Source organism: Zonotrichia leucophrys, chromosome 4 (assembly GCF_028769735.1).
Source record: "Zonotrichia leucophrys gambelii isolate GWCS_2022_RI chromosome 4, RI_Zleu_2.0, whole genome shotgun sequence".
NCBI lineage: Eukaryota > Metazoa > Chordata > Aves > Passeriformes > Passerellidae > Zonotrichia > Zonotrichia leucophrys.
In genome coordinates, this window is record NC_088173.1 from 57755668 (window position 1) to 57816615 (window position 60948).

At 38.5% G+C, this 60948-nt stretch overlaps 1 long non-coding RNA gene across 1 annotated transcript; it reads right to left on the reverse strand.

Moving 5' to 3' along the window:
* Window positions 1-21109: 21109 nt before the first annotated feature.
* Window positions 21110-58334, reverse strand: LOC135447080 (uncharacterized). Its single transcript, XR_010440001.1, has 3 exons — window positions 58209-58334; window positions 34047-34144; window positions 21110-22154 (listed from the first exon to the last, which is right to left on the reverse strand). It is a non-coding gene; the product is annotated as an uncharacterized LOC135447080 (long non-coding RNA).
* Window positions 58335-60948: the final 2614 nt, after the last annotated feature.

Sequence of the window (60948 nt, forward strand, 5' to 3'; positions counted from 1 at the left end):
AAGCAGGTCAGGGTTATTTATACCAATATCAAAAGTATTTACTTACAAAAGTATTCTATACTGGTAGCTGAGACTAGAATGTTTAATTAATATAAGTGAAATAAATAAGAAATTGTCTTCATTTATCTAAATGGCATTATGAGATTTTTTTCTTCCCAGTCAAAACATTTCCTATTACCATAACTTTTTTTAAGTGAGGGGTTAAAAGCACTTCTCAATTGTTTCTTGCGTAGATTTATTTGTTTGGAGATCTTTTAGCAACTTTAATTAATTAATTAATTAATTAATTTAGCAACTTTAGGTAAGTGAGTTCTTCAAAGAATAATTTAAAATCAGCTCCAAAAGAGTTTTTAATCTGATGTTTTAAATCTAGCTTAGATGTAAAATCTAGATTTTGTCAGAAAATAACACTGGGGATTCTTCATAGCTATTCATGGCACTTATTTATGGTTTGCAGGTTATAACAAACAATTTTCTATCTGCCAGCTCCTGAAACTTCCCTAAATAGTTATATATGTTGGTAGTTAAGAATATTTAAGAGCTATAGTTTACTCTAGTCTTGTACTTTTGGTTTTAGGCAATGAAGATGAAAAAGACAACAACAGAAAATACCCTAAACTGGCATTGTCCCTGCTGGTTTTCCACTGGGATTATAAGAGTGGAAATTTTAATCTTATCTAGGACAGAAAATCTTCAAGGGAAAATTTCTTTTTATTGGTGAGATCCATATACATGTAAGGGGAATGGAATGACATAAAGCCCTAGAAGAGGTTCCCCCAGAGAAGGAATTACTTCCTTGAGGTCTCTTTACAAGTCATTATGAGGGAGCAGTTGAGTGGACACAGCCAAAGGGATCTGTCAGGACAAATTTTGCAGTTTGAATGTTGCTTTAACTGCAAGAGGGGTGATCTTGACTTCCAGAGTAGTCACACATTAGGTAAGAGGAGCCAAATTAAATACCATAATGCAATTTCATCCTAAGAGTCTTGAAAAATCTTAGCCTGCATTTGCAGTGAGGACTGTGTGACATACACTTGGCACAGCTTAAAAGCAATGCTTGCTTCAGCAGAAGAACCCTTGGGGCAGGAGGAGCCTGAGGGAAAGAACAGCCCCGACACAGCTGCCCCAACACCAGCCTACATCATCCAGAGGAGATGGGGCAACATGATCCATCCAGGGAGAGAGAGGATAGCTGAGGAAGCAGTGTGGGAGCACAGATATACAGCATCAAGGAATCAGTCAAATACAGGAATACATATTACTGGAAACATCACCAACTCTACTGTTATTTGAATATTTACCTAAAACCGAGATTAAACAGGTACTCATGTCTCTTCAGAAAGGACAGCAGGATCATTACTGGTATTGTTAATGCAAAAAGGGTCTTTTCTGATTAATTTTCTTCCATGTTTTCTCATGAATAATAATCAGCTCTTGACATTTTGTTTAAGTTCTAAAACTAGTTATATGTAGAAAACTGTTGAGGTCTGTCTCTTGTTTCATCACATTTTGTAGTTATTTACTCCAAATAAAACCCTATTCAAATCACTCTTACTCTGTTGGCAAGAGTTCTGTCTAATGTAATGAATACATCTTCTCTGTGAGAACTGTCCATAATATGCACAATGAAGAGGACCATGTGCACTCTATTTAGTATTTGTTCACTGTTAGGAATGGTGACCCTGTGCTGATGCCCAGGAATGTGTCTAATTTCTCTTGATTTATCCAGTTTTCATTCTCTGCAATGGCTAACAAAAATCATGAGATAATCCTCTAACAGCTCTTCCATTAACTGTGCATTTCCATTCTTCTTTATTATAATTATTTTTACCTTCTAGTATGGAATCAGGAGAATCTCCTTATCACTTCTGTCATAAATCTTCTAAAATGCATTAATCCTACATCATCCCCTCTGTACCTCAAATTTTGAGGACTTCACCATAACTGCCAGCACTATTCCTATTGGTATTGAAATCACAAATACCTTGAATGTTTTTGGTTGTAAAGGATCTTAAAAATCATCCAGTCCCTACTGCCCTGCTAAGGGCAGAGATACCTTCAATGAGACAGGTTGCTCAAAAAAATTAATGAAATATGTAAATCCTGAACAGTTCAATAGAGCCTTGCCCTATGTAATAGAAAGACCTAGAACTTTCATTCAGGAATTCAGCTGAAATGAAACTGTATCTTGTTCAATGGAGTACACGTAGTTGTCTGTAATGTTTCTCCCATGTTTCAGCAATACAGAAATTTCTTGGCCTAGACACGTTCCTTTACTATGTTGTTCTACCAAAGTTTATTGAAATGGGTTCTGGCATGAAATGCTTTTGCCCAGATAGGCCATTTACTAACAAGTGCAGCTTCATCTCATGACTACTGATGAGGTTTGGGTTTTGCCAGGCATGCTGAAAAGCATCCTTAAAAACACTTTGGAAAGGACTTGGGCTGCAAGGTCAGACAATGAAAACAAATATTTTAGCTATCCACAATCTTGTAATTCACTCCTTCCTCCTTTACAGGGCATTATACTTCACTGACAGACCCAAAATTAAAGATTAAAATAATTATAATTTTGAAGCGCAGGTTTTCCTCAGCACACCTGCAGCAGTTACACTCACTTTGCCATGGGCCAGCACCACTGTGGGTCACTTACTGAGGACATTCGTGATGGCCACTGTCCCAGAGGTGCCAGGCTCCTTTCTCCAATCTGACCACATAAACCAGCTCCTCCTTCTGAGGCAGCCTCACTCCTCTGCCTGATTTCTGGGCTTGCCCCAGAGGGTGAAAACAAAGATTTTCAGAGCTAATAAAATCTTGGAGATTACCAGTTACAGAAAGTATTGGTTCCAGTGGTGGTAGCACAGCTCAGTGAACTGTTTCCTGTTAAATAGTACATAATTATGTTTCCATTTTATCTTTTTCTCCACAATTGCATAAATTCAGAAATCCTTTGCAAGTGTAGATTGTTTTGAAAGGAATTGTGCATTTAAGGGGTTAAAATGACAATATTCTATTAAATCCTCTTTTCACAAATTGAAAAGTGTCATAGACTATGTGGTAACAATGCTTCTAATCAAACCAGTGAATTCTTTCTAAGCAATCATCTGAATGAGAAGTAGAGAAATTCCAGCTTTTAAAAAGCCTCGTATTGTCATACTTATTTATTCTGAATTTTTTTTTGAAAAGGTGGAAAGTTGAGCTGCCTAACACAATCACATCAATCAACAAACATAGGATTTTGACTGTATCTCCCACTACAATCCTAGAACTCAGTCTTTTCGTGCTTATTTTTCTTTTCTCCTTCCAGAGTTCTTTGTGACACCTTTAGTATGAAAGCAGCCAACTAAAATCTGCCTATTCTTTCCAGTCTTCTGAAACTAACCAAATTATAGAGAAAGAGGATGGTAAAAATTCCAGAGGTTCATTACATTGTACTCATTGTCTATAAGTGCTTTTTACTTGATTCTATTAATTTGGCTTTACAGTGTGCAGAGGCAGCCTGGCAACTACAATTTGCCCCTGCAAAATCATTGTTCCAGCACTGAAGTAATCCTTTCAGCCACCCATCCAGCAAGCACATGAATCATTAAATTCTTAGTCAAAAAAGATACCTGACTTTGTGAGATGGCAAAGTGCAGAAGTTCTTAGTAGCAAGAAGACTGTTTTCTATATTTGAATTTAAAAAGGAACAAATTTTGTTTGCAAGCAGCTCCAGAGGAACAAGGAACATTTTGCCCTACATGCAGGTTTCTTGAGCAGTGAGTGTTATGTCCCTTTCTAATGGAAAAGTCAGTAGCATACTTCCCTTTATACATGCACACAAAAAGAATGTTCACTAACAATGTGCATTTGCTCAAAGATCTCCAGTACTTTTTTAAATCTGATTTTCCTGAGCGTTCACCTCAGAGGGTAGCAAAGCAGTGTTTGAGCTGTAAATAGAGAAGGGCCAATGACAGCCAGAGAGCCAGGAGGCCCTTCCATCCATCAGTCAAGCTGTCACTGCTCCTTCAACACAGGTGAAGAAATGTCAAACAGTATTTGCAGCAAGTTAAGCATTCCTACAAGTGTTAGTGGCAGTGTATTGGCTTCAGACATCTGTTCAAACTTTTTTTCTTCAGTAAGAAAAATCTTGGAAGGCACAAAGCTTGCATGACTTTTTTTTCCTTTAGATGACCAGCTTCCATCAGGACCTGAGGTAGACTATGCAGTATTAGGGGACATTTGTGAGACCAGAGGTGTCACACACAAATAGGCAGCCAGTGCAGGCGTGTCAGTGAAGTTAGCAACCTGGCACGAGAAATAATAGTAGTAATTGAAAAAGGAAAAGTGTCAGATGAGACTGCTGAATTGGCATATGAGTCTTCCACAAGATGCAAAGAGACATTGCTTTGGAGAGTCAGACTCTCTTCTGCCATCATTTACAGTTTCTTTCTCCTCCTCTTAAATGTAAAAGAATCAGACAGGAACTACCATGTCTAGTATCACTTGTATTTAATCTTGGTGATCTGCAGGTACTCAAGCCCACTATCTTTAGGGCAGGCACCAGGTGAGTGAAGGGGAGTTTTAACTCCAGTGCCTAGCTTGAGCTAAATATTGACAACAAATTATTGTTCGCTTCTTGTAATTCTTTTCCTTTGCTAACACATAAAATTTACACTATTACCTTGTTTACGGTAGCAGTTTAGTATATTCAAGAAAAAAATTTTATATATTTGTATATTTATTTGTTTGTTTATATTCCTTTGCACAAATAACCCCCCAGTCTCCCCCTGGGGAGGTGTTCAGCAAGGAAAGTGAGAGAGGGCCCTTTTTCTCTCAGCACCCCTTGTTGCCAGCCTGCAGTACCTCTGTGAAGCTGATCTCCTATCACCACCTGCTCTGGGGCAGTCTCCTTTGACAGGACACCATTTCTAAATCATTTCCTTCACAGAAATGTGCCATCATGCTGTACACAGAGAGTTAAATTCTACACTGCCTCCTCAAAGCCAGTTCTTGGACTAAAATATCCCAAAAATACATAGGTTTCATGGCAGGCAGCACACTGTATAGCATGAAAAAAATATGTAACATTCTGTCCACAAGGGAAAACCTGCAAGGGAGGGAACCCAGGAGATTATTTTGGGTATCCAACTATAAGGTACTTTTAAAATAAAAAAAGAAAAAACAAAAAAGAATAGCTACTATATACACATGACTGAGGGAAAATAAATATTCAGACAGGTTCGGCTGCTTCATTATTTCCCCTGATGCTTTTCAGACATCTCCTCTCTCAAGCACTTAAAACACATACCAAAAATATTTGTTACTCCCTTAAGCCATTTTTAGCCTACCTGTCTAGTGCTCAAATAGAATTCCTTGCAACTGCAAGCTGTAGTATTGTGTTAATAATTTTCCCCCAATTCCACTGAGGTACCAAAAGAAACTTGAAAGGAAAATCAGAAATTAAAAAGGCAAAGGAATCTTTTAATATATACTGTCAAACAGCTGTGAGGCCTTAATCCTAGAGGCCTTTTTTTATCCTTCCATAACACCTACTCAAGATTTTTCTCTTCAGCAACAAAAAGATGCTAAATCCAAAGAATGGATTTTCAAAATGTACTTTGTAAAAACATGGTTATTTAAGCAAAAGTTCTCTTACTGACTTCTTGACAATGCCCAGAAATTGTACACAAATTTGATGAGGAAGTGACTTTAGCCTGTTACCACTTAACCCTATCCCCCACCACCATTTCCTTGCTGCAGGGCACTCTAGCCCAACATGCAAATTCAGAGTTGTTGCCAACAGATGGTTCAAGACACATTTTCACTTAATCCCACAGACCCAAGCTGGAAGGATCCTTGAGTAAGAAGCACATCACTGATGTTTGCAAAATCTGTACGTTCTTATTCCACTACAAATACAAGCTGAAAGGCAAGGACTCATTTCTTTGGCCTGTTAGATACCCATGCACCCTGAAACAGGCAGGGACCAAAAACCCTCAGTTTGCTAAGCACAAACCACAGTTCAGAGGATGGAGATTCTGTGTGCCCATTTTGAATCTGCTCGTCTCTGTGTAAGCACATGCCCTTCAGCAGCTTGACATACAGCAGTGCAATCCAGGTAAAATGACAGAAAACAAAATATGTCCATGGCCTGATTTTCATCATTTTTCCCTTTTGTAATTAAGAGGTGGGGAGAAACATGTTTTACGTGATATTTCTATTAGCTCTTTTCATTAATTTATCATTAACCCCAGTAAATACCAGTACTGTTCTTATCTGTATAGGGATAGCAAAAAAAGATAAATCAAATGAGCATCAAATAGGAATAATTAAGCTAAGATTACACAGTTTATGTGAAAATCCTAATTTAAAAAGAAATGTTTTCATTTAAAAAATAAACTGACTTTAAATTTCAAGTTATGACAATCTCTGTGAAATGTCCAAGAGCAGTGTGAAGGTGTCTCATTAAAACCTTAATACTCCAGATTTTTTTTCAAGCTGAATTTACTGCAATAGCTTCTGAAGACCAGGGAGAGGGGATATTCTCTTCACTACTACTTATCCAGCTAGCAAACTCAGTGAGTAGATAATGAAAAACAGAGCAACCACCTGAAAAAAAATCCCAGCTTTTTCACCCTCCATGACTAGAGCTGGAATTCAGCATTAATGAATGACTTCTACAATTTCTAAATCCTGGCAGACTGAGTCACCGAAAAGGTAATACATCAGTTCCTTCATTGGAGAAAACATTTATTTTGTGAAATAATTTTTTTTGTGTGTGTGAAATGTATATTCATAAACTCATTTACTTATATATTCAGCGTATACAAATTAACTGAAGTTTAAATTCATTGGAACTTTTTATATCTATTAACTAAATTTCAATTTCTTCCAAAGGTGTTCAGAATATAGATCACTAGAATAGTAGAACATGAAATCCTTGAATCTACTTCAGATAGTAATCCAAATATATGCTTCTTTCTTTATGAATACCTTAAATAGTGTGTATGGGATAACCATCAAGTGTTTCTTTTATTGTAAAGGCAAAATTTTGTGGCAAATCAACAGTCAATGGCAGCTGCAGCTTTCAAAGTAAAAATGCATTGGCATAAACTAACTCCTCTTTCAGAAAGTAGTGGGAGGAAAAGCCTTTTAAAAGTCTATTACTTGAGACAATTTTTTCCCGCTTCAGGCTTTAAATCAGTAATAAAAATGACTATTTAAATTACTTTCATGTCAATCCATCCACCATGATCTGCAGAGAGCTATTTAAGGAGACAGAGACAGACTGAGGAATATCTTCACTTGTGTTACTGTCAAACCTAGTAAGGCTCGTATTGATCATGTCACTTTAATATTTCTCAAAACTCATATTTTTCCTGCATTCAGGATTTCAATGGAGAAAGATATATACATTATCATAAACACAGACAATTGGCTAGAATAAAGGGAAAACTTATTTATTTGAAAAATAATATTAAGGAGATGATACATGACTAAGAGCCTCCATTGTGGTAAAAAGATAGCACCAATTGTCACCAAGCAGAAGCACAATGAATATGTGATTACTCCTTGTTTCTCTAATACAGACAGCAAGACAGAAAATAACATGAAAGAAAAAATATATTCTGTAAATCAGTTAAAAACCCCAAACCACCATTACCATGTACCTTGTACCATATAAAGTAAAACTTAATTTAAAAGCTCTATAAAGGAACAACTACAGTGTCTTTAAAAATAATTTTCAGTGAGATCAAGAGTCTGAAATCCTTTCAGAAAGTACTTCAAGGCTCAAAATGTGATGTGCACTGCTACTCCTTCAGTCTTTCCCCTCCCATCCTTCCTCAATTTTTAAAAAATCCCCTCATAGTACAGGAACTGTAGAGAATTTTATGGAATATCCATCAGACAGCCCCACTCATTTCTTACTTAATTTGGAACTATCTAGCAAGTCCAACATACCTTGCAAAAAACCTGCCAGCAACAATGAAGAGCTATGTTTGCCTACACTGGATGCTTACACTTGACCAAATTACCAGGAGGACACATACCCTCTGCCTTCCTGTGGAGTAAATTGGACATTAGCAGTCTTCCCAGAAAGGAGAAGCCACTCTGGTACTCCTGGGTGCCTATGATGTGGCTTTTATTGTGAAAGCAATAACAAATAACAAATCAGCTAACCAGCCTTAGTTAATGTGGAGATAGGGCTGCTCCAGCCACTTCCTGGCAACACAACTGAAAAACCAAGTAAAATCACTATTCAATTATCACAGAAACCACTCATGTCACTGTCTGGGGTTCTTACCCCCACGTATCCACCCAGGCTGGCTCTGTATCAGAAACTTCCTTATCCTTTCAAAATACATTTGCCAGCAGCACAGAATTCAGTCAGATCACAAAGCTGTAGGTCTGTTCTTCCCTCCCAAAAGAATAATGTGGAACATCATTAATAACAGGTCAGGCTGTCAGCAATATGTGGATAGTACCTATTACAGTGCACTATTGAAAATAATTACAAATACAAAAAATAGCCATGTAGCAACACCTACAGCAATTAGGAATTAATCTTAAACTTGCGCATCCAATAAACCAAACATTTTGAGGCAGACACAAACCAGTTCATTTAAAAAAAATACAAAGGAGTGTAATGTATTTTGGTTTTACGAGTGCTGCTGCCTCTCTCTACAATTGAGAGGTGACAACAGAATGAGATCTATTTGGTCTGAAGTCTTAGATGAGGATTTTTTCTATTTTTAGCAGCAGTAACAATAGCAAGTGGATGAAGAACTGCATATTTATATTAGATCACAGAACAAACTTGCCACATCTTTCAGTGAATTGCCTAGTCTTTCTTCCATCTGGTGATGCCTTGCCATGTGAATTAGCTCACCTCTATAAACCTAACTCCACCTTAAATGCTTTATATTCAAATAAGAATACATATTTCTAGGCACTGAAACATAGTAGGGCAAAAGTAGAATTTATCACAACTGAGTACCTAAATATGTAGTTGCGACTTAAGTTTGTAAATCTGACTAAATACATCTATTTATTTTGACATATCCATTGCTTTATGACAAATTAAAGAAATAGTTCATACCTTACTTGACTTACTTCACCAAGTTTCAACATATACACTTCTCCAAGAGTCTCAGAATCACAGATACACATACAAAGAAGAACCAGCTTGGAGAAAGCTGGCATATTTGGAAAAGATGCAGACATGGAAAGGAGCAGACATGGAAAAAAAAAACCACACAAAAATAATGGAATGCTTAAACAAAATAGCAATAACTAATCTGTGTGTGAAGCCTGGAAATTAACTCCAGGACAATGGATGAAAAGTAGGGGATGGATAGAGGAACCATTTCAGGCCCGGGCAACAACTGCCCTGACTCTTGGGCCACTGCAGACTGAGTGAGGGAGCAAAGCACAGTGCTGCAGTCACATTATCCTGCCCAAAAATCTGCACAGCTACTCATCACCTCCAAACCATAGTAGGACATGTGCTTGAAGGGGTTGGCAAGGAGAGCATGTGCTGTACCCTCTGCTTTTTCACTTGAAATAAAGTCAAGTTCCATTTCAGAGAATCAAATTCTTCTCAACTGATGTAAAAAATCTGCTGCTAAGATAGGGGACTCTGTCGATAATCAAATTAGACATGAATAGGGGGAGGGACATTTCCTTCTGCTATACCCAGATTTGCCAAATTTAGGTATATTTGTGACATTTGAGACAGTTAAAGCCATCCATCAGCATCTCTGTCACTAGCTTTAGGTTTGCAAAAATGGAAACAAGATGTTGCCTTGGAATGAAGCTTTGTAAAATTCTGCAAATTAAAAAACACCTCACTAAAAGTTTCTATATACAACTAGAAGCTACCACTGTAATGTGATAGGTGCAAGCAAGATAGGTGCTATCATATGAATGGTCATTTAATAAAATGTTAATCGTAAGATCCTGAACTTACTCAGATTAACTTTCCTATTATTTACACAGAACATCATTAGGCTAGCAAAACAGACCACACTCTAACCCAGAAAAACAAGCAGTGTGCTGGGGGGTGGAAGGAATCAGTATTCTGGTGCAGTAATAAAGGTTTCTTTCTCCAATGATAATCAACTCTGCATAATTAAAATAGCTCAGACTGTTGAACTAATTTTCAGACTGGAGGTTTCTTCCTGTAGCAACACTTACACACAAAGTTTCTACTGCGACTGAATTTAATCGTGAGCCTAATTACAATTTTAATGAATATCTTCAACACTGCATGTAAACTTGCACTTCACAGTCTTGCTATCAGAGCATTCTTAGAAGCTTGCTGCAGTTAATATAAAGGATTATTCCGAGATGCTCATGGTATGGCAGTATTTTTTAAAAGACAGCTTTAACTATATTTGGCCAAATTGAAATAATGTTTAAATTAGGGTTGTAATAACTGTAAGTTTTAATATGCATATTTCAGAATATTTTTATTATACATTTAATTAAGATTGAGAAATTTGTGTCTTTGTAATCAAGTTCTAACTTCAGAACGATCCAAACGGTATCTTTTAAGTTTTCCTTTTTGTAAATACTTGAGGTTTACTTGCAGATTTTCTCACCAGAGGACAAAAAACAATACAGGAAATCCTCTGTTCACAGGAAAGAAGACAGATTTAATAGCCAATGCCTAAAAATTGTACCAAGCAGTTCTACCTAATTTGGCTGGTTTTTATGTAATTCTAGTGCAGAGAACTAAAAATTCTGTAGCAGCCCCATATAAATAAGATGATTTTTAATTAAACATGAAAACTCACAATTTACCATGGAGTTTCTTCTATATACAGTTTATTTTATTTTACACTCCCCTCCAATTTGCAATGGCCAGACTGATGGACCATTTGCATTACTGCATCACAGGTTTCTGGAAAAATAAAAGCAACCTGGTTTTGCAGTTTGCAGATAATTTTTCAAGGGCTAGGAGGATGTGATAGATTCAAGATGACAGGATATCAGCATTCTGTAGCAGTTACTGATGTACCCATCAGTACAGAAGTCATCAATACAGAATAAGCATTTTGGTGTTCCAGGGTTACATTTCTGTTCAGGTTTCTGTGCCAAAGCCTTTTCAGATGTGCTGAAGGTTTCCACAGTGAAACCATTCCACCTATTTATTTCAATTGAGAAAATGTCCTTCTTATTTGCTTTAGACTTTAAAGCTAGTAGAAACATCATTAATCACAGAGCACTATTCCCTGTTTTTATACAATAACAGTATAAAATCACTTCTGTACATTTATAAAACTCCATGGTTGAACCAGTTAGCTTTCTTGTCACACTAGTCGTTGTGGGAGGCTGTCCTAGAATCCCACTGATTTACTGGTAAGGAACCTCCCTTCACTGTTGTGTGTTAAGAGTCTGTGCAGGAGGATTCCTCCTCCAGAGCCCATCTTGCTGTCCCTGCTGTGATGCTGGCAGCTTCTGCATTCCCAGCTCCGCACAGGGGGCTCCTCTGCAGCCCCAGGGACCCCCTGTGCCAGCAGCCACCACTGAGCCCTCCAGCCAGCTGTGCCTCACATGTGGCCCCAGAAACAGGCAGTGGTGTTACAAAGCAGATGGGGTGCTTTGCTCAGGGGAGTCTCATGAAAAATGCTGCTATTCCCAGCTGCAGCTCTGTGTGGATCTCAGCTCTTCCCACCATGCTCTGGATCAACAACGTTGAGAGAGCTGCTATTTAAGGTTAAGGAGGAAAGCAGTTCAGTACAAAAACACTTTTCACTTGTTTTGCTCTTCTTGCTTCATTTCCAATGCCCATCTATAAACACCAGGTTTGTTCTTTTTTTCTTTTCCCGTGTGCAGTTAGTTTCATGAAGAAAATTAAAATAGAAAAACAAAAGAGCTGCTTTTTAAAATTTAAAATTCTAGTGAGTGGTGGAACTCTTTAATCTGTGCATTTCATGTATAAATTCAGCCATGTTTCAGTAGAAATGTGACTGTTATAATAAAAGTTGTAATTTAATTTACTTTTCTTTACTCTGTAAAACATCACCTCAGTTCTGGATAATTTCTGTTGTGCTGAAAGGACCAGGCAGAGCAAAGGGGAAGATTTTGGTTTTTCTGTTTACTTCTAAACATGCTCTAGCTGATAAATATCTCTAAGCTAAGAGATATAAAGCTAAATATAATTTGCCATACTCTCAGTGTGGAGGCCATTTTTCTACTTGAATAAATACTAGTACAATAATACTGTCCAGCATTTGGGGGGAAAAAAAATAAAAGAACTTAAACCTAGGAAAACTAAAGCTTCTCAGGGATTTGCCAATCTTTAGCCACACTTAAGCTTGTAACATAGTCCAGAGGTACTCAGTGAAGAGGTGATGAGGAATGAGAGGCGCAGACAGGCAGTTTGTTGTACCTACAACATCACATGTGTGACACAGAAGGAAAACGGGATGATGCATGTCTGCAGGTGTGATTTCAGGGTTTGTCTAACCTGATCTGACTGCAAACCAGCGCAAAAGGTGCAGCTGGATCCCTCTTGCTCCTCCCCAGGTGGATGCTGCCCCGTCACACGGACAAGCTCGGTTCGGCGTGGCCGCTCTGGCTGTGCAGCTGCACCTGCAGAACAGCAGCGGGGCTGCACTGCCCTGCTCCAGGGGCAAGGACTAACACCTCTCTGAAGGTGGCAACATCTGCTCACAACACACGGATTATCTGCACTCTGCACAGAAACTTGACTCTGATTTCAGGTTAGCAACGGATGCAGTAATGACATTTTTGTTCTTTAAACTGTGCGCACTGTGGAAGAATGAGGGAACTAAAGGCATGAAGAAAGTTGGAAACATCTACAAAAAGGAAAAACATAAGGAGGTTCACAGCACTTCAGATGTACTTGCAAAGAATAGGAGCCAAAAAATGAGAAGATACATGGGAGGTGGTCTGATTTTTCACATAGCACTGGCTGACTCAGAGCAAAATGTTTAATAGTTTCAGCTATCTTAGAGAAGTGTGAGTATGAAGCAGTACCAGAAATTCAAGGAGCACTGCATTCCTTGTAGAAATGAAACACATGAAGTATGTGCTTTTAATCAGGGCACAAAAGAATGTGAAATTACAGAAGGGGTTGTGATCAATTTAAGCCAATTTTACAAGTCTGACTAGGACCAGATATGAGATAACCTTGTGACTGAGATACGATCGTTTTGGAATAAAAATTGAGTGTTCTCTGAAAAATGCAGAAACAACCCTGAAGTATGCAATTTTAACTTAGAGCACAACCATAGTTGTCCAGTACACAATAAAGACAGGAGGATTATGAAAGTTAAGCAATTCTCTGATGTTGAAGTCACAATTAAGAAGAACACTGGCATAAGGTTACACAAGAGAAGAACACTGGCATAAGGTTATGGGTGAGTTTAAAGTTTGCAGCCATTATGGCAATGTAAGCTGCCACAACAGAAAGAAGTAAGGAATTAAATTACATGGATGAAATTGATTCTATCACTTCACAGTAGTTTGCAAGCTCCAGCAATGTGGGCTGGTGACAAGAACCACCACCTCTGTCAGCTCACTGCTCCAATCCAGGTGAGTAGTCTATAACTTGACTAGACCAAGCAGGACGTGGCTTTCTTGTGCATCAACCCTGCCCATGCTCCAGGGAGTAGTTAGGCACAGGTAATGGAACATAAATGGGTGAAAAACACAACTCACAGGAATGACTGTTCCCTCTGGGGAGGGAACTAAGCACATGGCTGAGAAAGAAAATGCCCTATCAGCAGTGCAAAGGAATAATTGTTACTGTGTTAAAAATTCATCCTACATTCGGTCTCATAAAGCAGATAAACCAAAATTATTAAAGGGGAGTTTGAATCAGTCTTCTGTGGACAAAGTTCACCCCAGAAATCAAAACATAGCTAATTCCATTGCCTGTAGAAATGTTGTTCTTACCTTATGCCAAAAGAGGAGCCCAGGAGACACATTGTTCTGGGCATAAAGAGAGAAACAGATAACAGAGAACACACACTGTGCATCATTTTTAAAAGAGAAGAAATAAAAGAGATAGAGAGATCAAGACCATACTTTATTTACAGCTAAGTTACACAGCAAGGAGCAGGTGTGTATAATGCAGGCATTTTTGCACCTGATAAACAAAAAGTACTGATAGAAGTGAAGGAATATAATGTAATTAAAATATTTTTCATGTATCATGTGAGAGGTTATCATAGTAAACAAGGTTTGATTAAAAAAATCATATCCATGTATAACAAAAAAAAAAAAAAAGGCCAACCATTTTTTCATAGTCATATGGGAATTCCAGTCAATACTCAGTTATATCTGACAACACAGTTGATCATATAAATACACCTAGGGTTTTTTAGATAATCTGTTAACTGCAGAAAAACAATAGAAAAGCATTTTTGGAAACTCTAGGCAATTTTTGGCAGAGCTACAAGTTACGACAAAACAAAATGACAAAAATATAAATCTCACTTCAAAATTACAGAAATATAAATCCTGTATAAGGAAAAAAGACCCAAAACCAAACCAAACCAAACAAAAAAACACTGAAAAAACAAACAAAAAACCCAACAAGCAAACAAAAACAAATAGGAAAATCTTTAACTTAGCAAAGCAAATTAGGCTAAGGCGAATAATCCATAGGGAAAACTGTTTCATTAATTACTCTTAAATGTTAGGACAAAAATTCTGACACTTCCTTTTATTTCTTCCAAATCTCCTTGTTAGTTTTTTTCTGGAAGGCATTAAGAAGTACATCTGATTCTGGCTCAGGTTTTTGGGATAGATCACTGGAGGTTTTCTAAATTGGTCGGCAGTAGATTTTGCCAGCATTCATCTCAAACTTCCCTAGCTTTCTTCAGGGTGCAGAGTAAGCTGGATCAGGTTTCATGTTTAAATTAATTTGGAATTGCTTGTTCCAAAAGTGAATTGGAGTTTGCAAGTTTTTCCACTTTCCCTTGCTGGAGATGAAATATTACTTTCTGCCATTATACAGTCAGAATCTCCAGCCTTTTAGCCTACCTACATGACCAGCTCTTTCTTGTCTTCTACCACAATTCATTTGTGTTCCCTACTAAATTTTTCTCAACCAAGTACAGTTCTATTCCTGTCAGATTTACCCAGCTCTGAGATCCCATCTGCTTGGCTATATATTCTTTAACAGATTCTGTTTGCTATATGCTGACCTAGTTCAAAGTTACATTTGTTCATTGACTGTTCTGTACTCTACCTTCTCCCATGTTTATTTCACAGAAAACTGTATGGGTTTGCAGTCAGGTTTTTCACCTAGGGCATTTTTATAGATTAGAAACAGTACAAATTCAAGTAATGATCCCCAGGGACCCCATTTAATGCTTTACCTAAATTGAAATAGCTTCACTTACAATCACTTTTTATTCTATATGGGTAACCACTGTGCTATTCATCTAATTTCATATTACTGGATCTCTTAAGTCCTTGAAGCTCTTTGCTGTGAGCAGTCTTGTGACAATGCTTGCTGCTTAAATACACCCCATTATACCCCTGTGGTGTATATCTGAAATATACTGTGTGTACAAGTATAACATTACACATGTTGGGCCACCTAACGATTTTTCTTTTGCTTATGCCTGCTTTGGTGAATAGAAAAGAAAAGAATTTCTGCTCTCGCAGTCATAACGTTGCTGGTTTTACACACAGGAAAAATGCAGTGATGAGACTGACTGCCATTTTTTTGCTCTTCCCTCTAACAAGTGGGTTTGGTTGTTCTAATTTGTATACACAAAAGCATCCTCATTACAAGAAACTTCATAGACAGATCTCCAACTCCTCCCAAGCTGCATCTTCTTTTTGAAAGCTTTACCATTCCCCATAAAACTGAGATGTTTTACTGGGCATTAACGCAGAGCCCACTTGAGGAAGCAGATCTCACACCATATAAAGGTTCCAAAATACAATGATTTTGGTACCAGCTCAAGTAGAGACAAGCTAATCTAGCAACAAGAAGAAAATCTCCAAACCAAGCAAAAATTTTCATGCTGACTGGAGGGGTGGAAGGGAATTTATGACAAGCCAAGCAGAGAAGCAGGTCTGACACACCAGGTTACTGTAGCTCCCATCCCCAACCAAGCTTCCAGAGGCTGCCACTTTTCTCTTTGGAGGGAAAACTACAAGTAAACAGAAACAGTTCAGCCATTCTAATGTTCTTTTCCCATTTTCATCCAGTTCTTAGAATAAGAGAGGCATAGAATCATTAATGTTGGAAAAAGACGTCTAAGATCGAGCCCACCTGAAAACCTAGCTCAACAGTTTTCAAACACTTCCAGGGATGGTGATTCCACCACTTCCCTAGGCAGAGTGTTTCAATGCTTGGCCACACTTTCAGTGAAGAAATTTTCCTAATATTCATCTAAATGTCCTGTGGAACAACTTGAAGCCATTTCCTCTTATGCTGTCATTTGCTACCTAGGGGAAGAGACCAAGTCCCAGCTTGCTGCAATCTCCTTTCAGATATTATATAATTCTTTAATTTTTTTTCTATCTCTACTCGATACAGCACCTGATGCATAACACCCATCAGCACTTAAAAATTTCTTCTGTCCATAGCTGAGAGGACAACCAGACTTGATCCAGTATATCAGCCTATCCTACCCTCTTCATTTTTTATCAAATAAAACCTGTACATTTTTCCATGCTACTGCCCATGCTTGGAGCAGTGGGCAGTAAGCATCTCCAAAATTGCCTCATTATCCTGCTTTGAACTTTCTTTGCATCAAATCTTGTGCTGGGGTGGGATGGGGAGGAGAGGATAACAAGAGCTAAAAGCAGGTCCAATGCAGGTTACCTCTGCAGAGCTACAGCAAAAGGGCGAAGTAACAAGTAAAGAATAATTTTGCTGCTCTTCAGTTAATGGAATGTTTTTTTTTTTTTTTACCAGAATCCATGAAATAATTGTACATTAAGTTTAGCTATAAAGCCATGACCCTGGAAAAAGGACGTGCCTCTAAAGAAAATGTTTTTTCATATTCAGTTTCACTTTCCTGGTATAAAATACTTAAGAAAACGTAATTTTAATTAAAATAATTCTATAAAAATGTCACCACATTCTTGTCTTTTATATATATCACAGTCAGACATTTCAAAATTATTTCATCCAGCACAAGGCTTCCACGTCCCTTATGTTGTAAGTGATCAGTACTTGTGAAAGCCTACAGAAATTACACTGAAAGGCAAGACAATTTAAAAAATAAACTTTCTTACTGTATTAAAACCCTTCTTCCTCTTCTCTGAGTGTTTCTACTGTCACCAGCTTTGGAAAATGTGGATGTTTCTACATAAAAATTATTAGTGCTAATGAAATCTCTAGTAAAGCATGTGGAATTTCTGGCCCTTCTGTCAGTTTGGGCTGTAAAAATACTCTGTTCTTAGTGATATTTTAGAGAATTGTAACTATTAAAAAAAGACAAGTGAGTGCTTGGTGTTGCAAGTGACATTGCAGTTTTGATGCGAGGACTTTATCAGACACAGAGGTTTTAAAAACTTTCTTAAAGAAGGTCAGTTTCAATTCACCTAATGTCCTCACAAAGTTCATTCCACACCCAAGACCTTTGTTCCCAGACTTTACACGTACTCTGCATCAGGTTTGTTGAGAGAGAGGAGAGGAGAGGAGAGGAGAGGAGAGGAGAGGAGAGGAGAGGAGAGGAGAGGAGAGGAGAGGAGAGGAGAGGAGAGGAGAGGAGAGGAGAGGAGAGGAGAGGAGAGGAGAGGAGAGGAGAGGAGAGGAGAGGAGAGGAGAGGAGAGGAGAGGAGAGGAGAGGAGAGGAGAGGAGAGGAGAGGTTATAATTCTGAATCTCTATAAAGTAAAAAATGGTTTAGCTAAGAACTAAACATTGCAAGTTCTGTAGTTCAAGAAATTGGTCTTGTTAACCAGTAGAATTGAGGAATTTCAATTGCATTTTTAAATAAAGGTTTTATATAACCCAAGTTTTAGAGAACCTATGTTTTGGCCTAAATAGGTTTAATAATAGTTGCATCCTGAATAGTTAGGCACATTGGATCCTTCTTTTGAAACTGATATTTTTGAAATGTGTAAGATATATATAGCAAGGAAGAAAATTATGTCCATATTAATTCTGATCTTTAATGCTGCTGTCCTGAATACACAGAGGTGGAGGATGCCAAGAATGAGGAAGCTTTTCTTTTAGTAGCAGTCCCACTGCCTGGGCCTTTCCCAAAATTGGTACTTAAATTTCTGCCACAGGGTTGCCCAGCTGGGCAAAGTCTGTGAAACTTGATGTATGGCATAGGGTGGTGTTTGGGTTGTGTTTGTTTGTCTGGGGTTTTTTGGTTTTTGTTTTTTTGCTGCACTGCCAAGGAGAATGATTGATTTTCCACAGAGTGGCTGCAGCAGAGCCAGTTTTCTTCTGCTCAATCTGCTTTGTGGAGGTCACTGAAAGCACCTGATGTTTGATATAAACAGGGAAGGAGAAAAAACATTTGAAGAGGATCCTAGGCCAAATACCACCTTCTTTACAGAGTGAACAGGAACCAAAGGAATCCTGAATCACTCATCTCCTGATGTCATCAATATCTCCTTTCTATGATGTGAAGTCAGTATATTTAGCAACTCAACTTAATAGAACAAAAGTTTCCTTTTGTTTCCAGGAAGAGAGCATGAGTCAGCAATCCCTCAAAAAATGGCCACAAAGAAACTCCCTCATTCCCAGAGATATTCTTGAAAAATCAGTACCCTAACATGATATAAAAAGACCAGGAAGCAGGTACTGTGGGGAAGTGCAGCATCTCCTCACAGAGTGCTCTGCTGGTGGTCTTCTTTCCCCTTCCTTTCTTCTCAGAACACACCAGTCTGTGTTGTGCCAGATAAAACTGTCCCACACAGCCTCCAGCTACACCTGTCTGATTCTTGAGGGCCAAAACACCCACATCCATTGGGAGACTGGTCTCATGGCTGTCTTCTTTATGAAGCTTCTAATTTTTAGAACTGTTGGGAAAATAACAAACCAAAACAATAAAAACAAGCCTAATTCATTCTTTGAAAGTAATTAACTTTCAGTGGAATAGTCATGCTGCATTTCAGAAGGTCAGCAGTTAGAGGACAAGCACCTTGGCTTCAGCTCTCCAAGCAAAACATGCTCCCTTTGAGGCCACAGGGTAGGGAGTCAAGTCTTGGGTCAGATTTAGTGACTTTCCAGCACAGTTCACTTTGGTGCAAAGTGCAGTTTTGTTGGCTTTTTAAGTACAGTACATTATAGGGTCAAGCAGAAAAAATGTTTGTGTATGACAAGGTATTTGGTAATGTTAACATGTGCCAAGACCATCATTCAGCATTTCTCATTTGGCCTGCCAAGGCATGTAAGTAGATGCTCATGTTATGGTTAGGAGTGTGTAGCTTATATGCATGCAACAGAGTCTTTGAGTTTCAAATAAGAACTAAAGACGTATCTCTGTACTGGAATTTTACGAAGGGTTGCTCTTTTATATATTTTTATGTTTGAAGAGTTTTTGTCTCTTACGGGACAAATACACCCAGCATTACTAAATATTACAGACATACTAACTTCAATTATTTCTGCCTTTTTATTTTGTTTTCTCTTTTTCTTAGGAAAAAAATCCAAACCTACAAACTGTTATTTTGGGTTTTTTATACAGCGTCTTTTCTTGTTCTATTTTTAATGTATTGGCAATCACAACAACAATCATTCACTGAATCTGTTCCTGGCATCTTAAAACCAACAGCTGAGTTGTTGACAGTGAACTGAGAAGGTTTCTTTTTTAACTGGGGACACTGGGAATTCCTTTTAAAAATGAAGCTTTATCTGTCCAGTTCAATTACTTGGGGATTTTTTTTCTCAACCTCTTTAAATGTTAGAATACCATTTCCAGGAAAAGCTACTCTACTTGTGCCCCAAAAGGAGGCTGTCTCCTGGTGTTAACCACCATAATGGCAATCCCTACATTTATTCATTTGAATCTTAGTTAAACTGAGGTTTATATCCTCTTGTTCTTGATCAGATTATTAACCCCACCCTCACCTCGACTCAATCCCATTTATTTCAATGTCTTTATCTTCACAGAAAGGCAAAACTTATGAAGTACAAGCGATCTGAAAGCTGGTGATTTAGCAGCAAGGTTATTAGCATACCTAGCACTGACAGTTCTGTTTTCTGCATTATTTTGGATTTTTATTATTTTCTTTCTTTCATTCCATTTTAGCTCTTTAATCAGTCTTCAGCCGTGGAACATTTTCTTCTCTTAAGATTTGCTTGATAGAGTAGCTTTGGAAGAATTTTTTTTTATTAGCATTTCACAGCAATTTTGTTTTATCTTTAGTTTATGGTTCAGACTAAATTAATCCTTGGTTAAGGCACTGCATGGCTCCATGGGGCATTTGACATGCCTAACATATTAATGGTTCAAAATCACCCGTCATTTCCTTTCTCTCTCCCTTGGTTTATCTCCCTGTGTCACATTTTAAGTAAAAAAAGGCTCTTTTGGGATGAAGTCTATGCCTGTGCTAAGAAAGGGTCCAAGGCATCAGAAGCATTTACAGATGTTACACTACATTCCAGTAGGTTCTGTGTGGGAACCTTTTGAAATTAACAGGTTACATTTCATTACTGTTTGATGGATATTATTGTGTTTTTCCAGCAAGTTATTTAGCACAACAAATTTATATACAACAGTTCTTATTCAGCAGGACCAATCACCAAAAATATGGTGCAAATATTTTAAATTTCAAACTGCATAGTAGGCACTTGAGAGGAAAATCATTCAGCAGTGACTAGATTCTGAGTTACCTCCTCAAGTTAACTATATGTATAACAAATTCTGTCTACAAAGTATACCATGCAGGCTTATGTATCTGATGAATATTATTTTAGAGGTGGAAAATACAAATTACTTAGATTCAGATTTTCATATCACCTGTTTTCTTTCTATTTTAAAAGGAGGGGGTGGAAAAATGGAGTTACATTTTCTTCCCTATTCCAAACAAGCAAATATCTTGAAACTCTGTTATGTTGTAGAATTTTCCATTTCACTATTCATAAGAAAAGAATGTGTTCACTGAAATATACTGGTCTTGGCTTAATTTCCATCCACTGGGAGAGGGGGTTATATTTTGTATTCTAGAGCAAGGATGCCAGCACTTACAGCACAGGTCCATCTAGTCCTGTCCTGCTCTGGCTGCAGCCAGCAGCAGAACACAGTGCTACTTTCCCAGGCACCCTCGAGCCTCCCTGTATTTGCTACTGAGGGACAGAGACACCTGAACACATGGTGGATTTGTGTGGGTTTTGCCATTCATTTCTCCAGTCTTTATTTAAACCCATTACGTACACATTTCTTTAGATATGCATAATAAATAGTATCCACAGACAACACAATGCTTTGAAAATTTGAGGCAAGGCATTTCACAGATACTGTGCATCACTTTTACTTCAATTTTAATGGTCTCCATAAAATGAAGAATCAAAGCCTAAAGGTTTACTTAGTAGCACTCTAATTTCCTTAAAAGCCAGATATCAAATTGAGTTTTTTCATAATAATATTCAAAAATACAAATTTATCACATTTTAATTTCCAATTATAAAAATATTTTTGAAGTGAATTTTTTGATATTCTAATAGTATGGTAATCAACAGACATACTGAGAGACTGCACAGCATAACCAGACAGTTGTTATTTTGTAATAGCACTCTAAAACTTCCTTCAGCTAATAAAAGTTACCCCATGTTGAGCACAGAAGCACTTTTTCTCTACACAGCATTGTACTACTGATGGGTGAGATCTTCACATCTGAAGTAATATTAATGGTGCCTGTGGATATTTTCATGTCATATTAAAGATTTCTTCTTGTGGAAAGTTCTAGCTACAGACATGCAATAAAAATGTAGCAGTAAAATCTGATAAATGAATGCACAGGGTACTTCACCAATAAGTAGGTTCCGTCCCCAAGGGTGAGAGCCATGTCTGAAGGCAGCTTCAATATAAATGAGAGGGCAGCAGAAGGGAAAAGCATTGAAGCTGGTCTTGCCTTGGAGCTGCGCTGAGCACTGGATCAATAGCTATCATTAGTAGAGGTCCCTCAGAGGAAGCTGGCTGCCACAATGCTGACATTTAACCTGGGTCATGTGGCACCATGTGCACGCATAGAGAACTTCAAGTTTAGAACCTGAAGACAGAAAATGAAAGGAGATTCCTAAGCTGAATAGCAACTCTTTTCTGGAATTTGAGTAATTATTGCATTTCAAGCAAAAGCAGCCTCTTGTTACCAGAGATCAGGGAAGTTACAGCTAGTTTTAATACTGCACTGCACACATTTCAGCTAGTTATGTGCCCTTGGAATCACTGGAACACAGAAAGCAGTGCACATCTGCACAAACCTCATTATCAGCTGAAGGCATGCCATAGTCTTTTGATTAATCTCAATTTGCCATTGAATCTCATTTCTTTCCAAATGTGTTGTCATTTCACCTAATTTAACTAAAAGCCCCTCCAAATAGTGATCTTGCCAAGCTTGGTAAAAACACTATTTGTGTTGTTTATACTGCCTGCCTCTACTGACAGTCCTCTCTACAACAGTCTGTATTTTTAATTTTTTAGCATGATCACAAAACATTGAACATTGAGACAGCATACACATGTCCACAGAATCAATAACAAGGTCCAAAAAATTTTAAAGTACTTTAATCTGCACATAGATACAAAATGCTTTTGTCTCCTAAGGCACCGAAGAAGTAAAACTAGACTGCTTCTGAATGGATGACTTCACATATGGGCAGCACTGTCTAGAAAACCCTCTGAAGGAACAGATTTCTCATAGTTTCATCCTTGTCTTTTGTTATGATGATTGCACAATCCCCTAATTCCAAGAAAGTTATAGTCTGAATAGAAAAAAGGGGAAGAATGGAATGAGTCACAAAAGCAAAGTGACAAATCAAGAAATATAGGACAGGATCTGTCAAATGCTATTCTAACACCAGAGTCACCAATGCTCAGACAACACTACTGACACATAATCAGCGTACTAACACATATTGTTGCTGATTCTTGTTTAAGGATCATCTTCTCCCATCCAAGCAACTACATTTAAGAATGCCATGCTTGAAAGTGCACAGATACTGAAGACAATAATTCTCCCTGTAACTTCATCCCTTCTGCTCTAACAGAATGCTAAATACAAAAAATCTTGACTTTCAAATTTCCTCTCAGAATTTTTTAGACAGTAGTCCTTTGCTATATGAGGCATAACTGCAAATGTTTGCTGTGACCAAAACAATTATAAAAGTAAACTCTCATTGAAGTCTACAGAGGAAAGAGAAGACAGAGTAATTTCAAGCAAATTACAGATCTGTGGTATTTTCCAACAGGAATGGACTAAAAAGATCTTTAGATGCATTTTGCAATTTATTTCTGTTGGGAAAGTAGGCAAGATATCTTTGTCTTGAGGAAATGAATATAAATTTTCTCATAAATACCATGAAAGTTCACAATCTTGTAAAATTATCTTCATACCATGCTATGCCTGATGAAAATAGGGTAATAAAGAGTCCTAAATCTGTATTCAGAGAGGAGATCCTCCATAGTTAGGATGCTTTTCACCTTCTTCTTGGTTTATATTCTCCACCTGCACCCACCATGCCATCATTGAACACCTCACCTTCAGCTTTCACATCATTTCTCCTCAGTGCCTTGGAGCCTCACAGGAAATAGGCCCAGAAACTTTCAGTAATCCTGGCAAACCAGTTAGCAAGCTACAAACCCATTTTTTAATTCCAATTTGAGGATGGGTTTGCTTTGATCTATTCTAGTGCACACTAAGATTTTTCCAAGAGCAACAACTACAGAGCTAACAGCAATGTCTTCTTGCTTGTACAGCTGATGAAATATTCCTTTTTAGCAGTAAATCATAAAAGAAACTGATGATTCATTACTGAGGTTTTTTAATTCTCTCATCCCCATCAGAATTTTTTCATGGTCTAACTTTGTACTTCTGGTGACTGCTAAACAGTTCAGAAAAAAAGCAATGCAACATTTGAGAAATATCTGCTGCATCCAGCGAGAGAGGATTTTAACCTTGTCCCTCCTCTCCCCATTTCCCTTTTCCTCCACCTATCCCATGAAGTGTAATGCCCCAGAGGTTAAAGGCCTGGAAACAACCACAGAGCTCCCTTTTGTGCTTAGATGTATATCCACTTGAAAAGGCTCTAACCACACTTTGAGGGGCTCTTAGGTGAAACTACTCTGACAAATCTTGCTTTCACAAAATCTTTCCTGCTTCCCAGACTACATCCTCCATGTACCCAACTCCCACAAATCTCAGGTGGCAGAGCCTGAGGAGCCCAAATAAACACAGCCAAGAGCTGGTGTAGAAGCAGAGCCAGGAAAAATTGGATTGGTGAACGGTTTGTCATCCCCAAGGAAGCAATGCCACTCTGGGGAGAATTTGTGCAATACAGAAAAAATTATCAATATTTCTCTAGAACAGAACTCTTTTCCTAAGTGGCTTTAAAGTTTTGTTCCTGAAATCTTTCAGTACGTTTGAACCAACATTTCTGAAGCAATAATGAGGAAGCAGCAACAATAAGTCCCATGACTCAAGGAATTAAAGTTAAAATTCATAGAATGACATTAATTTGAAATCTGCTGGTGCTGAAAAAACTGGAAGAGTAAACCAGAAACTTGGAGGGGTGTCGACTTGAAAGTAGCCATAAGTTATGTGAATTCAAATTTTGAGAATGTGAGAAATAAATACTTTTCATTTTTAAAATAAACCTGAAAAATATAATAAAGACTAATTTTCTATTTCATAATTTTTAGCTGTAAGTGATAGTAAACTGCTGATTGTAGGCTAAAAGCTAAGAATATCTTTATCAAGCCATTTGGAGGTATGAAAGAGTACCATCTTTAATTTGTACTCTTCCCCGTCCCTTCATTTTCTTTTATATCCTTCCTTTTGGACACACAGAAGAAATTTTCATTGTGTGGGGAAAAGAGAAAAAAGGAAAGCCTTAAAATATAAAAATTAATTTTACTAGAAAGTTAATGACTGCACCATAACCCAGATTTTCTATGGCTATTGCATTAGGGAGAAAGAGTTATGAAACTTCATGCTTTTATAAATTTTGTTGAGCTTGCAGTCCTGGCTGAAGGAGAGAGCAAATTCTCAGGTGCTAAACATCAAATTGCTTATTGGAACAGCTGCTGCACTGAGCTGAGTAAGCAGGACAAGCAGGGAGTGGCTTTTCTAGGCTAATCTTTGACCAGCGTCAGTGCAAACACAAATTAAAAGGAATATTTTACAATTAGAATGCTATTATTGTTATTTCCAATAAATGTACAGATGCAAGTGTTCTTTTTGCTTTTGGTTCCACTGTTTTTGTCTCACATTGGCTAGGCTCTGAAATAGGAATTTTATGTTTTCTATTCTCCAAGCTGTAAAATCTAGGTTGTTTTTTTTTCTTGTTGTTGTTGGGTTTGTTTTGTGATAGTTTCTGTTTTAGAGGGGTAAGGTAGTGTTCTTGAACAAATATTGCTTGAACTGGGGAACTGGAAAAGCAGATCTTTTTCCCTCTTGAGGAACAGTGAAATGCACTGGAATAAAGATTACATTATAAAACTACATACTGGTTTTCTTCTTCCAAAGAAAAAAATTCTTATAATGTCACTAGCTCACTAAACCCTTTAGGGTATAGATTTTTTTTCTTTACAGTACAAAAAAAATGTTCCTTGATTTTATGACAAATGGGCAGAAAATGTTAAATATCAGGGATTGATACAGATTAGAATGTAGATTATTCAGTATTCAGATTCTTTAGCTTCCAGATATGTTTGGGTGCAGTTAGGGTTGAGCAAGTATTAGTTTCTCCGGGATGGAAACAAGATTAATAATATAGATTGATAAGATTAAAATTAATATTATTATAATTAATACTATTGACAACCTATTTTGGCTGTAAGGTGGGAATCCATGGACAACTTTCACTGCAGACCCTCTACACTGACAAGCTCTGCAAGCAGGTAGGAATGTCAGGAGTAAAAGGCATGATCCTGAAGAGCCGGCTCCATCAGACTTGCATTAATACCTCTATCCAACCCCCTTCCTAAACTTTATTTCCTAAACTTTTCATTTCACTCTTAATGTTTCTGCATATTTTCTTTTTTTTTTCTCCTCCAGTGAAGTAGGGGTTCCACTCCTGCTGAGGAATAAAAAGAGCCACTCCTGAGATCTCCTGCTCACTTTGAACAGCGAATTACCAGGAAAGTCAGCTTCTGTTTCCAGCAGGTTCCAATTCATGTTAGGAGCCTGCAGGAAATGGGCACATTGCAGCATCTGATTAAAGTCTTTCATAGCTTAGATTAATGCAGGGTCAGATGGTGAAAATTCTTTCTGTAATAGAGAGCAAGCTGAAACAAAGCTAAAAAGCCTATTCACTTAAAACTCAAGCACAAGGGGGAAAAAAAAGTAATCCTAATAATTATATGGATGCTTTTGAAAACTCTCCTAGCATGTACTTTTCCCCTCAACTGCTAAAGAGTGTCCACAAACCTTCACATTTCAATAATTAGTGGGAGATGATTATCTGGAGAGCAGAAAGCAACTTCCATAGGTTTTCATCACAATTAACAATAAACAAGCAAAAAACCACAAGAAGCTTGATTTATCAAAGTCTTACAATGAATTCTAGGGCACATCCAGGATGTAGTCAGGCCTTCCCTCTTCACAAGCAGAGACAGAACTTTCACATTTTATGAATCACTACTTCCCACCAATTTTCATCTCAATTCTCTAGTCAAGCAAGAATCCTGCCTATCACTAGCTTGATCCATAATTCTGATACTTCATCTGGTCTCAGTATATCAGCAGTTGCCTTCTCAGGGTCTCAGATTTCTTGCCCTTTTAACAACCCACACTGAGATTTAATCTCCCAGGTGCTTCCTGTTTGCAGATTGTGCAGCAATAAACAACATCAGTAAGTGTGCAGGTTTGCAGTGTACTGCTAGTTGTGAATCTGAAAGTAGAGAAGGGGTCTGAGAGAAGCAAGATGAAATTTTTTGCACATTGTTTTGAGAACTTAGTAAAAAAATACAATTATATTTTATTTCAGTAGAAAGTACCTTTACAGACACTTCATTTACAGAGATTTGTAAATACTCCCAAACTAATGTTTTCTCAAAAAACATTCAGTAATTCTGTTGACCATGGCAAAAGTTGCTCTTGGGCCATTTAGCTTCCAAAGGAGCTACAGAAAAAATATAGGGGAGTCTGATTAAATGTTTCCTGAGCAGACAGTTTTTTAAATGCCCAACTTACAAGTGTCTGTAAAATAAGTCTCTTGTCAAAGCAAGCGTATGCTTACATTCCTGCATAATTAATGTATTAAAAAACATTTCTAGATCAGACGGGGGTCAGGGTCTATTTTGCAGCCAAAAGATACTTGGTGTCTTATAGTTTAAGAAATGCTAACTGAAATGGTGGGAAAATGTTAGGTTTTGGAAGTTCACATCAGCTACATTTTTTCCTCAGTCTTTGTAAAGTTTAACCTAAGCGTCTCTCAATTATATTTTCCTCTCTTTGAATTCTATGGCCTTTGCTATGTTTTTTAACAAATAAACTTAAGTCTTGGATGCTCTGACTGTCCCCGAAACATTCTGTGTTTCATTTTACACATGGTAATTGCAGGCAATTTCCCAATCTTGGTGTGGACAAACAGGTGGCAACCTCAATCAGACTCTTAAATAAGCCTCTTACTTGTCATTTTCCTGATTACTTACCCTTTAAAGTCAGTCCACCTTTGCCTGCAATATTTTCTATATGTAGGTAAAACTCAAGTACATAATGTTAAAATTTGTATGTGTAAAATAGTGTCACGTTTTAATTTCCTACATAATCTATCTCCTCTTTTTTTAAGAACACCATCCAACAGTGGCTCTTCCTACATACAGAAGGACCTAAAGCATATCCTTTACCTAGACATCTTTGTATTAAAAAGAAAAGATATTTTTCCATCCTTTTTGTTCCCAAGGTATTGTAAAGAAATAAATAGAGAAATGAGAAAAAGAAAACAGGCTGTCTTTCTGAATCTTTCTACAAGATGTTGTGGCAATCATGTACTGCTATTACTCAGCATATTCCTCATGGAAAAGGGGACTGAATTTCAAAACTGATTAAGGTCTCTGCTATGAAAAGGCCACAGACCTCAGCTGAGAATCCAACCAGAATTTCAAAAATTGTCCCTACAGCAGCTTAATGCATAAATAGCAGAAGCAGACACAAGAGTTATTGACATTAAAATATGACTCAGAAAGATAAAGATTGACATAGTGATCAGAGGGGTTGTGTGGCACCCCTCCAGTAGTTTTGGCATTGCATGAGGAAAATGGCATTTCTCTTTTCCCCCTTAAAAGTGTGCATGTGAGGTGGGGTGGGGAGTGATGAAGCAGACTATCACCATCAAGAATTTGACACAAGCTATTCATCCTTTTTCTAGTTGTTATGAGAATGATTTCACATTGCAATAAAGAGATGAATTGCTATAGTTCAAACAAAAATAAGTCAGCACAGAGGCCAAAACTGAAGATGACTTGGTTAAGCTACAAGGTTGCTGATATGAGCTTGCCTGTATAGGAAATCTACTGCAAAGTGAGCTAGAACACAAATTTATAGTATGTTACTCCTTTCCAACAACTTTCCTGCAATGGTGAAAAGTAGCTTTCTCCAAACAGAGCAGACTCGATACCCCACCAGAGTCTGAGAAGACTGCATTGCACTTACTCCTCCAGTAAGTGTCTGGATGATTTGATAGCAGAAACCAGCAAATGTACTGTGGAGCCACACCCTGGCTAACCTCATAGGTCTACTCTGTATAAGACATCCTCTGCTTAAACAGAAGATAGAGAAATTGGTTGAAACTCTAGAGTATCCAACCATATAATACAAAAAGGATAAAGTTTAGATTTGTTCAAGCATTATCAATTCACTTAAGGTGCTTCATTGTTACATGACATTTCATTTTTCATTATCAAAGCCCAGGGTGTTTAAAAGGTCTACAAGAACTCTTCTCTCAATTTGTTTGCTGCTGTAGTTCAGCAATATTTAGCACCAATATGTGCTGGCCCTTTGGCACTTTTCTTCATCTTTAACATAATTTATCAAAGGAGGTAGCAAAACACAAGTTGATCAGTCTCTCTGGTTTAATTTAACAAGGCAGGTCATAAAGGCTTTGTTCCTTGACCAGCCATGCCAAAGTGCTGCTTTCACATATTAATGTGACATGACTTGTACAGTCATAATTACTATGACAAGATAAAGGGAATTAGTTAAAACTTAATTAAAACTACATGCCTTACAACTGTGACCCTGTACACGTTTTGTAACTTTACTTCTTTGTTTCTGGTTTATCAAAAGGGGAAGAGGTCCACATGAATTTCCCCAGTATTACAAGTGCATCAATTAAGAAAGAAAATTAAACACTGATCATAAATAACCAGATAAGAAACAAACCTGAAACAAGACAAGTACTCTGATTCATGGTTAGTAATGAATTTCTTTGCTTATACCTATGTACTAAAGCAGCAATGCCTCTTCTACTGGTATGAAAAAATTGATCAGTGCACAGGTGGGGCACAGAGATGGAAATCTGCAGTGACTCTGTGTTGCATTATTGGTAGCCTTTTCAAAACAGGCATTACTGAACAGCACCATGAAGAATAAAAATAAGGCTTGTCTTTTCACATTACAAATTAGGGTGATCAAAAAGAAACAACAGCTTTCTCTGGTTTATCATCACACTGTACAGCTCTGTAGAAAGCATAGAGGGAAAGTAGATAAGCCATACTGGACTAGGCTAAAAGTTTAACCCTGTGCAGTGTATTAGAAATGAGCATAGTCAGTCTAGTAATATATGTTTTGCTTCAGCAGCTACACTATTTTCCTACAAAATATTCATAGGATGCCCTGCTGTCATTTGTTGTCATCTCTTTTTTGTTAGGCACTTCCCCAAGGGCAAGACCACGTTATTGTGGTACAACCCATTGGCAGCATCAGAGCAAAGCATCCTCCTTTCCAGGTTTTGGCTGCAGGATAATCTATCTCTTCTTCAACTACTGCAGAAGTCATGTGCTGCTTTTAGTGCAGACATTCTCAATATGATCTGAGCTCCATGGTGACAAGCTCCCATCACTTGGGTTTGACTGTTTCAATCAGCTTTATGGGCTTCTCATTTTCAACAGCTCAAAAAACTCTGCATGTGTCAATGTGTTTCTTAACCCTCGCTCATCAGAAGAAAATAATGGCAACAACTACAGGGAAACAGAACACAGGAGTGGGAAAACTTTTTGTCCCAAAGTGACAATTGGCTCTTTCTTGACTGAGGTAAAGAGGTGGCTCATTTCTGACTCTGGTACTACTGGTACCAAATGAGCTCTGGCTTATAGGTTTTGCAGCTGCTTCTAATCCTGCTCCAAAATGCTTCTGCTGAGCAGTGAAATAGTTAATAGCACATTAATTTACAGCATAACTAAGTATCAGCATTAATAGTGCTGAAATGAATGAGCCTGTCACATCTGTCAGAGCTATTGTTTCAGGCCTGCAGGCAGTGCCCACTCCAAGCTGGGGATGACTTGTGTGAAAAGCATTCCAGCACAGAGCACTGGGTGTCTGCACCAAAGAAGCATCTTGGTGCTGTTGCACCTGCACAATGAGACCTTCAGTACCTGAAGCTGCAAGGGTGTGTACTGTCTAAAGATCTAGGAATTGAAAGAAATTATTAAGCAAAATTTATGCAAACATCTTTCTGGTTTTCTTTGTAAAGGACCACTGCAAAAGCAGACACTTCACCAGACTCTTGGACCTTCAACTGAATTTGACCCAAGGTCTGACTGCTTCATAGCTCCTATATGCTGCATTCCAATTAATTCAGGAGGCCAGTGGTCACCCAAGCTGCACCAACACAGAATGTGACACCACCTACCTGCTGGTTTAGTCAGCATCTCAAGGATGAACCTTGGTGTGAGCTGCCATGGCCATGCTTTCCTGCAGAAGGCTAAAGCAGGTCTGTAATTCTGTTCACATTACATGAAGCAGAAAAGCCTCACAAGAATCAGAAAAGGATGCAACAAGGTTTTGCTTCTGCCAAGTATTTTGATGCTTTCTCTCAGACTTTTTGGTATATAAGAGCATTTAATGAACACCTTTTAAAGGGGAATACATTTTTTTTCTGGCTGCTGGATGAAAGGGAATTATGTGAAATACAGTTATGAGGTTTTGAAGAAGAATTAGCAGCTTGAAACTTTTAAAAGTAAGAATAATGAAAGTGAGAAATAGTCCAATCAATAAAGTACAATCCCCGTTCTTCCATCCTGGGTGAGCTCCACTGCAGCTAATTCGATCAGAGCATATCTACACAACAATTAGACCATAGCTATGTTAGTATCACATTACTGTTATATAAACAGATTATGTGAGCTTGCATACTATGAAGTATAACACTCTATATCACTGGAAATCTTCTAAAGCAGATGTTGCTATATTTTCAGATTGAATCTAGCACAGGCTCATTCTTACAAGAGTTAGAAAAGCAGCACTACTAAAGATCCAATTTTTTTTAGATATAACAGACTCAGGCAAAGGAAACTGCAGCAATGATTTAAGACATTATTGCCTGCAGTCCTTCACCTCGCCCGCCTGGCAGAGGAAACAGCCCCCACAGCAGAGACAACAAAAGCAAACTAAAGTTCACAGATTAGCACAAGCCTGTCTTCATTAGCAATTTAAGCAAATATAGGAGAATGTGAACTGGAGCACCCATAAGAAAGATCTGTGTTCCTCTATGCTCCCTCTGCTCACTTGTAGCAATGAGGCAATGAGAAAAATTAAAGCCAGTAGCATCTTGTCTCATTTCAGAGAAATCCAGATTTGTGAATTGGAGTAGGATCAGCCAGCAGAGCACAATTTACCTGGCTAACAGATCTATGCCAGTGAAAATCCACAATATAAACATGCATTCAACCAATTTTAAACATTTCTTAATTACAGTTCCATTAACAGTAAAAGTGATGATGCAAGTTGCACAAAAACAGAGTGGAAAAAAAATGAGGCATGATCTAACTTTCAAGGTATATGTTCCTTAGTGACTACCAAAATCATCAATATCTTGAATCAAATGGAAATGTTAATAAGCTGAAATGCACACTTGTCTTCAACCCTGTGACAACCATTGGGATCTGCACATTTATAAAATAGTGAAACTCTTTTGGCAGCAAATCATCTGCAAATGTGTGGAAGATGTGAAAATATCTTTTTTTGCTCCTGCAGGAACACATGAAGTGTAGCACTAAAGAGAATGTTCCAGACAGCAATATTATTTGAAAGGCAAAAATATAAAGAACAGAAAGGAAGATTTACAGCTGTAGCAAGGCATGGCTTCTCTGAAGACTGATATAAATAAAATTTCAAATTAAATCTTATATTTTTAATTTACAAAATGCCCTAATTTTGAGCCACCTTGTAGGGTGTCATTTACTTAGTAAAAGCCACAGTAGCAAAGTAGACATTTGTGACAACAAAATCCAAACCTGAAATTATTCAGGGAAAAAAGTTCATCTGTGCAGCACAAACCACAAAAGATATTAAATACTTTCTGAATAGAAACATGATAATGGTAGTGGACACACAAGAGATGGAAATATGTAACACATATAAACAAGGGAAATCTTTTTGCTTTGAACTTTAAAACCTACCATGTTTAAAGCACTCACTGGAACTATTTGCCTGCTGTTTTACAACTAGAGTCACTCTGATCTTTGCACTGCTGAAACTGTGTGCAAAGAAACACACTGTGTTCCTTCTTGCTACATCTACCCAAATTCAGTCACTCTCACCTGTGCAGCACTGCATCCCCTGTGTGTGCAGCTGGACAACAATGACAGCCCTGCCCTATGTGCTGTGTGGGTTGCAGCCAGAGCAAAACCCCAAAGAGTCATCAGGAGAAACCTCCCTTTCCCCCAAGTCTAACATAAAAGCACAGGATGGGTTCTGCTGGCTCAGACCTAATGGTCAGCTGCTCTCTTCAGCCACATCAGAGACTGTTGCTGGCACAGGAGGGCACATCAGGCTGGCCACTGCCTGCACTGCATTCCTCTCTAGCTCTCCCAGCAGATGCTATCTTTGGATTAGGGATTTCAGAGGTTCATCCCTGTCTCTGTCTTTAGCATCTGCCATGGCCTTGTTGGAATTTTCTCCAAGCCTGTTTTCTACCTGATGCTTCCATCTGTCTCCTCTCTACAACCTCCCATGGCAACAGTTTTAATGAATTCACCATCCACAATGTAAAAAATTCCTTTTTCCCCAGCTTTTACCTGTTGTTACTTTCAGTGAGCATCCCTCGATCAGCTCTTGCTGTTCAATACTAATGCATTCCTTGCAAACACCAGGTGTAAGTTTTTACCTCTCCTAGTTGGAAGGTCCTGGTCTTTTTAGTCTGTCCTTGTAATACAACAGCTGTCAGCCCCTCAGTAATTTCATTTGCCCTCTTCCATAAATGTTCTGTGTCCTCCAGAGAGCTCAGGATGATCTACTGCACTTCAGTTGAGGGTTCTTTAGGCTTTACATAGCAGTAAAATGATACCATGTCCTGATCTCAGAACTCCTTCTGATCATGTCTGACAATTTTTCGCTTTTCTAGCCAACATTTTGCATTGAACCAATTGCCTCAGAGAATTGAAATTGGTGATAGCTCTCAAGTTTTCTTTGCTATGCTGCAATCACAAGATCAGCAGTATGTATATTTGAATTCAGTTTCCTGCAGTTGCGTTACTGTACATTTATCTGTAATGAAGTTCATCTGACACATTTTTGGCCCTCACTCAATTTTGCAAGGGGTTTTAAGAGTTCTTCACCAGTGTGCCATTTGAAATCCCTAAAGTCCATGAACTTGGAGCTTTCATTGCAAACTTTCTTCTCCAGGTGATTAATGAAGGTGTTGAATAGGAATGGTACTAGCACTGACCTCTGGGAGTCTCCACTAGTGACTCTTATCCCCTCTGAAGTGACCTCAAAACTCACCTTTCTGGTTCCTAACATTTAATCAGATTGGAGTCCTCAAAAAGACCTTTCCTCTTGTTTCTTCAATAATCCCAACTCTCTTCCTCCAGGGCTCTAGCCTGTACCAACAAAAAGTAATGTGGAAATAGTCTCAACCAAGAAATAACATCTATGATTTCCTCACCCAGATCCTTTGTGTGCTGAAAGATGCTTTTCTTAAAGGTCTCTTGCTACAATGCTAAAATTTTTCTGGCCCCTCCTTTAACCTCTTATTTTTGTCTTCTAAACAGTTCCACAGCTACTTATACCAACTCCCATATATCACCTCAAATAGTCTTTCCTTATTTCACCACATAATTTGCTTTACCAATGTTCAGTGGATTACAGGAAGTGCATTTCCTGTGATTAAGAAGTATACTATTTTCTCAAAGAAAAAATGGCTTCCTTAAATCTTCTTCTATATGTTTTCCTTTAAACAAAATGTTTATATCAACATTTTAAGGAGTATTTAGCACAAGAGAAAGCTAGGTAATAATTTCATAACGAACACAAATGTCTAAGAAATTATCTGCCAATTTGTGACTTGGTTACATTTTCTTTACATAAATGATTTACAGATGAAGTACTAAACAGAACCCATTAAAGGGTTTTTTCATCTAGCTAGCAACTTGCTGCTAGCTAATCTGGTACAGCAGGAATCATGTCAGAGGGAAATGATCAAAGTATTGAACTACAAAATAAAGTAAAAAGGATTGGGTGACAACATTTTGATGTCTTATTGAGGAGAGAGTAAGGCTTGAAAACAACTTTTAACATTTGCTTGTACATTCAAAACTCAGTTCCTGTGTAGCATACACCAATTAAGGAAGGAAGGGTTTTTTGTTAATACTATTTAAACTCTAGGTGCTTTTCTGGTTCTTATTAGCACCTACTTGCCTCCAATGACAAGTGAATATTTTTGATAAACAAAGTCTTTGTTTAATTTTCAATACTTCACTTCTGGCTACCTCCTTCATGATAAACAGATGCCAGTCAGATAAGACAGGGAAGGCTCTCCCCTGATCCAGCCCACTCAGCTGTGACCATCTCATCATCTGGGTCAGGAATTAGGAGTTGCTGTCTGATGGCTGATGATGATATTGGTAGTCTCACATGATGTTGAAAAGCTCTGTGCTGCTAGCTACAGGAGGTCACATATCCACCAATTTATAGCAGGAGTATTTCGACATTCACAATCCATCAGGCCTTGCTATAGATATTTCTATAAAACTGAGGAAGGTCAAACACTTCTAACAAAAGGGCAAAAGAAAAAAAAAAGAAAATAAAAGAAAAAAACCCCACCTTCTCTCCCTTAAATGATCAAAGGGTGGAGCCAAAGGCCTACTCTAAGTTAGAAATGAGAAACAGAGTAAGAAATGAGATAAACAGAAGAAACATGAGAAATTTTGGGACATCCTGTACAGACCTAAACCTTTGCTATCTGGAAATAAAAGAGATAAGACCAGCACAAAATTATCTGACAACTAATTCTCACTAATCAGGCATTCTGTATAGTGTATCAACTCCTTTCCAGTGCCTTGTTTTCTCAGTAATTTCACTCTGTAGAGTGTTCTACAGAGGCAGGTTTACACCTTTGCTTTTCTTACAACAAAATCAAATATTGATAGCAAGGCAGATTTTATTTCATTGTAGTTATCACATGATTAGGTTAACACAAAGAGGTAACAATAAGCATGAACCATTTCCCTTGTGCTTCACTCAGCTAGATTTTGTCAGATTTTGTCTTCTGATTCCATGTCAACATGACAAGAATCAGATCCAGTCTAACTAATAATGATGAAATAAAGCAAAATAGTTATAAGATGAAAAATTAATGTTGAGACTGCTTTTTTCCCCCTCTGCTTTTCCTGAGTTGTAAGGAGGGAAAATCCAATTCCTAAGAAACTTTTTGTTGTCAGCTGCAACGCTGAAAAAAAAGAAAATAAGATTTTGGATCTTGATTTATGCTTTTGGAAAGTTATCTGGTGTGGGTTTGTTACACAGATTGAAGTGGGGGTTGGGATGTTAGAGAACAAGCTGGAACTCGAGTTCCAGGGAGGTTTTTTCACTTAGAACATTCATTTCAGGTTAAATGAAATATAGAGGGGTACCTATCCATGACAATTCAAGGGGCATTTTTAGTACATGGTGAGAACATGGAACTAAGGAGATCTGCTTATGGCTTGAAGTCCAGAGTTGAGACAAATTCGTTTGGGTTGATTTTCCTGGAAGAAATAGACCTGGGTACTGCCTATCTTTCTACAGTCTAACACTAAGCAGAGAAGATTTTATTCTTCAATGTCTTAGTCCCCAGCAACAGGAGCTATTAAGAATTACTAACCTTTTCTCAAATATAAAATGCAAAAAAAAAAAAAATAGTCAACTGAAAGTTTAAAGCATTAACTCACACTTTCATATTAACTACCTCTTATTCCTCTGCCCTTTACTTGTAAAGGCATTTTTAAAGGAAAGCAGTCCAGGTAATCTTTCAGGTGATATTAAAGATGGTAAGAACTGTCCTTTTAGCAACAGTTGATACAGATGGGAATTGTTGTAAAATTTTAGTGTTGCTTCCTTGAAAACAAAACCAGACAAACACATACCTAAATGTGAGGCAAAAGAGCGAGAGGCAGAAAATGCAGGGTTTCTGACAACTTCCCTGGTGACAAAGGCAGACACTGCACAAGGGACTACTACTGCTACCATGGGACTTGAGTGACCTAACCAACATCAGACTGCTTAAGACATTGCTTTTTGTTGCTTTCCAAGTTATGAGTACATGAAAGTGTCACAAAAGAGACCTTTTTAGCCACAAAGGTCAAAACAGAAGGCAGAGAAGAAAGGGCAGAGGTATGAGGCTAAACCAGACAGGAGAACTAAATACCACAGCTAAGGTGTTTCTTCTGGTTCAGACATTTTTTACAACCTAGATAAATGCTCTTTGGGGCAAGGCATCTTAGTAGTAAGTATTCTTAGTAGCCAGGTGCAGTTATTGTGGCTGAGCCCTCCTAGCTCAGTCTGCCCATTGCAGTACTAGATGGGCTGTTGTGTTGAGCTTTTCATCTGCATACCCTTCACCCAGTTCTGTGAACAGGACAGGCAGAAAGGCACCAAGGGATGGTACCTTCTTTTTACAGATATACACATGATACAACTGATAGGTCCATTATGACCTTTGTTTTGGAAACAAATCATACTGTAGTTATATGACACAATATATGTAACTTGGGGATTCCTAAGTAAACAGATTTAAAAACCTGTATTTACAGACCTTTTATATAATAGCTGATACTCACTCTGGTGTTTCATATTAAAAAAAATCTGCACTGGAAGGCTTTATTATGGATCAAATATTGCCCGCCTTTCTACAATCATCAGAAAAATCAGTGTAAAAAGTAAGAAAGCTGGCACAAACCTAATATCATGCTCTGATTAAATAGCCAGAAATGCAACTGTGTGCTTGTGACTGATCCAGATCTAATTTGTCTTGCTGGATGTTTGTCCAGAACATAGATATGGTATTAATGATCATGCAACCACAACCATAGACTCTTTTTCTTGCTTTGGCCTTTGCAAGAAATTTGATATAAAAAACTGGATTGGATTTTTGTTACCTCTAACAAGAAGTCTAGGCCTCTGCTAAGCAATAACACAGATTCAAATTCTCACTGTCTGATTTAACCTGAGGATTCCTATGAAAATCTCCAAGCTGATGTACTACAACATCCTTCCACTCTTCTCACATTGCATTGTCTTTGCAAAGCCCCGTTTTGTGCTGTTTGCAAAAGACCACTCACATTTCTGTGTCATGACCTACTTCATTAGTTTTCCTTCTCTTGTGCTTTTTTTTAGTCCTGGGCAAAGTTTCTCTACTTGACAACTGAGTTAAAGACACTCTCATCTTGTTCCTGTTGTCTGCATTGTAAAACCACGCATGGCATTATTAGGCCCAAGATTCAAGATACAGTGGGAACACCTGCCAAGTAACTTGCCTGGAAAAGGTAAAAGCCCTCTGATCTTTCATCATTCTATAGGCTACCAAGGCAAGCAAAGCTCTGCCTCCAATGATGGAGGCATTTTATCAAAGGCAGGTGCCTTGATGAAAGAATTACAGCTCGCTCCAGCAGAGCCACAGAATAAGGGTAGGTGGTGTCAGTGCTGTGCCTCTCTCAGGCACGGGTTGTATGACAGTATAAATGGACTGATGAGAACTCAGGTGTTCCAGCAGGGCTCTCTCAACTGGAGATGCACCAGGACATGCCAGGAGCCAAGTGCCAACTTTGCAGAAAAGGAATCCTGGTGGACACCAAGTTAAACAAGAAGCAGCACTGTGCCCTTGCATTGTTTCCTCCGCTGCATTAGGAGCAATGTTACCAGAAGGTGCAGGGAGGTGATCCTTCCACGCTGTTCTGCACTGGAGAGGTCACACCTGAGTCATGTGCCTGTTTCTGTGCTCCTCAGTACAAGAAAGACATGGAGCTACTGGAGAGATCCACAAAGATGACAAAGGCACTGGAGCATTTCTCATATGAGGAAGGGCAAAGACATGTGGAACTGTTTAGTCTATGAAAGAAAAGGCTCCAAGGGGATTTCATCGATGTCTACAATTATCTAAAATGAGACTATAAAGAAGAAAGAGCCATTGGTGAAGAGTGGCAGGACAAAAGCAATGGGTAAAAACACAGGAGGTTCCCTTTGAATATCAGCTTTTCATTGTGAGGGTGACTGAGCACTGGAACAGGTTGCCCAAGTAGGTTTAGAGTCTCCGTTCTTGGAGATACTCAAAAGTCATCTGGGCATAACCCTAGCAGCCTGTTCTTGCTGACTGTCCTTTTGCAACAGGGCTGTACAAGATGTGTTTGGATTCTGCATACCAGCAAGTCATGCTTTCCCACCTTTAAAACTGTCCACCCCTTGGTTTGTAGTGACCTTTTGGAACAGCCCATGGTGCAAACCCCATTGCAGAAGTTTTGTAAAGCTGTAACCTTTCCTCCCAGCAGATTTCCTAGTGCCATGCATTTGTGTCAGGATTTATGCCAAAGGAAGTTGGCAGAACCCCAAGCAGAATCTCACATGGTGTTTTAAGGAGCCTCAGAGGTAGCATGTGAAAAACAAATTTTCTCAACTACTACTTGTTATGGTGGCACAGCATTTCTAACCCTAAACAGGCCCAAATTTTAACTTCATGGAGGTAAGGAATTACAACACCAAGTTCCTCCCCATCTGAAAAGGGATTATATTGGCATAGTTGATGAAACTGAAATATACTCATTTTCTCCTTCATCCTGGCCTCTTTGAATCATTGCTCTTATTTTACATTCCAGCCTCTCATTTCTAAACCAATCACCACACCTGCCCATTTCTCCCCATGGATGCTCCTGTTCCCATTCTGAGAAATACAGTTTTGGCATCTATTGTCCCTTCTGACAACTGAAAAAAAGCAAAGGCCAAGTGATACAGAAAATGCTTAGAATTTTGTAGCAATTAAGACACTCAATTATCTGCTTATTTAGGGATTTTTTGTTTCAGTTCTTTAACAGTTGTTATTTTGAGAAAATCTGAACCTCCATTAAAAATAAAAAAGGGTTTTCTTTTAGGCAGAGAAAATTTTGAAATTATCTGATTTTCTCCACTTCTCAAAATCTAAAAGATTACTATAAATATGTCACCATTGTTGATTTAATCTAACCCAGCAGGTTGGGTTGAGGCAGGGGATTCTCTAGCCAGAGAAGACAGGAATACTGCCTTTTCAGGCTTCTCAGCACATGACTGCTGTTCTGAGCTGAACCACAGACAATGTGTGTCTTCCTTTTCCAGGCAGAAGCACTGGGCTTGGGGAGAGTTATACAAAAGTTTATTTCCTGTAAATTGAGTTCTGCCCACACAGTTCACATTCTACTCCAAGAAATAGGAGGAGGATCCAACTGGAATAAGGAAATCTTCAATTATTAACCCTTCCATGATACTTCGATGAAGTAAATTTAGATTGTATTTATTACAGGCCAAAGAATTTTGATGTATCTCTGAGCAAGAAATACAGTCTCTTGGTGAAACACCATTGAAAAAGCAGGTTGTGTTCAAGTATTCTTTGGTGAGATTTCACCCAAATCAAAGTATCTGAAGTTTCCCCAAGCTGAATCCCATAATCAGAGAGTAAAATCTTCCTAACCTCTGAAGCGGAAGAGGACAGCAGGCTAGCAATGGTGCTTACCACAGCTTTAATTACTTTCCTGGTCTGTGGAGACAGAGTTGATAGAAGCCTCTTAAAGTTGCCTATGAAAATACAGGGGCCAGTAGTTTGGAGCAGTTTGGCAGAAGAAGCCAGTATGGAAAAACAATGCACTGGGGGCTTTGCTCCTGAAAAGCTGCAGTCAGAGCTAAGGGCCTGTAGAAACATTTAACAAGAGCAAAGGTGACCAACAGAAATGGAGAAGAATTATAGTAGATTAAGTTTCTGTTTATTTCTTAGTCCTCTATTGCTGTTTGTTTCTTAGTCTCTTACATCTATACTGTCTGATTACTGTTAAATATTTTGTGTTTCTTTCTTAGTCATCCATACATCTCTATTATGAGGGATATCAGACTAACAAATGGATTTCTGGTCTCATATAGTGAATTTTTGCTTTCATCCTTGGGGACAGAGAGGTGAAAAGCTCTACAGCTCATTAGTAGTTGTCCTGTGATATAAGCACTAAGTTTAAGCTGAAAAAGACCTTACTCTCTTCTAAGAGAAACCATTTAAATATTAAGTATTTAATTTTTTTTTTGCTCTTACAGAGCTCAGAGAGGCAAGATTGTCCATTCTTTTTGTGAACTGACAAAACTTCACCTTCTATACTGCTCTGCTTTTTGAAACTATGAAGCCTGCAACACCCAGGCTGTGTACTTTTTAAACTATAAACATTAAACAAAATACAAATAGTTTTGAAAAAATGCATTACAAACCAAATATAACTGCAAGGGCTAAATTCTCTTTTAAGTAGAACATCCAGCAATAGAAAGCCATTCAAAAAATAATTCCAATGATCTTTCCAATGACTCTTCTGTAGCATGCTGTTACTGTTTTTCATGCTTCAGCCCCTGTGGCCATAATAAAAGCAAGGTATTTAGCTCAAAAACTTATTAATCACAACTACCACCTCTTTCATTCCAGGGGGGAAAAAAAAGCATGCATAAAAAGGAGTTCTCATCTATGTGAAGCAGCTTATATAGAGGAGATTGATCCCTGTATCTTCAGGTCCCCTTTGCTGGTGGATTGCATGGTAAAGCAGCAGTGCAAGACACTGCAGCTGCTCAGTAGCTATTTATTGTAGTCCTATTCTTTTTAGAAAGAAACTGTAGTATAGTATTTACAGACATTAGAAGAAAAATAAAACAATATTTGTGTTTGGATCACAAAAGACAGAACTCCAGGTCCCTGGGAATGGTTAGAAGAATTAACCATTCCCCATTTAGCTAAAGCAGCATTGTAAGTTCCTTTACACCTATGGCTGAGAAGGACAAAGCTCTCCCCACCTCCCCAGCCGCAGAATCAGAAACCTCCATGCAGGTTCAGACACTGTCAAGTGACAGGAACATAAAATGGCAATGCAGACAAACATAGATCAGCTTTTTGGACAGCTGGGTCCTGCCCTTTATTTGGCCAACCATTCCCAGTTTCTCACTACTAAGATATGTGTCCAGGTATAATGCCTAGAGGCACACAGGAATGGTGAGGTTTTCAGATATTTTAACATAACTTCATGGGAAACCTATTGCTAGGAATGTTAGTGCCTAATATGTTCCACTTTATAACACACCAGAAGGTAAAGATGCAGGGGTAGAACTAATTCCTCTCAAGCTGTGCTAAGGCTGCTGGCTCTCACACTGCTCACAAAAGGGCAAACAATAGCAAAGTTTGTGAGAGAAGAAACATTCTTGAAGATTGACCAATGGATATATCAGTTTTGTAGCACAAGAGCATCCCAGGGCACGTAAGAGAAAACTGAGGTGCAGTCACACACATTCACAGTTTGACTGTATTATACCTCTCTCCATCCAAACAGCAATGACTTAGCCTATGGGAATAAATGGAAATCATCCTGATGCCTAACTGAGCACTAGGAGTGCAGTGTGGAGCAAAACATCTAAGCAAAGGAAACAATACACAGACATCTGAACCACAACCCCTTAAAAGGAGTCTTGCAATGCTTTGGTAGCACTGCCTTTGCCCTCTCAAAAATATTTTAAATTGTTTTCTTAATTGCTGGACTTTTTAAAGGAAAATATTTGAAATAATTACTTTTAAAATGCTGCAGTGAGCATTTCAATGACTATTACCCACTTCCTCCTGTCATGCTCAGGGACTGATAACAATCAGAGAGCCCAGATGCCAGTCTGTATATTATAGTCCCAGCCAGGGTATTTGGCTCCTTGGTGAGATCCACAGGCAGCTATTCTGGCAGCTCTCAAATTGTCCCTGCCTAGAAAATTATTAAGGCTGTCAACTGACTGCTCAGACTACCCTGTTCTGGACATCTGGGATCTTCTCCCCTTCCCTAACTTATAACAGAACAGCTGTTCTGTTCATGTACTGCACTTGTGCAAGTGTGCATCCATTCATTTATTAGCAAGGAATTGAGAAAAACATGTTTATATAGGTCTCTTTTAAGTCACAAAACATATGGTTATCACCTAGTCTAGAATGACTTCCCTTAAACTGGAGAGGAAGTTTCAAAAAAATAGACAGAGAAAGAATAATGGAAGGCATGTCTGAGAAAAGGTCTCTACACACGTGTAGGTGTGTAGCAGGTGATGCATATTGCCTGTTGGTTTCCTCTGGAATCTGAAGAACACTTGTTTTAACATGTGCCTAAGAAAGCTACCAGATACTCTGTAAACGCCAGCTCTGACCTTAACCAACTCTTTGACTTCCTGAGTAGAATTTCCTCTGCATCAAATGGGCCAGAAACACTCCATATGTGGCTGATCTCTCAGCAGCATTGCCCTTAAATTGTTTATTATTTCTTGAATGCCATCGAGGTTTCTGAGGTTGTGCAACACAAAGGGAAAAACATTGTCCCTGTCTTGTAAGACATTATCTAAATAAGACAGAACTTGTAGTGCAGACATTCAAAGTAATACCACACAGCAGAAACAGATGAAAGGCCAGGCTCAACATTTCATCACTCAACTCTGCTATTATCTAACATTATTACAGAACATGTGTGCTTTCAGTAAAGCCAGGTGTGCATGTAAAGATTTTCTTATATTACTCACATCAAGACAGAAAGTGACAAAAATCAGACCTGTTTGACATAATCATTTTGTCCAAAATCTTAGCATAGATGACACAAAACCAACAGGTGCTATACTGGAGGTTGTGGCTAAATGTTTTGAAGAAAGCTTGGACTAAGTGCACATGGAAGTTACCATAAGGTTACACGTAGATAGGTATCTAGCACTCTGTAACTATTTCTGTGCCTGGCTCAGTAATGCACACACTTAAAAGGGTAAGAATTTGGAGGAAAATTGCTTGTGTTTACAGCCAGGAGGAGAATGTAGTTAGGTAGTTATTGGGGCACAGATGACACTGTAGGTTTCCAGCCTAGCCTGCTTCATGGCAATGTGTGTATATACCCACATGCTTTGAGAAGCAACTTTACCCCAGCAAATGGGCACAATGATGTGGAAAGAAGTGAGCAGAATTCCAAGCACAGCTGGAATCACTCAGTTATGATTGCAAGGAAGCTGGAAATGAAACTGATATGGGAAAGTCATTAAAAGGATTCAAAAGCAAAAACATGGTCTAAAGAGTAATTTTCCAGAGAAAATGGATCGGATTGGTAGGAATTAATTGAAAAATCTGAATATTGAGATGTGTGAAGTGTCTGAGCACCATTTATGGCAGATGTGTTGTCCTAAACTTGCTTACCAAGAGAATGCAGGTCCCTCTGCAGCAGGGCAAGGATACCTAGTTCAGATGTAAACCAAAGGATAACCTACCCGGGCATTTTGCTTTTTATGCTTCATGGTATTTCAAATCCTAGTCTAAATTCCCATAAATGAAGAACAAACATGACTACTTACTGCCTACACATGCCCATCTGCTCAGATGGCACAGCTCCCACTAACAATTTAGTTGGGCAGTTTCACTAAAGTCTAGGTGCCAAACCAGCATACGTTTCACAAAGATAAGTCTGTATGACACTACAAGCACTATTTCCTCTGCAAGATTCCCTTGTCTGGGACAGGTTTGAAGATTATCTAATGCTTCCCTGTTAGATGAGTTTCATAGGAAACAAGATAACACAATCACAGTCTGACTCCTGATCTCTCAGTCTGCCCTCTTCTTTCATACAGAAGTTTGGCAAATCTCAAACAGATTTGATAGAATGGTTTCAAAGTCATTGTTTTTCTATACATTTTGTTAAAATGAATGTCTGGTTAGACAAGACCAGTGTTCAATTGAGTAAACTACATCCTTACTAGACAAGAGAAAATCTCCACAAGTGATTCTTGTCTTACCTGCGGGAAAAGCTACTGCCAGAACCTCACTGGTATTAGACAGAAGGGAATCCAATCATTAGACACAGTCCATAATAAAGAGGACAGATGCTCACAGAACAACTAGGTTTTGACCACAGTTCCCATCAAAGTATCTATTTACCTGAAGGCAAATACTGAAGAATCCCAAAGAGTTTACAAGCATTTCTTATTTACAAGTGTCTTTTCACCACTCAAACACTCCATGTGTGTAGTAGAATAAATTGGCAGCACTCTCAGCTTGCACAGGGCAAGCACAGTGCCATCCACCTACACGTAGCAAGAGTGCATCAGAATATCTGTTGGATTTTTCAGATTTTGCAAGTTCCTCAGTAATTTCCTAATGAATGCTACAGAACTTGGAAAACTCAGCAAGCTCTCTCACACTTTTCTCAATGTTCAGTGTTATCCATCAAACACTTGGCCACAGGAGAAAACCCATTCAATGAACGAGGTATGAACTTCTACATGACAGCTTCTCCTGGCTGGTACAGGGAAGTACCCTGTCCAAGTACCCTGAGCCTTATAAGAGGCTACTTGCAAAGTTACACAGAAACTCTCACTCAGACACACTGAACTCTAAAGAGCAGTGGCAGCACACTGAGCTGGTTTTCAGCCTCAACAAATGGCACTGCAGAGTAGAATGAGGAAATACAGGCTAGTTTCCAACCACAGTGATAACAAAATCCATGGCCAGGAGAGAGGGCAGTTGTTTATTTTTTCAGCTTCAAAAGAAAGCCAAATCCACAAAACTCTCAGCATAGACAGGTGAGCTCTGAAAAGCAGCTGTTGTGGAAAGGGATAGGAAAAACTATCACATTTGTGCTTGTAGTGTTGATGCAACCATACAAAAATTAGTCCCAGCTGTTCTGGCTAAAACAAGGAGGAAAAGGACATGAGGAGAACTGGATTAACAGTACTGAGGGAGATGGCCAGCACCCACAGCATGCAATTAATATCATCCTGGCAAGAAGAAAGAGCATCATCCCGTTTCCTTTCAAATGCACTATGGCCACAGATAATTCACCTCTACCAAGAAGGAGCAAAATTTAATCTGGATGTCTGAACTGCATTGGTATTCCCACCATGAGATCTGCCCTAAAGTGGAACCATCCCAAATTAGTATGTTGCTGTCAGAAAAGGCAGACCACCCTTACAATACAGAACTTATTGAGAGAAATAAATTTTAAGTGATTTGAAATTGACATTTTGTACAATAATATTTTGATTTCATTGTGTTTTTTGTTTGGCAGTGGAGGGGGTTTAAGTAATAAATATTTTATTTGGCAAAACTAACTTTAAGATTAGAATTATCATCACTGATATTCTATCCTGGGAAGAGCATTCCCATTATAAATGGGGAATTTTCCAGGTATATTAGTTCTTTTGACCTGGTTGGATCAAATACAGCACTGTTTCTATTTCAGGTAGTTGATATTCTACAGAATAGCTTCACTGGAGTTCTGCATGTGAACAGTGTCACTGGGCAGTGGAAAACAGGCAAATACAAAACAGACCAACAAGTTATCATTTTGATTTTTCTAACACATTCCTTGTGTTTTCTGAGAACCTTTTACTCTGTTAGATAAAATTGGAGAAGATTTTTGAAGGATCCAATTTTGCTGGCAGTTACTCCTCAAACCAAATCAATAACTAACAATTTTTTATAGCAAAGCTCTTTCAATCTGAATGGCTGCAGTGCATGTGCATAAACTGCAGTAATGTTTATTGTATACCAAGATGGAAAAGCCAGACTTTAGATTGTGTAACTTTCCATAACACAGTTTTCCAGCGGGCTCTTCAGCTCAGCAAGCAGCCAAGGAAAGGGAGGGGGTGAATGCAGCAGATCTGTTTCTTTCCAGCTTCAGATGCAGATGAGGCCCCACCCAGCAAACCAAACCTTTGGCTGTCGTCCACAAGATCCTCCAGGCTAAGGAAAGAGGAGCCATGGAACAATATAGCAGCAAAAGCCCTCCCCAGCCTTTCATTCTGGTGCTTGCTTTCTCACAGAAATAAACTGCCCTACATGGCAAACAGGGCTGTTGGGCTTGTGGTGCTCCACAACTGTAAAGTTGCCATGCAAACCTGGATTCTAACAGGATAGCTTTCCCCCTGTTCAATATGGCAGAAGCTACAGACTTTTCTTATCCATTCCTCACTGTGTCCATTGTTCTGGGCACACACAGGGTAGACTCTTCCACACAGACAGAAAAATATTCTCTTTCCAAACCTAATTCTCAGTCAAGCAACAGGAAGACTCTCTCATCTGAAATTCAAGTAATCAGAATTCCCTCAAATGACAAGTTTTTTACTGCAAGATCAATGTGAAATAATTTGGTAGAACATCACCATCTGGTGGATACACCCACTGACAATTTGGCTTAATTTTTTTCTTTATCTCCTTGGTAGTTCTTCAGTACACTGAAGAATATTACATCAAAGTTACAGAAAAAAATACATTCAGTCAATCCATTGGCAATCTGTAACTTCTTCTCAGGACAAGACAGAAGTCTGCAAAAAGGAAGAGGGGTGTGGAGAATTCCGATCTTCATATAGCATTGTAGGTGGCAGATCTGTAAATAGAGGCCAGACAGGTGAGGCTACACAACTCTTCCAGGCTGCTGTGGAAAGATCCTAGCCTTTGTGAAAAATAGCATACACCTCCTCCAAAGTCAGAGAGAAAATAGTACTCTGTTACCAGTTGGTTAAACAGCACATTCCACACCAAAGCTGAGATTTCTTTTTCCTTTTACTCTCAGAACTGAGCAATTAGTCTCACTGTTGATAGAAATCGTCTGCTTTGCACAGTCCCTACTCCCCAGCATGTCAGCAAAGTGCAAGATGCCACCCTTTTCACAAGCTCTAACTGGATAGTGGAGAAAAAGGGGAGGAAGGGGAGAAAAAAGGTCTATACTGTCTATGAAGCAATTCTGTCAGCTGAAAATTGCCTTTCCTGCAAACACCATCTACCCTTAGACTTTGCATCTCCTATCACAGAATCACAGAATGGGTGAGGCTGGAAGGGACCACAGTGGATCATCTGGTCCAACCGCCCTGCTCAAGCAGAGCCATGCCAGAGCACATGGCACAGAATTGCATTCAGATGACTCTTGAATGTCTTCAGTGTGGGAGATTCCACAACCTCCCTGAGCAACCTGCTCCAGTGTTTAGTCACCCACATAGTAAAGAAATTCTTAGTCATACTCAGGTGTAATTTCCTGGGCATCAGTCCCTGCACATTGCCTCTTGTCCTACTGCTTGGCACCATGGAGAGGAGCCTGGCTCCATCCTCCTGGCATTCTCCCTTCAGGTGCTGACAGACATCGATGAGCTCCCCTCTGAGTCATCTCCTCTTGAGGCTGAACAGGCCCAGCTCCTTCAACCTGTCCTCATAACAGAGATATTCCAGTCCTTGACCCAGGTCCCTCTCTGCAGAGCTGCCAGGTCAGCCCCTCAGCCTGTGCTGGTGCCCAGGGTGACTCTTCTCCAGGTACAGGCTCTGCATTTGCCTTCGTTGAATTTCAAATGGTTCTTGTCTGCCCATCTCTCTAACCTGTCTGAAACATGTTGCTGAATATGGTATTTTCTGTCTACTTTATTTTCCTGTTGTTATTTTGTTTTAACCAAAAGCCCTATCAAATGAAATGTATATATGTCTGTCTAGACAACTTTCACATAGGATTATAAAACTCAGTGATGAATGATTGGTTTCTTTCGTCTGTTTCCCATTTGTAGGAACTCTCATCCTACAGTGTCATGTAAGACCTGTAGAAATGGGCCTTGTGTGATCGTTCTCTCTGTCTAGGTGTTTGTCTGAATGTCAACCTGCAGCTTTCAGCCAAAACCTGAGAAAATGTAGTGGTCTCTGCATCCATTATATTGTGGCAAGTTCCATTTCACTATGACATCATTTGGGTTTTGCCTTCTTTTCTTTTATATGCCCTCTGTATTCTTCACAAATGTATTTGTAACTCTGTCACCTATTGTATTAGTGATTGTTTTCCCAGTACTTTTCCATGGCCTTTCACTAAGCAGAAAGACAAAACAAATCCAGAGCTCCAAGGGAACAAGGCCCTTACCCTATGTTGGTTCTCCCTGGGAACCAAGGCTGAGAACAACACCTTGAGATCCATTCTCATGGACAAAGTACAGCCAGTGCTGAAGGGGGGGCTCCAGAGAAGGGGCTTGACCTAGGGGGAATTGCATCATCACTTGTCCTCCTCATTGGTGCCTTTTATCAATTATGCTAATTTCCTAAAACCTATAAAAAATGTACTCACCTCTGGGGATGGTGGGCTTTTGTGGACACCTTTCCATAACTGCCTCAGAAGGCTTTCAAACAAAGATCCCCTTCTATATCACCTCCTTCCTAAAATTATCTCGAGTTTCATTTCCAGGTTGGGAAAAAGGCAATACTATGCTGATACATAAATAATGGGACTGAACTTCGACCATCAGGGAGACTTGCACAGCACAGAGACTGCAGAGTGTGGAGCTCAGACTACCAGAGACAAAAGTGCTCCAGTCACTGAAGAAAATCTTAGACAAGGTATTGTAAGACAATTAAGGCTAAATACTACACCTCATGGCCTCCCATTGCAAATTACCCCAATGCCTTTATACTCTATGTAACTTACACCCTTGTTTCACAAATCCTGTAGCCTGGCATGTTTAAGCACTACATTATACTGAAAACTGAGCAAAGAAAAAGCAAAAATCACATTGATTTCATTAGAAATGTATTTTGGGCAATTTGTATCATTAACGTTGCACAATATTAAAGCAGAGTTAAGAGTAATGCAAGAAAATTCTTTGGATGAGATGTTACATAATGAAATAAAACCACACAGCTGCATCATACTGTGGTTGTCAGAAGTTTGTACCATAAAGTTTCCATGAAAGGCTCTGATGAGCAGTGACAAGGTGAAGTAAGGCTCTACAACCACTCAAATAAAACTTGAAACACTGACAAATAATGGATTTTAAAATAAGGATTTTCAGGCACTACCAGAAAAAAAAAAAAAAAAAAAAAAACAACAACAACCACAAACAACCTTTTTTAAAAACCATAAAACAGTACCAAGAAATTGATAAAAACTAGCACAGAAAATCAAGAGTTAAAAACAAAACATTGATTCTTACTGAGTGTGTGGGAGGTCCCAGGGCAGGATATGACCTGAGAGACAAACCTGAATGCTGAAAGACTGCAAAGTCTCAAGAAGAATCAAAACACCTGAGCAGTGTTTGAAATAGCTGAAGTTTTATAATATATTTTAAACAAAAGATCTTCTAAAGACAGCCAAAACGCATGCACAGAAGATGACAGGAAAACAGGATCAACAGCAGATCAGAGATAAAGACACTGTCAATAAGTACTGTTTTTATTCATTGTTGTAGCAAGAGCCACTTTGAAAAAAAATTTGTTTAAAAGCAATTAAGCAATTTTACAGAAATAGTCTGGGATTTTGTGCAAAGCAAGAGAGACTCCACGCTTGCCTCATCTCCTAGAAGCATCCCATATTCTTAGATGTGACGTTGCCATGACAACCACAACTTGGTGACCTCGTTATTTCAACCTAATCCTGCTTTGAAATTATAGTTGCTCCACCCTTTTGCCTGGCTAGCCTGATAACATAATCATTGTAAATGAGGATGGAAAAACACAGCAGGATACCATTCCCCTAGTGACATGGGACTGGTCTCACCTTATCAGGGAAACAGAGCAACAATTAAACTGCCCAAATCTAGAAGCCCAAAAGTAGATTTTTATTTTGGTTGTTGTCGTTGTTTTGTTTGCTATTCTTTTTTGAAAAAAAAAAAAATCTAATAGCTCGTCAGTACAGGGATTTGGTTTTAATGTGGGCTTTTCGGGAAATTCCTTTTAATTTAATTTAATGTCTTTATCAGGAAATTAAACAGTAATAAGGGGTAGTTCTTCTTAATTATGCATTTGTTTTGACTAACAGCTGGAGGAAGATTTAAGATATAGACGAAGAGTCAGGACAGAACTTGTTTAGCAAATCAGATTTGGGTTTTTAAGTTCAAGCTTGCTTTGCTCTATTTAAACTGGTTAAAGCAGTGACTACTAGAAAATCACAGTTGCAGACATTGTGGAAATACTTGCTACTTAATACTTTACTTACTATTATACTATTACTTACTACTGTAATACTTTCTATGTTTGCTCACGTGTCACAGGTACATTACTGCACTTATTGCACACATGGGCAACAACCATACCAGTGCTGTAGCAGATCTAAAGAAAACACTTTCTTGGCTCCTTGGGGAGGTAATTCAGAGTTTTGTATGTACATAGGACATATGAAAGCTAGCTGAGGAAGATGGGGAGGAAATAACTTTAAAAGAACATAAATTTGGAGCTGTTAGCATATGATCCAACAGAAGCTCCACAGATTTTAGTTCACAAAATCATTTTGGGGCTGTCCTTACATACCTGTGTATGTAAGAACATACATACCAGTTTCTGGTATGTTAAGACCAGAAACCTTCAGTTTCTGTCAGAGAAGTCTAATTTTCCTTTCTTGGTGTTTGTATATTTTAATCTGTATAGGGACACATTTTACCTTAGAGGTTATGATATAGCAAGAAACTTCTTGAAGGAACACCCTGTACAAGAGGCAACTAAATTTGTAAATAAGGGTCATTATTAGAAGAAGATGTCAAAAAGGAAGAAGGACCAGCATTTTGACAGAGAAGTACTAAGAACTATTAGCTTGTTTGGTAGGGATACAAGACTTCTGTTATTATGGTTACTTTCAGAAGAGTAGGAAAGATTTCCTCAATCCTAACCTTATGTGCCTCTGCCAGCAAAGGGGCTGAGTCAGCCTCTGAGGATATGAACTCATGATTCTAGAAAGAAACTCTACATTTTAAAATTTGGAGAGTTGTACCGCTAAATTGTTCTTTCCAGCTTTCATGTCACAATAGAGAAGTTGGGTGATGCCCTCTAAAATCAATCACCAAGGACTCCATGCACAAGCAAAAGTACCTATCAGGCACCCATGGATTCAGTGGCCAGCCAGGAAAACCTTTATCCAGAAAGTGCTTTATTAACAGTGTAATCACAAGGCTGAGGTAGCTGATGAAGTAGTAAGGCAAATAAAGTGATGATTTCTGGTAAGGCACAAAAAAATTTTTGAATCCTACTGCAGCAGTGCTTGGGGATAATTTTCCTGAAAAACTAATACAAAAATCCCAAAGCACTATAGCCATGCATTGCAGGTACAACATGATGAGCTGAAGGCTGAGCTCTTCTCTCTGTGCCTTGAAAACATCTTTCTTTTCAAGAGCATCTGCAACAGGAAGGGCTAAACCACCACTTGCCTCTGTTTGAAATCTTGCCACTCCCAGCACAGAAAATGAAACCACTGACACTTTACACAGTCACCTTCACATAGGATCAGCACAAGGTGTCTCAGGCACAGAGAATTCAGCTTTCCTCCACAAATAAAAATACCAAAAACGGAAAGAGAAAGAAAAAACCCACCCAAAAAACCTCCACAAACAAAGAGAAAAAAGGGAGACACATCACCAAACACACCATTTCCTCCATGAAGGGACCCCTTAACATACCCTTGGCCTTCCTTCCCCTTCAAGTGAGGCACTTTGCTGCCAATATCTAACCATTAAATGATTAGAGGAGAAGAAATGTGAACATAATCATTAGACATTTTTTTCTTGAGTTGTTCAGCAGGGGTTATAAATCAGTCTCCATTAAAATATTTTTCTTAAGCTTTGTTGAATCCCAAGTGCAGAGAATAGACATGAGTAGGAGATGTTTTTACAGCACTGCAGCAAAGGAAGCAGGTTTTCCTTCACTAAAAGGCCAAAGTTCATTTTCTTAGAATAGCAGCATACATTCCAAAATGGTGCCTCACATTTACCAAGAGCTATCAGGGAACAAGTGAACAAGATTTATGTCCAGATTCAAATTTAGTTCTCCTACATACAATAGTAAAAGGCCAGACCATTCAATACTTAATCAGGTTTGGAGTCTGATTTTTCCAGCCTTGCTTGAGATCACCATATATCTTTTGTGCAGGCTGATTAATCCCTCTAACTACTGATTCTAACACATGAACAGGAATCTAGAAGCCCCAAATGAAATTCTAAGCAGGAAGTGTACTTCGACAATTGATTTTTGCATCTACAATCTGACTTATTAACCTATTACAACCTAGTTTGCTGTACTCGTTTCAGAAAAAGGAATATATTCTCCCTGTTACATTTCTGATCCTGGATTTGAACAGCAGCTAAAATCATTCTGTATTCAAAACAGCTAACATACAGGGGGGAAAGAGTTGTGAACTGTTCCCTGTGCAGTTAAAAGGGGACTGCCTAGCAGACCTCTTGCTGAATTTGGAGGACACGACTCCTTACTGACCCTGCTATGGAATCCGTAGGTATGAGGTTTATAGGCAATACAAAAGTTGTTATGTAGAAATGTTTTTCTGCCTCGCACCAATTTAAAACTGAAATAAGAACAAAGCTCTGCCTCACTCCCAGTTCATTAGTGACACCTAGTGCCCAAAGACTAAAGGAACCGCGCTCCAAAGGAGCCCATTTCCACTGGCCTGGATCACACTACAAAAACTGTAGGGTGTGGCAGGACAGAAACCAAATAAAAGACGACATTAGCTGTGGGGTGATTTAAACTCATACAGAAACTCTATATCTCCTTTAAAGAACAATGCTCTTCAAATCAAAAAGAAAGGAAGGGATGTTTCCATAAGCAGGAAAGAAACAATTTGGACAAGTAGAATGCAATTATTGAGACCCAGGAAGGCTCTGGGACAGAGCATTCCAACACATGAACGATATCCACAGTACAGGAAACAATCCATTGCCCTAAAAATCTAATTTTTATATCTCATTCAGAAAGGATAACTACCAGAAGAGAGTGCAACTTCTCCTTATTATGGTCCAAGTTCTTGTTGATAGAGAAAAGTCTCACCAACGCAGCTGTAGTGCAACATGTTATTCCACTAAACCTACACTGTGGTGGTGCTCACAGGGGTCCCAGGAAGAGGCAAGAGATGAGGATCTGACTCCATGTTTCAGAAGGCTTGATTTATTGTTCTATGATATATATTATATTAAAACTACACTAAAAGAGTAGAAGAAAGGATTTCATCAGAAGGCTAGCAAGCAGGAAGAAAGAATGGAATGATAACAAAAGCTTGTGTGTCTCAGACAGTCCAAGACAGCTGGACTGTGATCGGCCATTAATTAGAAACAACCACATGAGACCAATCACAGATGCACCTGCTGCATTCCACAGCAGCAGATAACCATTGTTTGCATTTTGCTCCTGAGGCCTCTCAGCTTCTCAGGAGAAAAAAATCCTAGCAAAAGGATTTTTCATGAAATGTGACACTAACCCAAGTAGATCTCTCTCTATATCAGGCCATACTAGTATAATAAAAATCCCTCAGTTACTGATCATTACCTGGATCAGTGACTTGTGGTTGCAGAGCAATGCTGAAAAGACCACAGTTTCTTCAAAAGGCTTGTCCTGTATTGTTATACATTTTATATTATATGGCTTGGGAAGTCCTATGGATATGTTCCCCATTTCGGTGGCTGGCCCCAGCCTCTAAGTCACCTTTACTTTGTGCCATGCTGTCCACATGGTGGATACCCATGTGATGGAAACACAGAAGCTGCAGCAATGCTTATCACTCTTATGGAAATAGGCTTTGCTCCTCATGGAAAGGATGCGACTTTCTGCATGAAAATCACTTTTTTTTCCCCCAGTTTTTCACTAGGTTTAAGATTTGTAAAACACTCTGCACTGCACTTAAAATAGAAAAAGTTTAAAAGATGCCCAAGAATAATGTTAGGAGACATTCCAAAGGAACAGATTAGTCAAAAAATTGAAAAAAATTGAGTTTAAGGAAGAAAAACCTGGGCAAACTCCAAAGCAGAAGAGATTAGTAGAAAATGCACGCTCTAGATCAAAAGAGAAATGTACAGTTCAAAAGTGGAGCCAATACCTTATGCAATATATATCACACTATACTTATAGTGGAAGAAATATTTTTTTAGTCTTATAGGAACAAGTGGAAATTGAAGCCTTCATCAGGCTTCTTTATCTTCACTTTGTGCTCATTTCTCAGAAAAAGTGACTCCAAGTTGCAACACAGTAGAGATGCAGGCTTGTAATGTCCAAACTGGAGGAACCATGGAAAGATGTTGCACAAAACAGTTTAAATCACAGATGACTAAAGCAGATGAAAAAGAACTTGGGCAAAAGGAGACACATCCACAGCCAGTAGCAAAGACATCATGAACCGCACAGCCAGAAAACCTATACAGATTCTGGGAGTTTTCAAGACAGATACACTAGAAAAAATGTTCAGAAACACAAAAGAATGCTGCATGTTCTTTAAATTTCTGAGATAAGGAGTAGTGGGGACTGATGACAGAGAAGGTTTAAGAATTTTGTGTTACCAAAAGAGGACAGCTGCAGTCTTGACCAATTAAGAAAAAAACCACAACAACCCACACAATGACTGGCAGTGTCAGAAATACATGTCTTGTTACAAAAATAATCTGCTCGCTGCAAACAATTTGCCCCATATCCCCTTAAAATTCATTTCTGCTCCTATCTGTACCAGAACCTAGTACAAGACCCCCTCAAAGAAGGAGGAAAAAATTCCAGCAGAGACCAATTGATTACCCCAATCTTATAGCCCTGGAAAAGTCCTCAAAACAAGCACAAAGATCAGAGAAAGGGAAAGGCCCCATGTTTCACTCATTATGTCTTTTCCACACTGCCTGCAAGATAACTAGAGATTCGCCAGTTACCTTGGCCTATTTTGTACAGAACATAGGTAAGTTTGAAGAGGAATAAAAGTTTTTGTTGATTCAGTCTGCTAGCAAGACAGTGGTTACTTTTAAATGGAGAAGCAGCATAGGCTTCTGAACTGAGGAAAACTGCTCTCAGTGTGGCTGGTGTCTGACAAACAGCTTTCACCCTGGCCCTCAGTCTCTGTACTGTAGCTAAGGGATCCATGGGAAGTGAAATATAGCCATTGTTTGACCTTTATGAAATTTCTAGGAGTCAGAATCACTACTGGAAAACCTTCAGGGGTCCACAAAAGCAAAAAATCCTTATTATGGTCCAAGTTCTTGTTGTTGATACAGAATGACAGTCGTTGCCTTAAATTGGCAGGTCTTTAGTTTTATTCCTGCCTTAAATGTTGGCTGGCTGTGACCTTACAGAAAGTTCACTGGGATATGTTTGAGATTAAAATGATCAGCTCTATATTGTAATATCTCCTATTTATACCTTAAGTTGAAGTGAACTTAACTGTATCTTGCTTTAAGATTTGCAGCTTTCTTCATGTGGTATCTTTATAAATAGTGAAAGAATTGTCAATATCTATTCACAGCATAATTATGTATTTGCTAATTGCCCTAGATTACATCTGAAGTGAGGTGATCACATACTTGTTAACTCCAATTACAGAAAAATCATTCATCAGAGCTTTATAGTACAGAATAGGTATAGTAGGTATTAAATAGATGTTTGGCTTATTGCTGTACAACTCCTATTATATCAGTGTGTGTACCTTAAATATCCATAGCCTCTGCTATTTTTCAGTTTTGTGATCTGAACTGCTGAATTGCAAAAAAACCCCAGGTGCACATGCACTAGGGTGATGAGGGAGAGAGATTATCTTGATGTTTCATAAAATGATATGTACACAGTTCAATAAGAAAGCCCTTTACCTTCTGTGTAAAAATTCAGCTTTTCCCCAAATGAAACAGAACATTAAGATTCAAGAACATAACCTTGTAATCAGATCTATTATTTCTTTGCATCAACCCTTAGATTCTTTCCTGTGTGTTTTTTTTGCCTAATGATCTTATCATTAAGTTCAACAAAATTGAGTGTAATGTACTGAAAATACACTCAGCTGATATTGAACTTGTTGATGAGGAGTGTAGGCCTGTTAAAATTGACAAAACTGACAAGTTCTCTGTTCCCCCTTACTTTATTGCTCTTTGGTTCAACATGAAGCTTTGCAAGCAAAAAACCTTTATTGCTTGCTGGCTGAAAAGAAAGGTCATACTCAGGAATACATTTCATTAGTCACAATTCAGACTCTTTTATCAGTTTTCCTCTTTGATGTAAATTCCAATTTGTTAATGATGTGTAGGTACAAAGGCAAAAATAGAAATATTTCATAGAGTTCTAGAGACTATCACTGACAAACTAAGGTCATAATTCTATTTCTGTATCAGGGAGGTGATATTTTCTTAAAAATATTTTCTTGGAGATACAGGAGCAGCAAAGACATCAGCAAAAAATTATGCTTAGATTTTAGTGGTGCAATCACTACCAGACTGAGTGCTAAATGCACAGGTTGCTGCCCAGACTGTTTTTGCTGAAAAACCACTGAAAGATCTAGTTCACCACATGACCCAAACCAGCTGCACTAATGCATCAGAGGGTAGACATGCGGAACTGTGAGCAAAAAGCCAGGAAGAAGAAAGGTACATTGTCTAAAAACAGAATTTCAAGACCATATTTCTAAGCAGCAAAATTCTACCAAGAAAGTCTGTGCTAACTTTAATTCTTGTGACCACCTCAACTCTTTATGGAACTAGACTGAAAGCCACACCTATCCACAAAGATATTGGGCAATCTGGTTCAACAAATAGGCCTGTAAGTTGCCATAAAAGCACAAGCAAGGGAGGTAAATTAGTGCAGAAATGACTATATAGATCAATGGAAAGAAGTGTTCAAAACAATACAATAACTAACAGAACTGCCAAAATTATTCTGCCCTTCTTGATGCTGTCTGTTTCCAGGGCCAAATCAAGTTATAGCCAACACTGTCTGCGCCAACCCTCAGAAAAAAATTTGAAAGAACTTCACTCATTTTAAAAAAGTCTTAAATATTAATTATCCAATAAATATGCCAGAAAATACAATATAACTAATGCATAAACATCTACACATTAATTTAGGTTCCTAGTTCAAAATAACTGAAGCTTTGCCATTACATATTACACAAGTCAAAAGAATATTTTACCAATGACAAAACAAAGAACCTCAAAATGAACAAAGTTGCTTCATACATTGTCATTATCATGGAAATATGAAATCCTATTCATGTACTCTTTTTAATATCTGATTCCCCTCAGCCCTTTTCCAGTCCAGCCAGAGCCAGGACTATCTAACTTTATCTCCCAACTAGAATCCTTGCACTTGCTCTAAAAGGAGTCACAGATGGATTCTTCACTCAAAGTCATCAGTATAATGCACATTAAAATCTTCAAGAGAGAAGTACTGTATCAGCCAAAAGTTTTATTTAGGAGTACCTTTCCAGCCCCACTCCAACATGATCTCAAGGCCTGATGGATTGATTCTGCCCAGCTTCAAATGGGGACTTTCATGACTGGCACTAATACCTCTATCTGACAAAATCTGAATATTTAATATATCCTTACAGAAAAGCAGGGTACCAAGATATCAGATAATTTGGGATTTTGTCACAGATCTTCCCTTAGCATTGACACAGTCTTCGATTTTGTAGGGGGAAAAGAAGAATTATCAGAAATTTTCAGATCTTTAGAATCACTTACCATGTACCTCAGTGAATCCTGGCTAGATCCTGTGAATTGCAGTGACACTACCACTTTTGAGCAAACTACAGTACACCTGTAAATCCACCAGAAAGGTTTCAGAATGAACTGCTACCAGCTTTCCAGCCACTCTGCTTTCCACAGAATTAAACCAAAGCACCTGAGCCTAGTTAACCACTGACAAACAAACCTTGAACAAGGTCTAAGTTTCTGCTTTCCATTAATATCATTTGTAAGTAGTATTTTTGCCTGCAGGAAACGTTACAAAGTTGCCTCCAATGTCAAATTAGGAACTACTTCTGCATTTAATTAAAATTGTTTCACATGACTGAAGTGTAGTCAGATGAGGTGTAGTCATGCTGTCTACAGATACCCAAAAATGAGTGAACTTTTTCCTCCTCTGCTTGCTTTGCAAGGTAAAGGCATCTCCTTCCAGCTGTGCTTCAGTCTGATGTAATCCATTCCTCTTTCTCCAAAAACAGTTTACAACAAGCTACCCTTCTCCACTCAAAACTTCAGCTTCTGCAGGTCCTCTCCTCAATAAATCTCATGTGCAGCAAAAGGTACTCGTGCTTCTCACATCTGCTGTGGTCTTGGATTTGTTTGGATTAATAAAAGCTCTGATTCTATGGATAACAGTTAATTATATCACTGTGATCCACTCAAGTAGCTGAGAAAAGAGGGAGTTCTCTGGCTTGCAACCCTCAGATGTAAATACTTCCAGATCAAGCATAAATTTGGCTCCTGATCCTACACTTTGTTCTGTTTTTTGGAGAGTAGGACACCTGATGAACTCCAAAATGTAGATTTTTGTATGTCTGCTTCTACTACTGTTTTAGTCCTACTTCATTCCCCAAGTACTTTAGACAAATTCTAGTTCTTGTGATTTTCATAAATCATGTCCATCCAAACTACAATCAAGTACATTGAGAGAAATAGGTGATTAAAAAATACAGAAAACAGAAATAAAAAGTATTAAAGAGCAAAGGCAGATGAAAAACTGAAATTAATACCTTATTTTTCAAAGTACTACAGTATTTTTCATTTAAATTGTTGTTTTCTCTTCTTGTACATTTTTCAATTCCCCTTTCAAGTGAAAGTATAATGAATAAAGATTTGTTGCAGAGAAGTATACCCACAATAACACTACATTTAATTTTATTCTGCTTGCTTTGCTAAAACTTTTTGTATTCTTAAGTCTTTTCTTCTTTTTGACAGCTGAGGGAAGGGGAGACACTGACACACACGAAATGGGAAGTCCTCCTTGTGCTATTTGTACACTATGGAACATAAGTGCCTCCTAACACTGCAGCTGTGTGGCTGACAAGCAATATAATTGTTTAATGCAATTTAGTCAAGAACATCTAAAGAAGGAAAAACCTAACTTTGGAAAAATCAGAGAGAGATTCCTGCTTTGCTCATTCAGGTTTAAAGAAAAGTGCTTTATATGGCTGAATGACTGCCTTGGCACGGTATACTCCTTTCCAAGTCCTGAATTTCATGCCTTTTTTTCTTTCTAAAGCTGATTTCAATTTTGGACAGCATCCACCTAGAGTTACTTGTATGTTTTTAATTTCTCCTTTGACTACAGAACTTAAACAAACAGGTTTGGCTGGGTGGATTTAATCAGAAACAGATAAAGAGTTTTGAAAATGAAAAGTAAGTACGCTAAATGCACCAAAGTCAGCTTTCATTCATTTACTCTTCCTTTATTTCTGTTATTAGATAGTTTAATGCTCAGGTTTCTCAAAGACCTGAAGTAAAGTGAAATAATGAGCACCAAAGATATTGAACTTACATATCAAATTTTTTCCAGAAATCTTATATTAAAAGCAAGTCAAACGGAGTTTGTTGTCTGTAGCTAATGAACTAGATAAAGTTGAAAATGAGTCCAGGGTAAATTGGAGATAAGTAAAGTATTGAAAATGAGTCCAGGGTAAATTGGAGATAAGTAAAGTATCAGACTTCAACAACAGGAGCTTGATAGCTCTGGTATTATCTAAGGGTCTTTTAATGCCCTAAATTGTTCTTTGCTCTTTACTACACAAGACAAGACTGATTTATTACAACAGTGTTAACACCACTTTAGAATTTCAATTTATTGCAATAGAACAAGGTAAGTTGTTTGAAAAAAATTGAACTCTGTCTGCAGACAAAAACCTTGGGATCTTTCAATTTGATATTGGGGTCCCCTAGTTTCTAAAATCCTGAGTTCTTGGTTTTACCATTGAAATAAAACTCCTTGACCAGTCTCAACTGACATGAAAAGCAGGATTAGGTCTGCAATAAAAATGACTTATGAATTCAATAAGTCCATGTCCCGTGTTGACTATATGACGCTTTTATCCCCAGTCATCTCATTCTGTTTATGTTGAATAATAAGCTTTGCACCTTTAAGAGTGTCCCAGAGAGTGAAGGGGGGGAAGAGAAGAAGCGGCAGGTTTTTTTCAGACACTGTACTCCTCCTCCAAATTCCTCCTCCTGGACTGTGCTGTCTATGGATGGACAGACAGCAGGACAGAGCTATTTTGTGCTTTTAGTTAGTGTAAGCTAGCTGAGGCAAAGAAGTTCCCTGGACTTTTGGGGTTTTTTTCCTTTTCTTTGGACCTCTTGAAACCTGCTCTGGACTGAACACCCAGGGGAGCTCTCACAGCTGCACCTGTGGCCTGCCAGGCCTGGCCTGTGACATTTCCAGCACTAGAGGGAATGACCAGGGACTGAGTGAGCTGAGCTGCAACCC